The 61,779-nt window shown below is 43.6% G+C and overlaps 1 protein-coding gene across 2 annotated transcripts; it reads left to right on the top strand.

The window, feature by feature from the left end:
- Window positions 1-15,099: 15,099 nt before the first annotated feature.
- On the top strand, window positions 15,100-61,107 carry LOC140191283 (transportin-2). 2 transcript variants are annotated; one of them, XM_072248554.1, is made up of 24 exons: window positions 15,100-15,204; window positions 22,104-22,216; window positions 28,798-28,873; window positions 29,058-29,207; window positions 35,682-35,922; window positions 36,011-36,092; window positions 37,509-37,631; window positions 46,837-46,955; window positions 47,445-47,505; window positions 47,690-47,849; window positions 48,703-48,855; window positions 49,543-49,768; window positions 50,597-50,768; window positions 51,911-51,997; window positions 53,636-53,743; window positions 54,266-54,424; window positions 55,381-55,468; window positions 56,073-56,171; window positions 56,477-56,572; window positions 56,910-56,985; window positions 57,206-57,305; window positions 57,946-58,020; window positions 59,382-59,511; window positions 60,340-61,107. In XM_072248554.1, exons 2-23 carry the CDS (start codon window positions 22,118-22,120, stop codon window positions 59,487-59,489), a joined length of 2,658 nt encoding a protein of 885 aa, XP_072104655.1. In that variant the 5' UTR covers window positions 15,100-15,204; window positions 22,104-22,117; the 3' UTR covers window positions 59,490-59,511; window positions 60,340-61,107. The 2 variants fall into 2 exon arrangements, with proteins under 2 accessions (XP_072104655.1, XP_072104654.1); XM_072248553.1 differs by lacking the exon at window positions 15,100-15,204 and adding an exon at window positions 18,590-19,151.
- Window positions 61,108-61,779: the final 672 nt, after the last annotated feature.

Genomic DNA, 61,779 nt, shown 5'->3' with positions numbered 1-61,779 from the left:
AATCTCCTGTCTTCCTCCCATATCCCTTCATGCTCTAACCAATCAAGAATCTATCAACCTCTGCCTTAAATACTTTATACTTTATTGTCGCCAAACAATTGATACTGGAACGTACAATCATCACAGCGATATTTGATTCTGCGCTTCCCGCTCCAAAATAGACATAAAGATTTAACCTCCACAGCTGCCTGAGTTGCCAACTTTCTCACTCCCAAATAAGGGACAAAAGTAGCAGTCAAATACGGGACACTTGTGTTTACCCTGAGAAAGACTACCATGACCACGAAGCCTTGCGCGGACACCTGTGTGAGCATACGTGCATGCGCATGCATGTACGTGCCGATTTTTTTCTACAAATCGGTTTTGGCTTAATCTTTCCGATTCTGATACACTGTTCATACATTTTTTCTACTTTATATAGGCCGTGTATTTATCATATCATTCCTGCTTTTACTATATGTTGGTGTTATTTTAGGTTTTATGTGTTATTGGTATGACTTGGTAGGTTATTTTTTGGGTCTGGGAATGCTCAAAAATTTTTCCCATATAAATTAATGGTAATTGCTTCTGCACTTTACGCCATTTTGGCTTACAAACGGTTTCATAGGAACGCCCTGCCTTAGCGGGGGAAATACGGGACAAGGGCGGTCTCATATGGGACAAACCAATTTAGCCCAATATATGGGATGTCCCGGCTAATACAGGACAGTTGGCAACACTATGTGGCGACAAGTTCCACAGATCCACTACTCTCTGGCTAAAGAAATTCCTCCTCATCTCTGTTCTAAAAGGACGCCCCTTTATTCTGAGGCTGTGTCCTCTGGTCTTAGACTTTCCCACCATAGGAACGGCCTCTCCATATCCACTCTATCAAGACTTTTTACCATTTGGTAAGTTTCAATTAGGTCACCCCTCATTTTTCTGAATTCCACTGAATACAGGCCCAGAGCCATCAAACGCTCTTCATATGATAAGCTATTCAATCCTGGAATCATTTTCATGAACCTCCTTTGAACCCCCTCTAGTTTCAGCATATCTTTTCTAAGGGGCCCAAAACTGTTCACAATACTCCAAGTGAGGCCTTACCAGTGCCTTATAAAGTCTCAACATTATAACCTTGCTTTTATATTCTAGTCCTCTTCAAATGAATGATAACATTGCATTTGCCTTCCTTACCACAGACTCGACATGCAAGTTAACTTTTAGGGAATCCAGCACAAGGACTTTCAAGTTCCTCTGTTTTTTGTATTTGCTCCCCATCTAGAAAATAGTCTAGCTTTTCATTTCTTCCACCAAAATGCATGACCGAACACTTCCTGACACTGTATTCCAACTGCCATTTTCTCCTAATCTGTCTAAGTCATTCTATTGCCTCTCTGCTTCCTCAAAACTACGCATCCCTCCACCTAAGTTTGTATCGTCTGCAAACTTTGCAAAAAGCCATCAATTCCATCATTCAACAGGAATTCTGCAGATGCTGGAAATTCAAGCAACACACATCAAAGTTGCTGGTGAACGCAGCAGGCCAGGCAGCATCTGTAGGAAGAGGTGCAGTCGACGTTTCAGGCCGAGACCCTTCGTCAGGACTAACTGAAGGAAGAGTGAGTAAGGGACTTGAAAGTTGGAGGGGGAGGGGGAGGGGGAGATCCAAAATGATAGGAGAAGACAGGAGGGGGAGGGATGGAGCCAAGAGCTGGACAGGTGATAGGCAAAAGGGGATACGAGAGGATCATGGGACAGGAGGTCCGGGAAGAAAGACAAAGTGGGGGGGGACCCAGAGGATGGGCAAGAGGTATATTCAGAGGGACAGAAGGGAGAAAAAGGAGAGTAAGAGAAAGAATGTGTGCATAAAAATAAGTAACAGATGGGGTACGAGGGGGAGGTGGGGCCTTAGCGGAACTTAGAGAAGTCGATGTTCATGCCATCAGGTTGGAGGCTACCCAGACAGAATATAAGGTGTTGTTCCTCCAACCTGAGTGTGGCTTCATCTTTACAGTAGAGGAGGCCGTGGATAGACAAAAGGCTGTGCCTTTTATATATTGGCGAGACCCGACGCAGACTGGGAGACCGCTTTGCTGAACATCTACGCTCTGTCCGCCAGAGAAAGCAGTATCTCCCAGTGGCCACACATTTTAATTCCACATCCCATTCCCATTCTGACATGTATATCCATGGGCAATAGAAAAGTCATTGTTGCAAACAGTGCAGCGAGCAACACTATCATTATTTTTGACCCCTATTAGGCAGGGGTACACTTTAGTGTAGTCTGGACTGACGTACGTTTCATATTTTCTTTTTTTGGAACACTCTGCCATGGCGCACGCGCGCGCTCTCTCTCTCTCTCTCTCTCTCTCTCACACACACACACGCGCTCTCGTGGTGTCTCTCGTGCTCGCTCTCTCTCTCGTGGTCGCTCTCGCTCTCGTGGTCTCTCTCACACTCGCTTGCTCTCTCTCTCATGGTCGCGCTCTCTCTCTCTCTCTCTCTCATGGTCGCTCTCACTCTCTCTCTCTCATGGTCGCTCTCGCTCTCTCTCCCGTGCTCTCCCGCCCTCATGGTCTCTCTCACGCTTGCTCTCTCTCATGGTTGCTCTCGCTCTCTCACTCTCTCTCTCACGCTCACTCTCTCAAAAAAATTGACTACCGGGACATTGTATATAATTTGCGGGCATCAGGGAGCCACTATTAATATGCGGGAGACTCCTGGAACTTCCGGGAGGGGTGGGATGTCTGCCCCTGTGGATCACCACCAGTCACCGGCAGCCAATTAGAAAAGGCTCGCTTTATTCCCGCTCTTTGCCTCCTGCCAATCAGCCACAGCTTTATCCATGCTAGAATCTTTCCTGTAATACCATGGGATCATAACTTGTTAAACAGCCTCATATGTGGCACCTTGTCAAAGTACACATCAACCAATTCTCCTTTGTCAATCTTCCTTCTTATTTCTTCAAAGAATTCCAACAGGCAAGATTTTCTCTTGAGGAAACCATGCTGACTACGGCCTATTTTATCATGTGCCTCCAAGTACCCGGAAACCACACCCGAAACAATTGACTCCAATATCTTCCCAACCACTGAAATCAGACTAACTGGCCTATAATTTCCTTTCTTCTGCCTCTCTCCTTTCTTGAAGAGTGGACTGACATTTGCAATTTTCAATCTTCTGGAACCATTCCAGGATCCAGTGATTCTTGGAAGATCATTACTAATGCTTCCACAATCTCTTCAGCTACCTCTCTGAGAACCCAGGGGTGTACACCATCTGGTCTAGGTGACTTATCTACCTTCAAACCTTTCAGTTTGCTAAGAACCTTCTCCCTAGTAACGGCAACTTCACACATTTCTGTCCACCAACACCTTCAAACTCCTGGCATACTGTTAAAGAGTCTTCCACAGTGAAGACTGATGCAAAATATTATACAGTTCATCCGGCATTTCCTTGTCCCCCAGCATCATTCCCTTCCACCAATCACATTCACTTTCTTCAGCATCGTTTTTCAGCAGACATATCCACTCTCATCTCTCTTTTAGACTATGTATCCGAAGAAACTTTTGGTATCCTCTTTAATATTATTGGCTAGCTTACTCTTGTATTCCATCTTTACCTTCTTAATGACTTTTAGTTGCCTTCTGATGGTTTTTAAAAGCTTCCCAATCCTCTAAATTTCCATTAAATTTTGCTCTATTATATGCCCTCACTTTGGCTTTTGTTTTGGTTTTGACTTCTCTTATTCGCCATGGTTGTGTCATCTTTGCTTTAGAATACTTCTTCTTCTTTGGAATGTATATATCCTGTGGCTTCCGAATTGCTGCTCTGCCATCATCCCTGCCCACTTATGATCACTTGCCCCTCAGGTTCTTTTACCTTAAGCTCTCTAATCAATTCTGGTTGAGTGCACAACACCCAATCCAATACAATCCCCTAGTGGGCTCAACCACGAGTTGCTCTAAAAAGCCATCTTCTAGGCATTCTAGAAATTCCTTCTGTTCGGATCCTGCACCAATCTGATTTTCCTAACCTACCTGCATATTGAAATCCCCCACGACTATTGTATTTTCTATCTCTGTTGTAATTTGTAAACCACATCCTTACTACTATTTGGGGGCTAGTATACAACTCCCATTAAGGTCTTTTTACCCTTGCAATTCCTTAGCTGTATCCACAATGATTCAACACTTTCTGACCCTATGTCACCTCTTTCTAATGATTTGATTTCTTTTTTTTAAACCAATAGAGCAATGCCACCTCCTCTGTTTTCCTGCCTATCTTTTTGATACAATGAGTATCCCTGGCCATTAAACTCCCAACTATACAGTAGTTTTCTTTCAGCCATGATTCGGTGATGCCTACATCATAGATGCCAATTTGTAACTACGTTACAAGTTCATCTACCTTATTCCGTGTACTGCAAACGTTCAAATATAACACCTTGAGTCCTGTATTGACCCTTTAAAAAAAATTTGTCTGCCTTTTACATTCCAACTCATCCTGTTAACTGCAATTTTGCCCTGTCATCAGCCTCTCCTCACTACACATTGCCTCTGTTTGTAAACCAACTACTTCACCCTCAGCACTATCATACCAGTTCCCATCCCCCTGCCAAATTAGTTTAAACCATCCCGAACAACTCTAGCTAAAATGCTTGCAAGGATATTGGATCCCCTCAGGGTCAGATGTAACCCCTTCCTTTTATACAGGTCGTACCTTCCCCTAAGACCTTGTATAACTAAGATCCATTTATGAGTTAACCACATACACATACTGTCTATGCAGGGACTCCCAATACACCTATACCCCTTTCAAAAATATACTGCACACATAGTTTCCACACTGCCTGGCCACATACACATAGGTCCCTTTAGCAGTTTTACACACAGACACACCCCATACAAGATGGGGCAGCATGATAGCATAGTGCTTAGTACGCTTCACAGTACTAGCGATCTGTGTTCAATTCCTGCCGCTGTCTGTAAGTAGTTTGTACGTTCCACGTGCTCTGGTTTCCTCCCACAGCCCAAAGACGTACTGGCTGGTAGGTTAATTGGTCATTGTAGATTATCCCATGTTTAGGCTGGGGTTAGGTCAGAGGGTTGCTGGGTAGCACGGCTCTAAGGGCTGGAAGGCCTATTCTGCGTTGTATCGCAATAAATAACAATAAAGATCTGCCTGCATGCTGTGTGGTCTGTGCATAAAATGTCTCTAAGCTTGTAGTCAGTGAGGCTGCCACTATCTATTCCCCATATATCAGCTGTCTCTGCACCCATTGTTCTTACAGGTATTTCTCCCATGTGGACTGTGTAAACATGCACAGTTCATTCAGGGCCTCCTAGCACTTACATAGTACAGGTGGCCCCCATTTTCCAAATGTTCGCTTTACGACACCTCGCTGTTACGAAAGAAGTCAGTGCCTGCCCGAACAGTCAAGCTCTTCCCCCAGAACTGCATTCTAGCTGCCATTGCTTAAACACGTGCTTTATCTCGATTTATTTTGTGCATCCGTTAGCAAGCTGAGTCCTAAGGTATCGGAAAAGCCTAAAAGAGCTCGTAAGGGTGTAATGCTTAGCGTAAAACTAGACATAATTAAGCCTTTCGATCATGGTGAACGAAGTAAGGACATTGTCCGTGCGTTGAACTTGCCTGCGTTCACCATTCGCACTATTTATACGCAGAGAGAATTTTGAAAGCTGCCGATGTTACTGTTGGTTCTGCTCGTAGCAAAGTGGTCTCTCTTAGTCGGCGTCCAATAATGGATAAAATGGAAAATCTATTGCTTGAGTGGATTGATGGGTGTACAAAGCGTGGTGTTCCGTTAAGTTTTCTTCTACTTAAGGAGAAATCAGTCAGTCTTTTTAATAAGCTGAAACAAAAACCACTGGACGATGGTGGTGAAAGTGTTGCGTAAGTGGAATTTAAAGGTAGTCATGGGTGGTTTGATCAGTTTCTGAGGCAAGGGCAGCTTCATAGTTTAACGTTTACTGGAGAGAGCGCTTCAGCTGATACTGAAGCTGCCAAAAAGTTCCTAGCAGAACTGAAGAAAATAATTACAGAAGGTGGTTATTTGTATAAGCAAGTGTTTAACTGTGACAAAACTGCAATTTATTGGAGTCTTCCCGATTCCGGTAAGTGAAACTACACTGTACATACATTAGTTCTACTTTACATAGGCTATGTGTTTTTATGTGTTATTTGGTATGATTTAGCAGCTTCATAACTTAAAGGTTACTGGAGAGAGTGTTTCTGCCAAGAGCACTTGCACTGTGTTTCTGCCAAGAGCGCTAGACAGTGCTGCAGAAAAGTACTTCTACTTTATATAGGCTGTGTATTTATCATATCATTCCTGCTTTTACTATATGTTACTGCTATTTTAGATTTTATGTGTTATTTGGCATGATTCTGTAGGTTATTGGGTCTGGGAACGCTCAAAAATTTTTCCCATATAAATAACTGGTAATTGCTTATTCACTTTACGACATTCTGGCTTACGAACCGTTTCATAGGAACGCTCTACCTTCGGATTGTGGGGGAAACCTGTACACTTAAGTTACACTGTCAATAATTAGGCAGCTTGTGAGTAAACATGCTGCATGTAATTAACACTATCTTTAGTGCTGCCACATAGGATACCTACTCCTTGTACAAATACTTGTCACCTAATGCATTTCCTACATACACAGAATTACTTTGGCTCAGTTGGCAGCACTCATTTCCGTGTTAATTGTCTATTGTTACGTACTTTCAGGAAACTTGGTATTCCACACTTAAGCACATAATTTAATTAGTCCAAAGAGAAGGACTGCACTACCAAATAGATATGTCACATGGCAAAATTAGAGGTGGAACTTTGGCCACAGTTAATTCTCCATCCAACAAAACTAAAAATGGGCCACTCTCTTCATCTCATTGAAGTCGATGTGTCCAAATAACTGTATTCACTTTTAACTGTACTTGTTACTATTGTAAGTGGGCACATGGCCAAATGGTTAAGGCACTGGACTAGCTACTTGAAGGTTGTGAGTTCGAGCCCCTGCCGAGGGAACGTGTTGTGTCCTTGAGCAAGGCACTTAATCACACATTGCTCTGTGACGACACTAGTGCCAAGCTGTACGGGTCCTAATGCCCTTCCCTTGGACAACATTGGTGTCGTGGAGAGGGAAGACTTGCAGCATGGCAACTGCTGGTCTTCCATACAACCTTGCCCAGGCCTGTGCCCTGGAGAGTGAAGACCTTCCAGGCGCAGATCCATGGTCTCGCAAGACTAACGGATGCCTTTATTACTTACTGTTGTAAACACAATGAATTACGTTTTTCACGTCAGAGGACACAATGAGGTGCAAACACACCACCACACACAATAACTATTCTCCACAAACAGCTCTACTTCTATTGGATCTCAGATCCAAGTTGAAAGTCCTACATGCAAATCATGGACTTTGACAGGAGAACTGCAAAAGAAGTTCCAGGCAGTAGAAATGAGATGTTTCAGAACGCCCCTCGGCATCTCCTATACTGACCATGTCTCAAACAATGAAGTGTGAAGAACCATCACCCAGCATATGAGACACTACAAAGACCCACTGTCCACAGTAAAGAAGAGGACACTGAGATGGTATGGCCGCATAGCAAGATCAAGTGGACTCTCAAAGACTGCTCTTGAGGGAAAGGTGCAGGGGAAAAGGAAAAGGGGCAGACAAAGGAAGAAATGGGCAGTCAACATTACAGAGTGGACCAGACAGAGCTTTGCCGCAACCCAGGCACTCACCCACAACTGAGAGAGATGGAGGCAACTGGTGCAGCACTGATCTATACAGCACCCCTATGACCCAGGCAGGTTGTGGAATCCATAACCGTAACTTATACCATTGATTGATGTCACCTTCTCCGAGCAATGGTATTGACTTATGCCTTTTCTGATGAATCATTGTCATAGAGAAGTACAGCACAGCAACAAGCCCTTTGGACCATCCAGTCCATGCCAAAATCCATTTAAACTGCCTACTCCATAGTCCTCCATATCCCTACATCCATGTACCTATTTAAACTTCTCTTAAACGTTAAAATCAAGCTCGCATGCACCACTTGTGCTGGCAGCTCATTCCACACTCTCACGACCCCCTGAGTAAAGAAGTTTCCCCTCATGTTCCCGTTAAACTTCTCACCTTTCATACGTAACTCATGACGCTTGGTTGTATTCCCGCCTAACCTCAGTGGGAAAAAGCCTGCTTGCATTTTCCCTATCGGTACTCCACATAATTTTGTATATCTCATTCAAATCTCCTCTCAGTCTTCTACATTCTAAAGAATACAGTCCTAACCTATTCAATCTTTCCTTGTAATCCAGATCCTCCAGACCCAGCAACAATCATTGTAAATTTTCTCTGCACTCTTTCAACCTTGTTTACATTTTCCTGTAGGTAGGTAACCAAACCTGCACACAATACTCCAAATTAGGCCTCGCCAGAGTCTTATGCAACTCCAACTTCCACCCCATCTTCTGTACTCAATACATTGATTTTTGAAGGCAAATGTGCAAAAAGCTTTCTCTACAACCCTATCTACCTGTGATGTCACTTTCAAAGAATTATGTACCTGTATTCCCAGATCACTTTACTCTACCACACTCCTCAGTGCCCTAACATTCACTGTGTAAGGCCTACCCTGGTTGATCCTTCCGAAGTGCAAAACCTCACATTTGTCTGCATTAAATTCCATCTGTCATTTTTCAGCCCATTTTCCCAGCTGATGCAGATCCCTCTGCAAGCCATGACAGCTTTCCTCACTGTCCACTACACCCTCAACCTTGGTGTCATCTGCAAATCTGCTGATCCAGTTAACCACATTATGATCCAGATGACAAAACAAGGGCCCAGCACCGATCCCTGTGGCACACCACTAGTCACAGGCCTCCAGTCAGAGAGGCAACCCTTTACGACCGCTCTCTGGCTTCTTCCACAAAGCCAATGTCTAATCCAATTTACTACTTCAGCTTGAATGCCAAACGACTTGTCCTTCTTGAGCAGCATCCCACACAGGATCTTGTCAAATGCCTTACTAAAGTCCATGCAGACAACATCCACTGCCCTGCCTTCATCCACTTTCCTGGTAACTTCCTCAAAAAACTCTGTAAGACTGGTTAGACATGACCTACCACGCACAAAGCCATGTTGACTGTCCCTAATCAGTCTATCCAAATAATTGGCCCCTTATCTGGCCCCTTAGGATACCTTCCAAGAACTTTCACACAACTGATGTCAGACTCACTGGCCTATAATTTCCAGGTGTCTGTTTAGAGCCTTCAGAAGGATAACATTGGCTATTCTTCAGTCCTCTGGTACCCCTCCCGTCACAAAGGACATCTGAAATATCTTTGCTTGGGCCCCATAATTTCTGCACTTGCCTCCCGTTGGGTCTGAGGGAGCACCTTGTCAGGCCCTGGGGATGTATCCACTCTGATTTGCCTCAAGCAAGCTAACATCTCCTCTGTAATCTGTACAGGATCCATCAAGTTCATGCCATTTTGCCTCACTTCTATAGACTCTGCATCCACCTCCTGAGGAAATAAGGATGCAAATAATGCATTTAAGATCTCCTCCAACTGTTTTGGTTCTCACGTAGATTACCATGTTGGTTATCCAGAGGACCAATTTTGTCCCTAACAGTCCTTTTGCTTTTACCATACCTGTAGAATCCCTTATGATTCTCCTTCACCTTGTATGCTAGAGCAACTTCATGCCTTCTTTTAACCTTCCTGATTTGTTTCTTAAGTGTTGTCTTGCATTTCTTGTACTCCATAAGCACAATATTTATTCCTACTTGCGTATACCTGTTAGGCACCTCCTTTTTACTCTTAACCAGGGCCTCAATATCTCTTGAAAATCAAGGTTCCCTACACTTGTTATTCTTACCTCTTATTCTGACGGGCACATACAAGATTTGTACTCTCAAATTTTCATTTTTGAAGGCCTCCCACTTTCCAGGACAACAGCATGTCCCAATCCCTACTTGCCAGATCATTTCTGATACTATCAAAATTGGCCTTTCTCCAATTTAGAATCTCAACCCGCAGACCAGACCTATCTCTTTGCATAATTACTTTGAAACTAATGGCACTGTGGTTACTGGATGCAAAGCGTTCCCCTGCACAAACTTCTGTCACCTGCCCTGTCTCATTCCCTAATGGCAGATCCAATATCACATGCCCTTTCATTGGGACTTCTATGTACTGATGAAAGAAACTTTCCTGAGCACATTTGACAAACTCTATCCCATCTAGTCCTTTTACAGTATGAGATTCCCAGTCAATATGTGGGAAGTTAAAAGCAACTACTGTAACAACCTTATTTTTCCTGCAACAGTCTGCGATCACTTTACAAATCTGTTCCTCCCAATCCCTAGGACTTTTGGGTGGTCTGTAATATAGCAACTTTAACATGGTCAAAACTTTCTTATTTCTCAGTTCCACCCGCGCTTATGGAGTTCTCCCATCTATCCTGACAGAGCACTGTCATGATATTTTCCCTGACACCACCCCTCCTCCTTTAATCCCTCCTGCTCTGTCATGTCTAAAACAATGGAACCCCAGCATACTGAGCTGCCAGTTCTGTCCCTCCTGCAACCAAGTCTCACTAATGGCTACAAAGTCATAATTCCAGGTGCTGATCCACACCCTGAGCTCATCCACCTTTCTTACGATACTTGCATTGAAATACACGCAGCTCAGGGCACCAGTCGCACCGAACTCAACCTTTTGATTTCTAACTTTGTCAGAGGTCTTACCAACATCTGCGTCCACAACCTCACCACTAACTGTTCTGGCACTCTCACTCCCATCTCCCTGGAGCTCTCATTTAAACTCCAACTTGCAGCATTAACCAACCTTCTCACTGGGATATTAAGTCCCCCTCCAGTTCAGGTGCAAACCATCCCTTTTGTACAGGCCCCAACTTCCATGGAAGAGAGCACAATGATCCAAAAATCTTATGCCTCCCTCCTACACCAACTCCTTAAGTCACATATTAAATTGTATAATCTTCCTAGTTCTGGCCTCACTAGCACACGGCACGAGTAGCAATCCTGAGAGGTCTTGCCCTTGAATTTAGCACCTAACTCCCAGAACTCCCTATGCAGAAACTCGTCACTCATCCTACCCACATCATTCGTACCTACCTGGACAATGACCTCCAGCTGCTTCCTTTCCCACTTAAGAATGCGGAGGACTCAATCTAGTGATGTCCCAGGCCCTGGCACCCAGGAGGCAATATAACATCCGGGAATCTCACTCTCACCCACAGAACCTCCTGTCCATTCCCCTAACTAATGAGTCACCTATTGCCACAGCGTGCCTCTTCTTCCCCCTTCCCTTCTGAGTCACAGAACCAGACTAAGTGCAAGAGAGCCAACCAGTGTGATTTTCCTCTGTAAGATCAACGTCCCCAACAGTATCCAAAGTCACATACCTGTTGTTGAGGGAAAAAGCCACATGGGTACTCTGCACTGGCCCCTCAACCCCTTTCCCCTTCCTGACTCTCACTCATTTTCCTGTGTCCTACACCATGGACGTAACTACCTCTCTATATGTCCTATCCATTACCCCTTCAGTCTCCCGAATGATCCGGAATTCATCCAGCTCCAGCTCCTGAATGTGGATTGTTAGAAGCTGCAGCTGAACGCACTTCTCGCAGTTATAGTCGTCAGGGACATTGGAGGTTTCCCTATCTTCCCACATCCTGCAAGAGCAGCATTCCACTATCCTGCCTGGCATGTCTAGTCATCCTAACTGAGCAGATATGAAGGAGGGAAGGAAAAGAAACATAACCTACAGCTTTTCTTTGTTTTTGCTTTCTCTGACTAAAGCCTCAAAGAGTAAAGTCTCAAGATCACCCCTCTGACTCTGTCCCCCCAGATGATGGCCGCTGCGCTTGCCCGTCTTTCTTTAGTTTGCTTTTGCTAATCAATCTCAAACGCGGATTGGTCGCTGTTCAAAGCTCTACTACGCTGCTGCAACCAGCTGCTCCCTTTTCTACTCTGGCAGTGAAATCCCCTCCTGTCAAACTTACCATGTCAGGATTTGCTGCTGGGCAAAGTTTTAATATGCTGTTGCAACCCACTGCTCCCTTTTCTACTCAGCCAGTGGATGCGAATGAAATCCCCTCCTCGCCAACATCTGATGTCCAGTTTGGTTGCTGGTCAAAGCTCTATTACCATTTTCATGAAGGGGGATTCCATCGGTCAGAGTTGACCATGGATAATGCATCCTATCTGTCTCAATACTCAAGCCTGGTCAGTACAATATGGAGAGCAAGCTGTTGCCCATGTAGCAAGCTCCCCCTGTCCACACATCTGATGAACCCAAAGGAATGGCAGAGACCGATACAGTTTGCTACCAGCAGCATCACAAGAGTTGCCAGTTGACATTGAACTCAGGAGTTGAACTTTGTTGTCAGAGGCTATTTGAGGCATACACCATTGGGAGCACTTAATAGGCAGAGAGAGCTTGTCCCCATTTTCACCCCCGGCTATAACAACCTTAAGGAACCATTACCATTTTGATAATGATAATTGATAATTGTTTGGACCCAAGTTATTGCTTATTTTCTTATTGCTGTATTGCCAAGTGGAAGATATCCACAGCACCTCTAAGTGTGTGAGAGAGAGGTGTGGCTCTGTTCTGATTCATAAAACTACTGTGCCCATATAATTTACAGCTAAATGAACAAGTCCAACTATGAGCCCAATTTTCCAGCCACAACTGATCCTTAACTTTGGCAGCTGTGTCAAGCAGTAAGGAACAGCTGCACAAAGCTCAAAGTAAATTTTATTATCAAAGTACGTAATTGTCACCAAATCCAACCCTGAGATTCCTTTCCACGTGGGCACACTCAGCAAATGTATAGAATGGTAACTACAGCAGGATCAACGGAAGATCAGCCAGAGTGCAGAAGACAACAAACTGAGTAAATGCAAATATAAATAAATAGCAATAAATAATGAGAACGTGAAATAATCAGATAAAGAGTCCTTAAAGTGAGACCATTAATTGTGGGAACATTTCTCTGATGGGATAAGTGAGTGTAGTTATCTCCTTTTATTCAAGAGCCTGATGGTTGAGGGGTGGTAGTGCGAGTCCTGATGGATGCTGCTTTCCTACAACAACATTTCATGTAGATGTGCTCAATGGCTGGGAGGGCTTTAACTGTGATGTACTGGGCCAAATTCACTTATCTTTTGTAGGATTTTCTGTTCAAAGGCATTGGTGTTTGTCCATACCAGGCCGTGATGCAGCCAGTCAATATACTCTCCACCACACACCAATAGAAGTTTGTCAAAGTTTTAGATATCATCTGCAGACTCTTAAGGAAGTAAAGGTGCTGCCATACTTTCTTTGCAATTGCACTTACGTGCTATGTCCAGGACAGGTCCCCTAAAATCAAAGTTGCTAATCCTTTCCACCCCTGCTCCTCCGATGATGACTGGTTCATGGACCTCCAGTTTCCCTCTCCTGAAGTCTCTAATCAATTCCTTGGTCTTGCTGACATTGAGTGAGAGGTTGTGGTTATGACATTGTTCAGGGAAATTTTCATTCTCCCTTTTGTATACTGACTCATCACCACCTTTGATTCAGCCCACAACAGCAAACTTGAAAATGGCATTGGAGCTGTGCTTAGTCACACAGCAGAGCAGGTGACTAAGCACGCAGCCTTCTGGTGCACCTGTGCAGATGGAGATCATGGAGGAGATGTTTTCGCCAATCTGAACCGACTAGGGCCTGCAAGTAAAGAAATCCAGGATGCAATTGCATAAGGAGGTATTGAAGCCAAGATCTTGGAGTTTATTGATTAGTTTTGAGGGGATGATGATATTGAATGCTGAGCTGTAGTCATCAAAGGGCAACCTGCTGTATGCATCTTTGCTGTCCAGATGTCCCAGGATTGAGAGAAGAGCCAATGAGATGCCATCTGCTGTGGGCCCGTTGCTCCGTTAGGCAAGTTGGAGTGGATGCAAGTTGCCTCTCAGGCGGGAGCTGCTATATTTCAACACCAACCTGTCAAAACTCTTCATCACTGTGGATCTAAGTGCAACTAGATGATAACTATTGAGGCAGGTCACCACACTGTTCTTGGGCACCAGTACACGCCACAAAGGGAGTGATAATTTCCTGTTTTCTTCAACAAACAATTTTGTAAGATAATTATGCAGGATGTTGAATTTGCTAAGTTTTCACAATTTCAATGATTTCTATTCCGTTCCTCACGATCAAGGGTGACTTACTTCCACTCCAATTTAATAGGTTTTGAGGTTTACTGTGGAACCCACACATTCCATGCCAGGAAGCACAGGGATTACTTTTGGGTTGTTTGTGTGTAGTGTGCTTCTTCTGATGCTGGTCCTAGGTTTCTATGTCTTCTTGATAAAATGACAATAGGTTCACTCTCAATGACCCAAGAGAACACCTAGTTCATGACCGCTCACGAGGGATCATCATCTGTGCTTTTGCTGAGAAATTGTGTTTATGCATCAGGCTCTAACAATAGTGAAGGACAAACTACGGAAGGAATGTGTCACCATCCAAGCTGCCCATTCACCCAACTACCCAGCTGCGCACATCCCACTCCAGCCAACGGGTGCCATGCCGACTGCAACCTCAGAACAACTGAATTTGATATCTATTTGCTCCAGCCCACTCACGTTAATACTCTCTATTCTTTAGAATCACCTAATTCTTGTTCTGACCCTCGCTCGTACTTAGCAGCTCACCTACCTACCTCGTTCGTTGCCTCGATATCCTTTGCAGCCTCATGCCGGCCAAAGCGGGCACCTCCCCACAATCCCTGCTTCAGTCTGGAACAATTGCATAAATACAAGTTATGCTCTCTCTCTCTCTAGAATTAGTTAATGCCGTTGAATTAATAAAAATGGATAGCTACAATCTCTAAAAACATAATTAGCCGTTTGCAGCTACTGTGGGCTTCAAGCTGAAGCCGGGGATCCAAGCACGTATCCTAGCAACACGGCATGGGGGGGAGGGGTAGTGGAGGTAAGCCGCCCTCATCCAACAGCGCATGCTCGGAGCGCAGCGCCTTCTGGGTAGAATAGGCTCACGGTCACGTGTAGAGAAGCTGCGGCTAGGATTGGCGGAAGAGAATTTAAACCGGGTCCAGGGCAGCGGCGCGAGCAACCCGGAGAGAGCGAGAGAAAAGGGAAAAGGAGGTGAGTGAAAAGGGGAAGGGAGGGAGGCAGGACCGGGTGAGGGTAAGGATCTGCTGGAGGAGCGGAAGGTCGGGGTGGGTGGCGTGCTGGAGTCTCACGATGTGAAGGGTGAGGGGAGGAGAGAGAAGTTCGGATCAAATAGGCCCGAAGGGAGGAGGAGGAGAAGGAGAGCGGCGAGGGCGGGCTCCTCGCCCTCCAGAGGGGGGGATTGCTGGCCAGATTTGTAATGATGAGATGCTTTGGAGGCAGACCAAAGAAAGAGAACCGCGGGTTCCATGAGGAGGAAGTGGTGGGAGTGGACGGAATATATGGTACCCAGGAAGCAGGATGAGTTGGAGGGTCCGAGTGTGGGGCCCAGGATGAGGAAATGTAGGGGCCATGGGTGGAGGATGAGAGGTGTGGGGCGGCCGTGGGTGGAGGATGAGAGGTGTGGGGTGGCCGCGGGTGGAGGATGAGAGGTGTGGGGTGGCCGCGGGTGGAGGATGAGAGGTGTGGGGTGGCCGTGGGTAAAGGATGAGAGGTGTGGGGTGGCCGTGGGTGGAGGATGAGAGGTGTGGGGTGGCCGCGGGTGGAGGATGAGAGGTGTGGGGTGGCCGCGGGTGGAGGATGAGAGGTGTGGGGTGGCCGTGGGTAAAGGATGAGAGGTGTGGGGTGGCCGTGGGTAAAGGATGAGAGGTGTGGGGTGGCCGTGGGTAAAGGATGAGAGGTGTGGGGTGGCCGTGGGTGGAGGATGAGAAGAGGTGTTGGGGGGGGCTTTAAGAGAGGTGTGGGGGAGCAAGTGAGGGGGATGGCAAGGAGAGGCTTGGGGGGCAAGTGAGGGGGAGGACGAGGAGAGGCTTGGGCAATGGGGGTGTTTGGGGTAACGGAGGTGGAGGACGAGGAGGGGTTGTTGGGGGTAAGGGAAGTGGACGACCAGGGGTGTTGGGGGGTAAGGGAGGTGAAGGATGAGGTGTATTGAGGGGTAAGGGAGGTTGTGGATGAAGGGTGTTGGGGTAAGGGAGGTTGTGGACGAGGGGTATTGAGGGGTAAGGGAGGTTATGGACGAGGGATATTGAGGGTAAGGGAGGTTGTGGACGAGAGGTATTGAGGGGTAAGGGAGGTTGTGGACGAAGGGTGTTGGGGTAAGGGAGGTGGAGGATGAGGGATATTGAGGGTAAGGGAGGTTGTGGATGAGGGGTAAGGGAAGTTGTGGATGAGGGGTAAGGGAGGTTGTGGGCGAAGGGTGTTGGGGTAAAGGAGGTGAAGGACGAGGAGGGATATTGGGGTAAGGGAGGTGGAGGACGAGGGGTGTTGGGGGGTAAAGGAGGTGGAGGACAAGGAGGGGTATTGGGTAAGGGAGGGGAAGAACGAGGAGGGGTATTGGGTAAAGGAGGTGGAGGACGAGGAGTGTTGGGGGGTAAGGGAGGTGGAGGACGAGGGGTGTTGGGGGGTAAGGGAGGTGGAGGACGAGGGGTGTTGGGGGGTAAGGGAGGTGGAGGACGAGGGGTGTTGGGGGGTAAGGGAGGTGGAGGACGAGGAGGGGTATTGGGGGGTCAGGGAGGTGACGAGGGGTATTGGGGGGTCAGGGAGGTGGAGGACGAGGGGTGTTGGGGATAAGGGAGGTGGAGGACGAGGGGTATTGGGGGTTATGGAGGTGGAGGATGAGGGGTATTGGGTAAGGGAGGTGGAGGATGAGGGGTATTGGGTAAGGGAGGTGGAGGACGAGGGGTGTTGGGTAAGGGAGGTGGAGGATGAGGGGTGTTGTGGGGTAAGGGAGGTGGAGGACGAGGGGTGTTGGGGGTAAGGGAGGTGGAGGACGAGAGGTGTTGGGTAAGGGAGGTGGAGGACGAGGGGTGTTGGGTAAGGGAGGTGGAGGACGAGGGGTGTTGTGGGGTAAGGGAGGTGGAGGACGAGGGGTGTTGGGGGTAAGGGAGGGAGGACGAGGGGTGTTGGGGGGTAAGGGAGGTGGAGGACGAGGGGTGTTGGGGGGTAAAGGAGGTGAAGGACAAGGAGGGGTGTTGGGGGGTAAGGGAGGTGGAGGACAAGGAGGGGTGTTGGGGGGTAAGGGAGGTGGAGGACGAGGGGTGTTGGGGGTAAGGGAGGTGGAGCACGAGGGGTGTTGGGGGGTAAGGGAGGTGGAGGACGAGGGGTGTTGTGGGGTAAGGGAGGTGGAGCACGAGGGGTGTTGGGTAAGGGAGGTGGAGCACGAGGGGTGTTGGGGGGTAAGGGAGGTGGAGGACGAGGGGTGTTGGGGGGTAAGGGAGGTGAAGGACGAGGGGTGTTGTGGGGTAAGGGAGGTGGAGCACGAGGGGTGTTGGGGGGTAAGGGAGGTGGAGGACGGGGGTGTTGGGGGGTAAGGGAGGTGGAGGACGAGAGGTGTTGGGGGTAAGGGAGGTGGAGGACGAGGAGGAGTATTGGGGGGTCAGGGAGGTGGAGGACGAGGGGTATTGGGGGGTCGGAGGTGGAGGACGAGGGGTGTTGGGGGTAAGGGAGGTGGAGGATGAGGGGTATTGGGGGTTAGGGAGGTGGAGGATGAGGGGTATTGGGGGTATGGGAGGTGGAGGATGAGGGGTATTGGGGGTTAGGGAGGTGGAGGATGAGGGGTATTGGGGGTAAGGGAGGTGGAGGACGAGAGGTGTTGGGTAAGGGAGGTGGAGGACGAGGGGTGTTGGGGGGTAAGGGAGGTGGAGGACGAGGTGTGTTGGGGGGTAAGGGAGGTGAAGGACGAGGAGGAGTAAGGGAGGTGGAGCACGAGGGGTGTTGGGGGTAAGGGAGGTGGAGCACGAGGGGTGTTGGGGGGTAAGGGAGGTGGAGGACGAGGGGTGTTGGGGGGTAAGGGAGGTGAAGGACGAGGAGGAGTAAGGGAGGTGGAGGACGAGGGGTGTTGGGGGGTAAGGGAGGTGAAGGACGAGGAGGAGTAAGGGAGGTGGAGCACGAGGGGTGTTGGGTAAGGGAGGTGGAGGACGAGGGGTGTTGGGGGGTAAGGGAGGTGGAGGACGAGGTGTGTTGGGGGGTAAGGGAGGTGAAGGACGAGGAGGAGTAAGGGAGGTGGAGGATGAGGGGTGTTGGAGGGTAAGGGAGGTGAAGGACGAGGAGGAGTAAGGGAGGTGGAGGACGAGGGGTGTTGGAGGGTAAGGGAGGTGGAGGATGTGTAGAAGCGGTGTGGGTGTATTCCACGGTGTGGGGGTGGGGTGCTGATATTGGTCGCCGGATGAGGAGCAAGTGGAGGGGAGTAATTTTGACTAGGTCGTAGAATGAGACGGCGGAGGCCTGAACAGAACCCCAGGAGTTGAGGCCTGTGATTGTCTGCGTGGGGTTGGAGGGCGGCATAGCTAAAGGCAGGGCATGTAGCACAAAGCTCCGGAATGGAGGGGAGAGGATGGAGGTTTAGGCCTTGGGGCGGAGAGGTCGTGTGGGCCTTGGGGGGAGGTAGTGGGGATTGAGTGAATGGGCTGGGTCTGCGAGCAGATGAGCTGATGCCGAAGGCAGTGGGTGATGATGTCCGTTCGGGCAGCGGGCGAAGTGGTTCCGTAGCTCTGGCGGTGGGGGAAGCCGAGGCGGGAGTTCAGCGGTGGACTGGGAGGATGGGTACACTGGGACAAGGCGCCGGATCCAGTGAGTCAATCGCCGTGGCGGTCGGGGACTGAGAGGAAGGTCCGCTGCTTGGGACCGGGATGTGTGCAAGCCGCTGCTTAGGGCTCTCCTTTCGTCTCGGTCGCGGCCGGCTCCGAGCAACTGCAGGCTTTAGGCCTCGCTCGCTTCAACCCGCTTCCCGCCCATAGGCGGAGCCACACGCCCCCGTGTTGGCGGCTGCATATATCGAGGCCTGGACACCCGGCCGGCGGTCCTGGGTGAAGTTAGTCTGAATTGGTAGTGGTGTGCTTTTAGGCGACAGGCCATTGCACCATGTCCGATTACTTCATGCTCAAGCCTCCAAATGATTACTGGGAGGAATGGTGAGAACAAAGGTATTGATTTCTGCACAGACTTTGGGCCTTGGTGAACTAAGTATTCTTTCTGTGGGGTGATCTACAAGGTTGCTATCCGAACACTGGGAGAATTGTATGATGAGCAGGGTCAGGATTTAAATTTAATGCCCGCGTTTTTACAACACAGCTCAATAAATTTTAATGTAGTAGTTATTTGTCCCTTTCTACTTGTACTATTCCACTCGGTTAAGAGCATTTTTTTTTCTGCCATTGTGTCCCATAATGTGCAAGTTGACGAAAATAGTCGGGTAAAGCAGGGATTCTGATTTGTACTTGCTGTCATAATCACTACAGTAGATTCTGAGATCGCTCCTGAGTTCAGTGTGACCCTGAGCAACAGTGGATTCATTGTAATTAATTAAAATGAACGATGGACTGTATATTAAAGCAGTGTGAAAGATGCACAGACAATTGAATAAGATGGTGTCTGTGTGGGACATCTTGTTAAAACTGCTGAAATATTGCACATGTTTTGTCAGACAATTGAAGGCATTCAGGAACCAAAGCAAATGATTTTACAAAGCTGTTTTTATTAAGTTGACAAGACACCATAGATAACACTGTCACCTGAGTTCTTTTCTGAATTCTTTGTTAAAAAATGTAAAAACCTGTTTGTAAAAATGCTATTCCCTTCTGTTTCTTTGCCTGTTCTCAGGACATGGTTTTTAAAGAACAGGGTTTCCCTTCCTCCACTGTTGATGCTGCTCTCACCCGTGTCTCTTCCATTTCCCATGTATTCACGCTCACCCCATCCTCCCACTGCCCTAACGGTGGCAGAGTTCTTCTTGTCCTACCACCCCATTAGTCTCCGCATCCAACACATCTTCCATCTACAAAGGGATCCTGCCATTAAACATTTCTTTACTTCTCCCCCGCCCCCACCGCACTTTCTGAGAATCACTTCCTCCACAGTTTCCTTGTCCATTTGTACCTACTCGCTAATCATCCCCTCGGCACTTAACTCTGCAAGCGGCCAAAGTGCTACCCCTGCCCATACACCACCTCCATTCATTCAGCGCCCCAAACAGTCCTTCCAAGCGAGGCAACACTCCACCTGCAGATCTGGGGTTGTCGATTGTGCCAGTGCTCTCGATGCAGCCTCCTCTGCATTGCTGAGACCATTTGTAAATTGGACAGTTTCATCGAGCACCTCTGCACCATCTGCCACAAGTAAGACTTCCCAGCAGCTAAACATTTATCAGAGTCCCATTCCTGCTCTGACGTGCCGGTCCATGGCCGCCTCCTGTGCCAAGATGAAGCCACCCTCGGTGGGGGAGCAACACTTTGTATTCTGTCTAGGGACCCTCCAGCCTGATGGCTTCCAGTAAATCCCCCGTCCCCTCTATTCTCCAATCTGTTCTTTTACCTCTTCTCACTTACCCGTCACTTTTCTTTTTCACTCTCCTCTCGGACGATCAACAGGGGTGATGCCAACAGGCTCAATAAACTGATTAGAAAGGCAGACTCTGTTATAGGAGTCAAACTGGACACATTGGAGGCTGTGGTAGAACAAAGGACCCTATGGAAAATCCTGGCAATTCTGGTCAAGGTTTCTCACCTTGACTGAACAGAGGAGTACTTTTAGTAATAGATTAAGATAACTGCACTTCTCCAAATGAGGTCATTCTTGTCCTCTGCCATTCGGCTTTATAATGAGTCAACCTATAGCCGGGGAACTGATGACCCCCGCCTGTTTCTGTTTATTCTTTCTACTTCTCTTCAAATATTTATATCTGTGCCCTTGTAATGCTACTGTGACACTAATTTCTTTCTTCTCCAGCCCTTGACCTTTCCCACCTGACTTCACCCAGCACCTTCCAGCTAGCCTCCTTCCCCTTCTCTTCTCCCCCCCCACCTCTTTATTATGGCATCTTCTCCATTCATTCTCAATCCTGAAGAACGATCTCAGCCCAAAACATCAACTGCTTATTCATTTCCAGGGATTCTGAGTCCTGCTAGCATGTTCTGTGTATTTTGTAAAGTACTGTGTTTTTACTTTGAGCCTACGGATTAAACAAGCGACAGCTAAAATCTGCCTATAACTGTTGTACTCTGGCTTTACAGACTTTCTTTCAATGTCAAAAATTGTCCTTTCCATCAGCATTACGGATTCTTCCAATATCCAGTTTTATATGATTTGGTATTAAATTCAGCCTCTGATCCTTCAGCTTATCTGCTAGCCGTATGTTAACTTTTGGTTAAACTAGATGCTGAGCAAATTCTTCTGCAGCAAATGTATCAATGCTGATATTATCCCAATTGAACACTTCGGAGCCTTATTGGTGGTATTTAATGTTTTCAGGAAATTTCACCTAGGCTGGGGACAGTTTCAAAGTGTTTCTCAGACTTGATTAGTGGTACGAGCTGAAGTGGAGGATGTGTTTTGTTAATTGTATGGCCTGTTTATTGAAAGAGGTTTGTTTTGGGCCTATAAAACAAAGTGCCATTTAAGCTTGTTTAGAAATGGATATTGACAATCCACAAGTTCCAGAGAGGCTTGGGTATTACTCGTGATAGTAATATTCATCACTTGTTCTTCAGGCTTTCTCATCAATGATTCATGTATGATCTCTAGGTATTGCTTATGTTGAGTGAAAGTTTATATTATGCTCAGCTGCATGCATTTGTTAGGTTGTACAGGGTATCATGGAAGAGGACAGTGTCTAGAAACTATAATGTGTCTGTTACATTTTATATTAACCAGGCTCAGAGTGACTGGTTTGCTTGTTTAATTTGAGGTGACCCCACTTACTAGTTTTGTACATTTGGACTCGCCCAGCAGTCAGATGCGACCTTGGTTGTGCTTTTAGTTCTGCTTGCTTATCTTTTCTGCTATCTGATTTAATTTCTCCTGCAAGTTATGCAGTTATAAACTGGTGCTGGTGTCCTGATTTAACCAGATGTTTCATGGATTTTCTCCCTTCGTTGCAGGTTTGTTGTTTACGATGGAGTGGCAACCTGATGAACAGGGTCTTCAGCAAGTGCTCCAGCTGCTCAAAGACTCTCAATCGCCAGACACAGCAACACAACGGGCAGTTCAACAAGTATCCTATCACTGTTCACCATATACTGTCTATATTGCAAAGTAAATCTGCTCGGTCATATCCCAGCCAGGCAGCCAGTCTCTCTGATTTAGGAACTTGGACTGCCAACTTATCAAATTCTTTAGATAGTGAACCAGTTGTCAGTATACTCAATTGTGCCTGATGTGCCGGCCAGTTCCCTGAAACAGTCAGCATTGCTGCTGGTACTTCCAAATGAAGTGATCTCGTATCTCCTGACATGGAATTTGCACATTCTCTCTACCGTTGCATGGGGTTCCTGGCTGCTATAAACTGCTTCCAAATGCGTGGATGAGTTGTAGGATCTGTAGTGTTGTTTGGAATGTGGGCGGAATAAAATGGGATAAATATAGGGTTAATGTAATTTGTGCTTGATGGCAAAGTGGTGGGTAGCAAGTGTGTGCTACGTGACTATATCACCTATTGATGAGCTTAATTCTGGGTGGATATGCATTCCACCAGTTGGGGCCTGATGTTGCTGAGGGTGGGTGTTCCCATTTCTTCCTTCATTGTAACTCTGCATGGGCAATGACTTCCTGAGCAGTAAAATTGCATTTGCTTTGGGTAGTGCTGCATCAGGTAGTTAATAGCTTTTACCTCAGTCATTGAAGTCAGTGCCTCCAACCTTTAGGTCCACTGAGTGCTCTGTTTTTCTCCATTGCTGCCTTCTAAGATTTGGTCAATGGAGAGCTGGGAGAGGAAAATTCAGTGAGGGTGGCTGTTCTCTGGCATCTGGAATCAAAAGCTTGTGCATTGGATGTTATGTTTGTGGTGCTGCAAAACCAGATGGCCGCAAATAACACACGAAAGATTTGGGGGGGCGGGGGGGGTGATGAAACAAAATGTACGCAGTTTATTATACTTGTAAGTCTACCCAGAATGCCCCCTCTCATTACATCATCACGTTTAGTACGTAACGAGTGGGGAAGCTTGATCGCAACCTGTAAGGTCAAAATTTACGTGAATACATAACATATCCTTCCTCCCTTATTTTAAAGGTTTCTCCCCCTTCCCATATATAGACTAGCTGCTGAACTCTTCACATACAATGGAGTGATCATCAAATTCAACCAACAACGAAACTTTTTTTTTCTAAACTCGGGAAAGCGGATACACTGCCTTTATTCCCAGATGTAACCCTGGGGGTTATTCTGCTCTGTGTTAAGGGTTAGTCACTAAATGTGATTCAATTGGGTGGGGGTCTGCCTGTTCCTGTGAGTGTATGGACGACCTAGGGATGATAAAGTTATTTCATCTCTTGGTGGTGTATGTATAGATCTTGGCTTGGTTACTGCATTTTCAGTACGTGTGCGCTTCCGGGCTTACCCTGCAGCTAACAGCAAAGGGAAGTCTGGGTGGTCCATCAGCATTTAAATGGTGCTTGGATCTCTTGTACTTTACATCATGCTGATGTGCAGATAGTAACAGAGCCCAATGTTCCACTTGACTAACAACCGGGGAAGGAATGCCTCCCTGGGGACCAAAAATTGGTGTCATGGCGACCTGTCAGTAATGTAAATTGTTAGCTAAAGATTTGATGGATTTAACTCCAAAGACAATTGCATGTGCTTCCTGCCCAATATGGGCATAGTAGCTTTCTGGCTTGCTTGATGTCCTTGAAGTAAAATCGATTGGGGACTTCACCCGATGCAGTGATGTGTGAGATAACTGCCCCCACGCTATAGGGTGATGGGTTGCAGGTCAACTGTATGGGCAGTGACAGGTGGAAGTGTATGAGTGCTTCAGATTGTGACAAAACTGCTTTGGGTTTTTAAAAGCCTCTTCACAGTGATCTGTCAACTGCCAGTGTGTGTTGATTTGTTTTAAAATCTGAAGTTTTTAGCTTTCTAGCTGGGTTAGGAACAAACTTTGTAGTATGTTAGTAGTCCTAAGAAAGATCTTAATTGACTCATAGTTGCAAGAAAGTTTGTGAACCCTTTGCAATTACCTGATTTTCTGCATTAATTACTCGGAAAATGGGGTCTAATCTTCATCTAAGTCACAACAATAGACAAACACAATCTGCCTAAACTAATTGTACAAACAATTGTACTTGTATTTATTGAACACATTGTCTTATCATTCACAGTCCAGGCTTAAAAAAAAAAGTATGTGTACCCTCGTATTTAATAACTGGTAAAACCTCCTTTAGCAGCAATAACCTCCAAATGTTTCCTGTAGCTGTTGATCAGATTTGCACAATGGCAAAGAGGAATTTTGGGCTATTCCTTCATACAAAACTGTTTCAGTTCATCAATATTTATGGAATACCTTCCACGAAGAGCCCTCTTCAGGTCATGACACAGCATCTCAGTTGGGTTAAGATCTGGACTCTGACTTGGCCATTCCAGAACACAGATTTTCTTTTTAAGCCATTCTGTTTATTTTCTCATGTTTTGGATCATTATCTTGTTGCATCATCCAACGTCTCTTAAGCTTCTGGTGACAGACTGCTACCCTGAGCTTCTGTAAAATGCCTTGATACAATTTTGGATTAATTGTCCCCACAACAGTTGCAACCTGTTCAGTCCCTGGGGCGGCAAAGCAGAACCAAACCATGATGCTCCTTCCACCATGCTTCACAGTTGGGATGAGGTTTTGGTGTTTTATAAAGTTGCAACATAGCCTGACTTTTGACTTTCACTAATAAGAGCAAGCATTCCATAAGCTGCCTCAACCACCTTATCATGGAGCTATGGACTTGGATCTCAAGATATCTCTGCTCAGGAATACCGTTGATCTTGTCTTTAACTGTGTACTGTCTCCTTGCATTCGCCCTGCTGAGGGGCAACACCTCACATTTATCTGGGTTAAACTCATCTCCATTTCTTGGCCCGTATGTGCAACTGATCTATATTTTGTATTCTTTGTCTCTCTCCACTAATCATGGTATCAACTGCAGATTTACTAACCACCCATCTATATTTTCATCCAAGTCATTTATATACATTACAAACAGCAAAGGTCCCAGCAGAACACCACTAGTATCGACCTCCAGCGTGAATGTCCCTTCTACTACCCTCTGTCTTCTATCCGCAAACTAGCTCTGAATCCAAACAGCTAATTCGCTGTGGATCCCATGCATTTTAATCTTCTGGATTAGCCTCCCATGAGGGACTTTGTCAAACACCTTACTAAAATCCACATAGATGACATCCACTGCCCTACCCTCATGAATCTCTCTATAGTCCCCATGTCAAAAAAGCTTTCCACTTCAACCTTTGCTTTTGGTTTGAGAGTATATAGAGCACGACTTGTGTTCATGAATTTAGGTTTGGTGTCAGGCCTAACTGTCAGTTCAACAGTGATTCTTTTCATACTGCCCAATTCTCCATTGAATACTTCTGTGTGTTTCTTAAAAGCCTGTTGTAGATTAGTGCTCCCACTGATCAAGTGCACTTCATGCCAGTTGAGTTTGAGCTGCTTCAATCACGAGCAGCCCAGAAGCACTGGATAGCCACCTCTAACTATGTATGGTGGAAGTTTCTTTGTTAATCTCCACCGTACATGTACCACTCCCCTCACTAGAACAACTTCACTCAAGTCTCGCATGTGATTACATTCAGTACATAACACACAGAAGCTTGAAGGCAAACCGTAAAGGTCAAAATGTACATGAGTGCATAACACTGGAGTGACTTTCTCAAGAGTAAGACATTGATGCTTGTGGATGCAAATTTTAAAGGCTGTCATATTGATCCAGAGGTCCTCCCATTTGGTCCTGATGGCATCTCATCATGGCAGACAGAGCATGATCTGTGGTTTGGTAGGTAGCACGTAGGATACTAAGCTTTTTAGCAGAAGATTATGCTTATCATTATCAAGCCACGTTGAGCACAGTTGTCAAAAATGGGATGCTGTTAATATTGGCGTTCCCTTGCAATTCTTGTGATAATTCCATTCTAGTTCCCTGCTGTAGAGACAAGGACATTATTGCAAACTGAGTAAAATCTTATCCTGTCCTCCATTGTGGAACAGGGAAATGTGTGCTTCAATGATTGATAATCGTGATGTGTTGGTTTTTAAGGTGTAGACAAAGGGTGATTTGACACCCAAGGCAATTTCAGGGAATGTGCCAGCAGCACTATTCCTGACAGCAAACCTAAGCCTCTGCAGTGGGGTCACTGCTTGATTTTTACCCTCCCCCCCCCCCCCCACCACCCTTGGGAAGATGTATTCCCCATTAATCTTGCCTTTGCTTTGTTTCCCTTCCCAGTGGTGTTGGTTTCACTGCAGCAGTTATCTTAGCATTGGTCCTCCATGCCAGCTTCTGGGCTACATTGGTATTTCTTATTCGAAATATTCATTCCTTCGTTTATCTGAGTATTCTCTCATACCAGGTTCAGAAGGTTAGCTCTTTTCTATTCATATCACATTGTTGGAGATCCCACTAGGTGTGGTCTTCAGAAAGAAGCATGGGGCAGCATATGTTTGAGACATCTTTTCTAACCTCTCAGTTAAGGTTAACAAAAGACATAATGAAGATGCATTTGCTGTAGGACGCTCGGGGAAGTGGAGTCCTGTGGCTATTGCTAATCCTCCAGTACTTTAGGTGTGACCTAGTCTTCTTGCTGTATATTACAATTTAAAAAAAAAAAAATAGTCCAGTGACCAATTTTTGGTATTACTGATGGTTTAGTATCTAGCTCATTAGTTGTGTGTGTGAGAGCCAGGGGTCCAGAATGCATTCAGTGTGCAACAGCAGTCAGGGTCAGACTTAAGAATATGAGTAAGTTTGCAGCTATAGCCAGTGTACAGTGTATTTGCACATACTGAAGCAACTAAGCTGAAACCTGCAGCTTTCTATTTAACATTCCCTTTAAATTGACAGGGTTCACTGAAAATTTCATTATACAATGTTTTTTTCTTTAAAGCATGAAAGTATTGAATATTAAAGGAATAACGTCTGACAGCCCAGAAATTTTCAGATCAGCACCACCAAATTGATGGATATCAGAGTTCACTATATTTAGTTTCCAACTGTCCATCTTGATAAAATCTGTGATTTGAGGGTTCCTTTGTCTATGGGGATTTGTCTTTCTCTTTTAAAAAATGTACGTAGACTTTTTGCTATGTGTATTAAATTCAATAGAGATGCAGCAGAGGCCCAGCAAGCTCATGTCACTCAATTACACCCAAGTGGCCAATTAACCTATTCACCCATACATCTTTGGAATGTGGGAGGAAAGTGGAGCCTTTGAAAGAAACCCATATGGTCACGGGGCAAATGTAGACTTATTTGGAACTCCCTAACAGGGTTTGTAGATGATTTCATGACAGTTGCTAATGTGTATGAAGATGTTAATGGGGGGGGGGGGGGGAACTGGCAAGTGGTTTATAAATATCCACTTTGGACCAATAATTTGAAATTTAAATTATCACCAGGAGTTATTGGAAACAGAAATTTGAGTAGTTGGGTGCAAATGAAAGAGGTGGAAAGCAAATAAAAGGTTATGCAGTTGCAATTCTTAAAGGAGAATTTGGAGTGCAGAATCTTCTTTGACTAACATAAGATGCTCATTTGTTGTGATGTAGGTAATCATGGTCTTTCCATAACCATGCTTGTTCCTGATAATTGTTTTTTCTACAGAAGTGGTTTGCCATTGCAACCTTCTGGGCAGTGTTTTTGCAAGATGAGTATTCTCTCCTCCCTCCCCGCCACCCCAGTCGTCATCAAGACTCAGACTCTTCAGAGATTGCCTGGTGTCAGTGATTGCATAACCAGGACTTGTGATGTGCACCAGCTGCTCATCTGGCCATCCACCACCCACTCCTATGGCTTCATGTGACCCTGATCCGGGGAGGGGGCTAAGCAGGTGCTACACCTTGCCTGAGGGTGAGCAACAGGCTAGCAGAGGCAAGGAGCACCTTACACCTTTGGCAGACGTATCTCTACCCTGTCACCCTTGTGTGCTTAAGACATATGACAGTAGTGTTAAACACATTTTCTCAGTTTGAGGGAATGATGTACTATAATGGAATATTTATTTATTAAGATAGTGTGGAATAGACTCTTTGAGCCGTGCCACCCAACAATCCCCTGATTTAACCCTGGTCTAATCATGGGACAATTTGCTATGACTAATTAACCTTTAGACTGGGAGGAAACCAGAGCACCTGGAGGAAATCCATGTCGTCACGGGGAGAATGTACAAACTCCTCACAGGCAGAGGCCTGTAAAAATCTCCAATTTTTGACAGTGACTTGTGAATTAGGTAAGGGCAGATTTCTTTCACCTAAATTGCTGAAACACTACATTATAATTTGAAAACGGAGTTGACAAGGATTGTTTTTCTGACTACTTTCTTAAAGGTATGGGTATGCAGAATTAAGGGGATTTTAATTAGCTATAAGAAAGTAGTTGTAGGGAATGTAATGAGGGATAATTTTAAAAAAAAATCAGGAGTGAAATTGGGAGTGGTCCTTAATCCTCGGATTCTTTCTCTGAGATTAGGGATTTTCAGACTTCTGGTGTTCTGGGGTATTTTCTTTGTGGCATCTATCTGATATTTGTTGAGGATGTCTGTATTTTTTGTCTTACTTTCCTGAGCCATTTTTCCCAGAAATTGGAGCAGCTGAACCAGTATCCAGACTTCAACAACTACCTGATTTTTGTCCTAACCAGACTGAAATCTGAAGGTGCTGTTTAATAAATTATCTGTAGGGGGAAAAAAAATAATTTTCACTTTGTCAGTGGGAGAGTGCATAGCTGAATCTTGAAGATGTGACAGTACCTAAGTGATGTTTTTAGATCAGAGATGCTGTATTATGATCCTGTAATCTGGGGCAATTCTAGCAAATAACATTGTTTCTTTCCTTTCAGATGAACCAACACGGTCCCTCAGTGGCCTCATTCTCAAGAACAATGTGAAAGCTCATTACCAGAGTTTTCCCCAGGGGGTTGCCGAATTCATCAAACAGGAGTGTTTAAATAACATTGGCGATGCCTCCCCACTCATCAGAGCAACCATAGGTAACTACTAACCAGACCAGTGTGGACACTCGGTAGGAGAACTTGATATATTCACCAGTCAGTCTCCTCCCAATAACTATTAGTGTATTGCAATGTGAGGGACTTGGATTCAATAAACTAACATTTGCCTTTGAAAGTAGGTTCCAATGAATGTGCCTGTCTGTCATTTTCAGGAAGAAATGAGTTTTGGATCTGCTTGTTTAGTTTTGTTCTTGATGTTCATTTGAAGTATGGTGGTTTGCAGCTTTGGACAGACTTGCCACATTTATCAGTCAGGAGGTGGATGGGGGTAGTTGTTTCCATCTTAAACTGTTTGGTTTTTGCCTCTACGCAACTTCCTTAACTTGAAATTCGGTTTTGAAATTTCATTTTGGCATATTATCTAATTTTTCTATAGCAAGCATATTAGACATGAAACAGTTCAGCATGGGAACAGGCACTTTGGCCCACAATGTTGAGCTGAGCCAGATAAAAAGTAAATTAAACCCTCCCAAGAACTAATCCCTCCTACCTACACAATGTCCATATTCCTCCAGCTTCCTTACATCCATGTGCATCTCTTAAAAGCCTCTTATGTATTTACCTCTACCACCATACCAGACAGTGCATTCCAGGTATCCACCACTCTATATATTTTAAAAAAAAAACACTTGCCCCTCACATCCCCTTTAAACCTACCCCTCTCACCTTCAATGCATGCCCTCTGTTATTAGACATTTCTGCCCAGGGAGAGAGCTGCATAACTGATAAAAGAATTACCTCCAGCCTGGACCACATTAACCTCACTTGCCAGGCTATAAAATTGAAGCGGTCTTCCAAATCTCACTTTAAACTTTTAAGTCTTCTGACAACCCAATGTGCTGTAACCAGTACCTTTTAAATTTGAGTTAATTGTCCTTTGAATTAAAATCAAAGGACAATTAATATCAGTTTTAAATTGTTTATTGCATTCAGATTTCCATGTGATCAGTGGCTGAGTTTGAGTTTAAATGGCTGTAACTTCTACACAGAAAATGTAATTTAAACCTTGAATGTTGTTTCTATAATATAGTTTGGTGGCTTTTGAGTAAAGGTAGAGCCCTGGAGACTTGGCAACATCTTTTATTTTAAACCCCTTCGAAACTAAAGGACATCTGAAGTTTTGAGTTAATTTCTTTCATAGCTCATAGTCGTCATTTTGAAAGTTAGAATTTTAAAAGCAATCTCTTAATATACTTTCAATTCATTATTTAGATTTTTTGACAAGTAGGTGTTCAATTATCAATCATTAGGAAATTCAGTGAAATGTAACAGTTAATTGTTCTCGACACTTTCTTCAGACACGGGATAACCTCTACAGCATTTGTAGCTATACAGAGTTGATAACTTTGGCAAATGAGGGGAAATGCTGAAATTATACCAGATAGCTGAGTAAGCAGAATTGATCTGTTCAGAACCACCCTTCTGCAAAAGAGATTAGCACAGTTCCTTTTATTCCTATCATCTTAACATTCACTTTTTTTCAGTGGTTAATTTTTGATTAATCACATGAATCTGTTGACTAATAATTAGTTCCCCAACTAGCCAGTGTCATAAGGGCCAGTTTGAATTCAGTAGCTGTTGAGAAATCAGGCTACCTTTGGTCAAGCTGGTCCTGTGCAACATTATGCAAGGCGACTTACTGAAACCTCAAATGTGCAATTTCTGAACCATGGGTTCAGATTATTTGCATGTGTGCTTGACACTTTCATTCTTGTGAGTCTTTTAAATGTTTTTGATTTGGTTGCATATACCTTGAATGGGTTGTTGCAAGGAACTTCCCACGATTAAAAGTCCCCAGGTGTGTTTAATCCGGTGATCCTGATTGCTCCAAGTGAACCAACACACACATTGCTGGAGGAAGAAGTCAGTGTCTGTGGGGGGGAGGGGGGGAATTACAGTCGATGGTTTGGGCTGAGACCCCTTGACTGTCCTGCTGAGTGATTTCAGCCCAAAACATCGACTGTTCCTTTTTCCATAGATACTGCCTGGCCTGCTGAGTTCCTCCATCTCAGATTTTCAGCATCTACAGATTTTCTCTTGTTTGTGGTTCACTTGGAAATAGATTTTAGTGTATTAAATCCACACGTCCTCATGGGTGTAAGTATTTTGGGGGAGCTAGGTCGTGGCCTGAACCCACTGCAGTTTGCCTGTCACCGCAATATGTCTACAGTGGACGCAATTTCATTTGTTCCTTGTGCGGCCTTGGATAACCTGGACAGTAATACTTGCACCAGGCTTTTGTTCAGCTTAGCGTTTAACGTAATTATTCCGATAATTCTGATTTTAAAAAGCTCCAAAACCTGAGCCTCCTGTCTCCCTGTGCAACTGGATCCTCAGCTTCCACACCAGAAGACCACAGTCTGTGCGGGTCAGAAATAACATCTCCACTTCACTGACGATCAACAGTGGTGCACCTCAAGCATGTCTGCTGAGCCCACCACTCTAGTCTGTCTACACCCATGACTGTGTGGCTTTCTTTTCCAATATTTTTTAGTTATTTCTATATAGAAGAATAGAGTCCAAGAGAATACATATTATAAAGCAAAATAAAAAATATAATGAAACCAGATACAGTATATTGAATCACATTAACAAACTCCTTACTCTATATTCGTGTAGATTAGATTAATTTGTATATTCGAACAGGGGTCCCCAACCTTTTTTGTAACGTGGACCGGTTTATTATTGACAATATTCTTGCGTACTGGCTGACCCGGGTGGGGGGGAGGGGGGGTGCGGGATAGGGTTGCCAACAGACAAGAATAGCAGTCAAATACGTTGTTTCCCGGAGAAAGACTGCAATGACCATGAAACCTTGCATGGGCACCAGTGCGCATGCGTGTACGTGCTGATTTTTTTTATCTACAAATCGTTTTTGGTGATTCTGTTCGGGGGGGGCGGGCAGGATGTTAATCACAACCGGAATATAGGTGATAAGTGGCTAATACAATCAATTTCATGTCTAAAAGGGTTTATCTAACGAATTTAATATCAAACACACAGCGCATATTTTCCTCACATGAGTATAGTGATAAGTCAATTATCAGGGGAGGACAGAGGAGCTTGAAGTAAGTGTTGAACGAACTTCCAGTAGAAGTGGTAGAGGCAGGTTCGATATTATCATTTAATGAAAAATTGGATAGGGATATGGACAGGAAAGGAATGGAGGGTTATGGGCTGAGTGCAGGTCGGTGGGACGAGGTGACAGTAAAAATTCGGCACGGACTAGAAGGGCCGAGATGGCCTGTTTCTGTGCTGTAATTGTTATATGGTTATATAAGTCACTTATGTCAATAGCATCATAACATTTTAAGTAAAGTTTAGATATTAAACACACAGCGCATATTTTAACCGTATGAACATATAAAATCATTGCAACACACCAATATTGCTGAATCAGTGGGAGCCCTGGGCTTGTTTCCCTGCAACAAGACGGTCCTATCGAGGGGTGATGGGAGACAGCGATACTCGAAGAGGGTTCCTTATGTCCAGTCTATTCCGCAATTTAGTTTTCGTTGCATTCATTGCAGAGATATGTTGGAAATGGAAGCAACGTTTTCAGTGCTTTCGTGGCTACCTCAGGATATTTAGCCTTGACTTTGATCAGGAATGCCAGCAGAGATGTTATGTCAAACATACTTTTCAGCCCACTGTCATTTGCAAGTTTGAGGAGTTGATCTCCTTCCCGCACTGACATGGATGACACGTGTGTAATGACCTCACGTGTGTTCAAGCTCAACAGTAGGCGTGACGGAATGAGGAAAGGTGCAGCTGACTCATATCGCCAAATCATATCGTTTCCTCACGGCCTGGTAGCACATGCTTTGTGGCCTGGTGGTTGGGGACCGCTGTATTAGAATATAAACAAATTTATTTTAAAAATAGAGATCCACACCCACTACCAAAGTCGAAGCTGTTTGGGGAATAAAAGAAAAAAAACTTTATCAGATAATAAAATATGCTATTAACCAACTTCTGTACTTTAACAAGAAGTCAAAGATTATGAAAATTAAAAATGGTCCCCACAGAGTTTGAAAATCTTAAGAAATTGAACAACGTATCTTTTCTAAATTTAGGCATGCCATAACATCCCGTAACCACCGAACATGGTTAGGCAGAACAGCATCCTTCCATTTAAACAAAAGCACCCTCCTAGCCATAAGAGGGATAAAAGCCAGAATGTGCAAATCAGATGTCTTCGAAATGATCTCTTTCCTTCCAGCAATACCAAATAGGGCAGTCAAAGGATTAGGCTTAAAATTTACTTTAAAGAGTACAAAAGATGTTTGGCATACTTCCTTCCAATATTTTCTAAGACTTGGGCACGTCTAAAACATATGAATAATTGAAGCTTCTCCATTGTTACACCTATCACAGTATGGAGATATATCCATATAAAAATGACATAACTTATCCTTGGTCATATAAGCCCTATGAACCACTAAGTTGTAAGAGGGAATGATGAGCACATAACGATGAAGTATTAACCAATTTAAAAATTTCATTCCAAGTTTCTTCAGAAATTGAGGTCTGTAAATCTTCCCAAAGATTTTTGATTTTGTGTAAAGAATCATTTCTTATTCCCAACAAATCATAAATATTGGATATTGAACTATTATAAAATGATTTCATGAAGAGTTTCATCTAATACGTTCTTATCAGGACTATTAAGAAATGTATATAATTAAGATCACAGAAAATCTCTTAATTTCTAAGTACCGAAAAAAAATGGGTTTTTGGTAAACTATATTTAGTTGACAATTGTTCAAACGAAGAAAGACTTCCTCCACAACAGATCCCGGAAACATGTAATGCCCAATTTTTCCCATTGTTTAAAAACTACATCAGTCATAGAAGGCTTAAAAAAAAATCATTTAAAGAAATGGGCTAGAAAGGGAGAATCTCAATAAACCGAAGTATTTTCTGAATTGTATCCAAATCCTCAAAGTATGTTTGACTACCACATTTTCAGTTATCTTACTTAAAGGATAAAGGAAGTGAAGATCCCAAAAGAGAGATAATAGAAAAATTATTAACCGATTTAGCTTCTAAAGAAACCCACCCGGGGCAGTCCTCATGATTAATATAGTATAACCAAAATGTGAGATTCCGTATATTAGCTGCCCAGTAATAAAACCTAAAATTTGGTGAAGCTGAACCTCCATTCTTTTTAACTTTCTGGAGATGGACTTTATTCAATCGAGGATGTTTATTTTTCCATATGTAGGAGGATTGAAATGGAGTCCAGAGAGTCAAAAAAGGATTTAGGAATAAAAACGGGTAAAGCCTGGACTGTGTGGCTACGAATTTGCTGATGACATAACTTTGGCAGAATTTCAGATGATGACAAGAAGGTGTACAGGAGCGAGATGTACCAGCTAGTTGAGTGTGTCGCAGCAATGACCTTGCACTCAATGTCAGTAAGACCAAAGAATTGATTGTGGACTTCAGGAAGGGTAAGATGAGGGAGTACACATCGGTCCTCAGATCAGAAGTGGAGAGAGTGAGCAATTTTAACTTCCCGGGTGTCAATATCTCTGAGGATCTATCCTGGGTTGAACGTATCTTTGAAGTTGTAAAGAAGGCAAAGTGGCTATATTTCATTAGGATTTTGAGGAGATTTGTTACGTCACCAAGACACTTGCAAATTTCTACATGTACCAAGGAGAGCATTCTAACTGGCTGATCACTGTCTCGTATGGGGAGGAGGTGTGACCACTGCACAGGATTGAAATAAGCTGCAGAGAATTGTAAATGTAGTCAGCTTCATCATAGGTACTGGCCTCCCTAATGCCCAGGATATCTTCAATGAGCAATGACTCAAAAAGGTGGCATCCATTATTCAGGACCCCTATCACCCAGGACATAGCCTCTTATTGCTACCAAAAGGGAGGCAGTACAGGAGCCCGAAGGCGAACACTCAGTGATTCAGGAACACATTCTTCTCCTCTGCTGTTAGATTTCTGATTAGACATTGAACCCATGCACATTACCTCATACTTCTTTTGTACTAATTTAATTTAACCATGTGTGTGTAAAAAAAAAAAAAAAAATCATATTTCAATTCAGTTTTTATTATTTTGTATTACAATGTACTGCTGCCGCACAACAAACTTCTCGACATATACCAGTGACATTACACACGATTTTGATTGAGAGTCTCTAGTAGTATTTATTTGCACTTTTATACCTCGAAGTTCAGCTCCGGTGTGCGTGATTCATCGGATCTGAACCTCTGGCTAACTTCTCACTCAAGCTCTTCCATCTAATTTTACTGATCTTCTCATGCCGTGAAAGGTTATTGTAGCTAGATGGGAATATGGTGTTGAGGTTCTGTTCAGGTCAGCTGTGATCTTGAATGGTGGAATATACTTTAGGGGCAGAGTGGTATAACTCTGCTACTTATTGATCCATTGAATTGCAAGTTTTTCTTGACCCTATAATCTTTTTCAGGTATTTTGATCACTACTATTGCTTCGAAGGGAGAGCTGCAAGCTTGGCCAGAGCTGCTTCCTCAACTCTGTAACCTGCTCAACTCTGAAGACTACAATACATGTGAGGGTTCTTTTGGAGCCTTACAAAAAATTTGTGAGGATTCTTCTGAAATGCTGGACAGTGATGCTTTGAATAGACCTCTCAACATCATGATTCCCAAATTCTTGCAGTTTTTCAAACATTGTAGTCCCAAGATCAGGTAAGAAATTATTTAATCCTAGTGAGCTATGCAAGAGATAGAGGCCCTGGGTTCTTTATTGAAATGCATGTGTGTCTTTGTTTCACAGATCCCACGCAATTGCTTGTGTGAATCAGTTCATCATCGGCAGGGCCCAGGCACTCATGGACAATGTCGATACTTTCATTGAGGTATCGTGTTTAAGTGCTTGGGTAGTTGGGTTGAAGGCTGTGATCCCATCTGTTCAAGAATCCCTAAGCTGTTGGGGAGTGGGGATTCCTGAATTAGAGAATTCATCCAGGAATCCTGCTCCGGAGCATGTTAAGAATCCTATTGTAAGCTGTTTAAATACAGAGGCTGCCCATCATATTTGCTAGCTCTAGTGTGGAGAATTGGGTGTTAAGGAAGTATTTTAGCTGCTTGGAGAAGGGGAGGGTGGAGAGTGTGCAGTGGCAGCCTTAAAAACAGTATTAGCGTTTTATTTCTTTGCCTATATGCATCTGAAGTTCATTATTGAAGGTACAGGAAATGAGCAGCCTTTGGACACTGTATTATACCTTCACTGAATGTACTTCTTGATTGCTCCTGTGTACTTCTCCAAAGTGGTCAGACCAAAATGAAGTAAGCTCTTGGTGAGGGTTGGGAGGATTGCACAATGATCTGAATGAAGTAAGAATTGGCTGACTTGACAATAAATCAAAGGGTATTTTACTAAATTTTGTATTTCCTTTATTTTGCCTTTTAGAGGTATGTCATGGACTCTTTGAAAATGTTTGGCCCTCGGTGAAAGAGTTTTAGTTTGAATTATGCAAGTCTAAACCAGCAATTTCATCAGTCTCATTCCAACTCTTTTATTGAAGGTTGTTATCAATTAGTCTTCTGTAATTTGTATGCACACCCTGATTCCTCTGTTCCTACATTCCCATTAAAATTGTGCTGTTTGGTTTGTCCTCTTTTCTGTGTAAGTATATCACTTCATACACCAGTAATATAATTTCAGTTGTCTTTCCTTACTGCCTTGCAGTCTATTACAATCTTTCTGTTTATCAAACTTCTAAACTTTGTCATCTGCAAATTTGGAAATTTTGCCTCATACATCCATCTTTCAATAAATCATTGTTATAAAAAGAATGATTCCCAACATTAGTTTCTGGATTCACAATCTACTGTCCTTCATTCCTGACAAATGATCATTTACTGCTGCCTGCTGTTTAGTTTTGTATGCAGGCTGCTGCTACTCCTTCAATTCCATTTGTCTACAATTTTTTTAAAAAGGCTCCTTTTCCTTACATTTTACTGATTCTATTTGACTTTAAGGTTTAATTTTATCTCCTAGACTGTGCCTGACTGTAAATAGTCACCTTGCTTGCCTTTGGCTGGAAAGCAGTCTGATTTGTGTATCAAGTTCAGTTTATGCATTCAATGCCGACCTTTTAGCGTGGGCGAGTTCATGGGATAAATGTAAAAAGCAGTGTTAAAACACTTGGCTGGCTCATGGCTTAATTGGTAGTAAGTGATATACTTGCCATATTAACGTCATTATATAAATGTAAACATTATTCAGTGTGAGTTCTGATCGGGTGATAGTGTTAGCTTGCTTCCTGCAGCACCTATTTGCGTTGGCAACAGATGAGGATTCAGAAGTGAGGAAGAATGTATGCCGGGCACTGGTGATGCTGCTGGAAGTTCGGATAGACCGCCTAATCCCACATATGCACAGTATAATTCAGGTAAGATATCTACTGTCTGTGTATTGTTTCCTGCCGCTGTCTGTAAGGAGTTTGTTCTTCCTGTGACCATGTGGCTTTCTGGGTGCTATAGTTTTGTAGGTTAATTGGTTACCGTACATTCTCCCAAGATCAGGCTAGGGTTAAATCAGGTTGCTGGATGGCACAGCTCAAAGGGCCGGAAGAGTCTATTCCATACTATATCTCAATTTTTTTTTAAAAAAAAGTGCACAAAGCTTCATGGCTAGGTGTGCACAAACTTTTGAGTTATATGGCACAGAAATGGGACCTTCAGCCCAATTTGTCCATGTCATTCAAGGTGCCTGACTGACCTAATCTTACTTGACAGAATTTAGCCCATATCTCTGAACCAGGGGTTCCCAGCCCCTTGGGTTAGGCTTATTCACATGAAAAAGGTTGGAAATCCCTGCTCTAAATCTTCATGTTCATGTACCAGTCCAAATATGTTAAATAACCGTACCTTCTATTGCCTTTGACGACTTGTTCCATAAACCTACTGCCCTTTATGGAGTAGGGGGTGGGGGGCGCTTGCTCCTTGGACCTCCTTTAAATCTTGCCTTCTCATCTTAAACTTTTGCCTCCAATTTTTGGACTTGTACTCGAGGGAAAAGATTGACCACGTACCCTAGCAATGCCCCTCATAATTTTACAAAGCACCATATGGTCATTTTTTTATTTTATTGAAATGCAGCATAGAGTAGGCCCTTCTGGACCTCCGAGCCACGAGGCACAGCAGTCCCCTAATTTAATGCTACACTAATCGGACAATTTACAATGACCAATTAACCTACCACCTGGTATGTCTTTGGGCTGTGGGAGGAAACCCACACAGTTATGGGGAGAAAACCCACACAGTTATGGGGAGAACGTGCAAACTACTTACAGGCAGTAGCAGGAATTGAATCTGGATTGGCTGTGCTACAAACCATTGTACTAACCACCACATTCCCATGCCGTCCCTCGTCTCCTTCACTCCAGGGAAAGTAAATGTGAGTAGCATCAGTTATTGTACTTGGTGTAGAAGGAAGTACTCAAATCTTCATTGTTTGTAGCCAGTAAATTAGTATCCTTATGTAAGGCTGTTTGCATCAATGTGACTGACATCTAAGTTTTTGCCTTTTGCGAGGAGCAATTTTGGTTAGTATCCTTGAGGGTTAGTTTGAACAAGTGGAGCTTTCAAGCATGGCCTTGATATAGGATCTTGCCAAAAGTACAGCACATCACTAATGTGTTAACTGCTCTGCACATAACTGCGAGAAGCTGCAGAGAGCTCATCTCATCACAGAAACTAGCCTATGTGAACTCTACTCACTACTCCAGTAAAGCAGTTGGCATAATTTAATACACTTCCCCGACTGCCCCCCCCCCCCTGAATTTCTGTAAAATGAAAAGGTCTGCAGATGCTGGAAATTCAAGCAAAGAAACAAAATGATGGAAGAACACAGCAGGTCAGGCAGCACCTCTGGGAAAGAGTAAACAGTTGACATTTTGGGCCGAAACCCATCATCAGGGCTGGACTTTCTTTCCTCTTCCAGTGGAAGGAGATATAAAACCTGAACGCACATACTACCAGGCTTAACAACTTCTAGCTTGAAGCTATAGTTTCTCATTATGATAAGATGGGACTCTTGACCTTGTATTCTGCCTTGCTATGGTCTTGGAGCTCACTGTTTTCGTGTACTTTCTCTGTAGCTGTTGGTCTATTCTGCATTGTTATTGTTTTACTTGTTCTGCCTCAGTGCACTATGTAATGATTGCATCTGTGTGAACAGATTTTATCTGCGTGACAAGTTTATCACCATCGCAGTACATGTGCCAATAATAAAGCAATTCCATTTCCACCTTCCTCTAGATAAATCCTTCGGCCACTCAACTCCAGGCCAGAAGTCCCTGTGTCTAATATGTTTTAATTGTGTTAGAACCAAACTTCAAATGAGGATCAGAAGACTTGAGATTATTTTTTGTGGTATCAAAATACATAGTTACTATAAATTACAAAATAGTGCAATATAACAGAATAATGTAGTGGTGTTCATCAACTGTTTAGTAATCTGAAGGCAGAGGTGAAGAATCAGGGTGTGGACCTTCAGGCTGCTGTACCACCTCCCTGATGGTAGAAATAAGAGCATGTCTCAGGTGGCAAGGGTGTTTAATGCCACTGCCTTGATGCATTGTTTCTTGAAGATGACCCTTCCTTCCAGAGGAGGTGGATCTTGCCATTTCTACAAGTGCATGTGTAGCCACATGTGATCCTGTGCATTGGAGCCTCCATACCAGGATGCAAAATACTCTCCACTCTACATCTGTAGAAATTTGCAAGTTAGAAAATTGACCCCTGTGAGCAGTCCACTGTTCAGTTTATCTAATGAGGAATTCTTATGAAATGTGTAGGATTTGATTATTTTATCTATTTTATGTAAAATATCATGGACTCTGTTAATTGGGACTAGTACATTTTGGCCCAATTAAGCAGCTGGCCCATTACCTAAAGTTTCATGGAAATGGTTAAAAGGTATTTAAAACAAAAACTAACTGCCATTTATCTGAGTAACAAATTGTGTATTTAAATGAAAGGCAGAATAAATTGGAACACTACCAGTTCCTCTACAGTACTACAAAACTGTATTAGTTCCTAACACAGGTTGACCACCTATTTTTCTGGCTCCCTCTATTCCTGAGCCTTTGATGAATTAACATTTTTGCCTGATTAAGAGGTCATGCAATAATAATGGGAAAAATGGGCTGCAGAAGCTTGTAAAGGATTAACAATTAAAAATTAAAAGTAAATTAATTACTGTACCTACAAATGTTGCTTAGTTATCTTTTAAAACATTTCATCCAGGCGAAGTTGTTTCATGTTTTTTTGATCACTTCCCGTGTAACTTTCTTGCATCATATAAAAACTCATTCACTTTTGTTCCGTAAGGAAGGTACGTTTCTATAATTTGATTAAGTTACTGAACAGCTCCATTAACTTGTCAATAGTAAATTGTTCAGTTTTGTCTGTTCCATCATCATTGCCATCTTGATCACTTGCAGTGTTTTTATCAGCATTCAGAGCACTGTATAATTTCTGAATCTATAAGGTCAGCCGTCCCCAACCACCGGGCCGCAAAGCATGTGCTACCGGGCCACGAGGAAACGATATGAGTCAGCTGCACCTTTCCTCATTCCCTGTCACGCACTGTTGAACTTGAACATAGGGTTGCCAACGGTTCCATATTTGCGGGGACATCCATATATTGGGCTAAATTGGTTTGTCCCATACGGGACCGCCCTTGTCCTGTACTTCCCCCACTAAGGTAGAGCGTTCCTATGAAACCTTTTGTGCCGAAATGGCGTAAGGCGAAGAAGCAATTACCATTAATTTATATGGGAAAAATTTTTGAGCTTTCCCAGACCCAAAAAATAACCTACCAAATAACACACAAAACCTAAAATAACTCTAACATATAGTAAAAGCATTAATGATATGATGAATACACAGCCTATATAAAGTAGAAATAATGTATGTACAGTGTAGTCAGGAAGATTAAGCCAAAACCGATTTGTGGGGAAAAATCGGCACTTGCGCGTATCCGTACGTCACGCACGCGCACACAGGTGCCCGCGCAAGGCTTCGTGGTCACGGTAGTCTTTCTCGGGGTAAACACAAGTGTCCCGTCAACACACACACTTATGCTGGTGAACGCAGTAGGCCAGGCAGCATCTATAGGAAGAGGTACAGTCGACGTTTCGGGCAGGGGCCCTTCGTCAGGATTTGACTGCTACTTTTGTCCCTTATTTGGGAGTGAGAAAATTGGCAACCCTAACTGTAAAAGACACGTTGAGGTGAGTTTAACCCTACTTGAACCCGCCCCCCCCCCCCCCATTAAACCGGTCCGCGGTGCAAAAACGGTTGGGACCCCTGTGTAAGGTGATGCAGAACAGGTGTTTTGTCGTTGACAATCATCCACGCTAGAGATTTTCTTCATTAAGACTACTTGCTATAGCTTTCAAAGCAGGTCCTGTAACACTTGAACACTTGTTTCATATGCAAGCAAACCATGAACAACTTTCTCCTTTGGAACTTGATATCCTGTAAAATCATTGACAAGCTTGCCTTCAGGTGCATTGACAAACATCAAGGCAGGCCACAGCTTATTCCAGCCATTCTTTAGTGTTGAATGTTCTCACTTCTCCCACCCTCAAGCAATGAACCAAAGAGTATCCATGTTAAATTTTTAATAAATATCTGTACAGAATTGCTAGCATTCACGTCATCTAACACGTTTCATGTAAAGTAAGCGATACCTGGCTTTTAGAGAGCGCAGTATTCCTTTTGTCTTGAGGTTGGATAAGTGATGTACAGTTTGGTGAATACACTAAAAAATTATTCTTACACAGGAGTTCAGCTTTGGGGTGAGCTGAACAGTTGTCCAAAATAAGAATTTTGCAACCTTTGGGTAGCCTTGTAGATGTGCAATGTGCTCTGGCTTCTGACACAAAATATTTTTCAAACCACTCTACCATAATATCGGTGGTAATCCAGACATTTTCATTTGCACAATATGTTACTGGGTCAATTTTAACACCTTTCAAGGCCCTAAGGCAGTGGTCTCCAACCTCTGGGCCGCGGACTGATACATTGCCGCGAAGAGTGCAGCGGTAGCTGGAACGCACCCAGCACATCTTTAAGAAAAAAGCCAAAATAAACAAGCTAATTAATTAGGTGCTGCCTGGCACGTAAATGTCGGCCCAGATCAGAGACGATTGCTAATTGCATCTCCTCTGATCTGGGCCAACACTTACGTGCCATGCGACACCTAATTAATTAGCTTGTTTATTTCGGCTTTTTTCTTAAAGATGTGCTGGGTGTGTTCCGGCTACTGCTGCATTCTTTGCGGCAGTGTATCGGTCCGCGGCCCAGAGGTTGGGGACCACTGCCCTAGGGTTTTTACTTACCAGTGGTTTACATCGGGGTCCCCAACCTTTTTTGCACCGCAGACCGGTTTAATATTGACAATATTCTTGCAGACCAGCCGACGGGGGTGGGGAGTGTTAATCACGACTGGAATATAGGTGATAAGTCAACTATAAGTCACTTATCAGTGGCTAATACACTCAATTTCATTCTTAAAAGGGTTTATCTAACAAATTTAATATTAAACACAGTGCATATTTTCCTCACATGAATATAGTGATAAGTCAATTACAAGGGGGTTCCTTATGTTCAGTCTATTCCGCAATTTAGTTTTTGTTGCATTCATTGCAGAAAACTCCGCTTCGCAGAGATATGATGTTGGAAATGGAAGTAGTGTTTTCAGTGCTTTTTGTGACAATTTCACAATATTCAGCCTTGAATTTGATCCAGTATGCTGGCAGAGATGTTATGTCAAACATACTTTTCAGCCCATCGTCATTTGCAAGCTTGAGGAGCTGATCATCTTCTCACACTGACATGGATGATTCACCGGGGACATTCACAAATGGGTCACAGACCCATTCCTTTGCACGTCTTGGGTCATTTGCGGTTGGGAAGTCACGCTCGAATTCTGTCGACAGCGAAGATAGGTGATCGCACACCAGCCGTGAGAAGGATGGTGCAGCCTCAGTCTCTTCCAAAATCCCAGCTAATGTTGGGAACATATCAAATATGCTCCTGTCCACTCTCAGTCCCCACAGTTCCAGTTTGGCTTGAAGACAGTTGTCATTCTCCCCTGAAGTGACAAATTGAGTTCATTGAGCAGGTTGAAGATGTCACACAGATAAGCGAGTTTTGCTATTCACTGAAGTGTGCTGCCAGTGGTGACTTTTTTCTTAAAAGAAAACTCTAGCTGCTCTCTTATCTCATAAACCCTGGCCAGGGCTCTCCCCCTTGATAGCCACCTGACTTCAGTGTGTAAGAGAAGGCATTTGTGCTCTGCAACCATTTCCTCGCAAAGCTGCTCAGACGTGAGTTCAGGGCTTTTGCTTTGATGTGATTGATAACTTCAACGTCACTCAATACGCTGTTAAGATCAGGTGACATTTTTTGGCTAGCCAGCATTTCCCTGTGTGTGACACAGTGTGTAGACTGGCATTCAGGAGCAACCTCTTTGACTTGGGTAGTGAAACCAGACTTGTTAAGCCGTTCCAACAGCTGTGTTTCGATGTCCTCCGCTATGTCACCGATTCCCCTTGAAACTGGTAGCTGAAAGAGAAACCTATGCCATCTTGTTAGCTGCAGCTTCTCCCAGCAGTTCATGGCACATGTCCTTGGCAGAAGGCAGAATCAATTCTTCACCAACAGTGAAAGGCTTCTTAGCCTTAGCAATACGGCTAGCCACCAGTACAATGCTGTCAGAGCAGCAGCATTTGTGAAGATGGTGGCTCTCAGCGATTGCTTCTGTTCCGCTTGTTCACGTTTTTTCCACTCAAGAAACTCAATGGGTTTGTCTTTAAGTGCAGGGTGCTTGGATTCAAGGTGCCAAAGCAGTTTTGAGGGCTTCATTGCCTCATTAGACAGCTTGTCTCCACATATCACACACGGGGCTTGGAGCGTGCGAGTCACCAGTTGCAATAAAGCCTATTTTATGTACGACTTGCCGTATTGTCTGTTGAATGCATGCTTTCTTTTTGCAGTCTCGGCCTCAGCTGTCTCTGCATTATCATCATCGTTAGGCCTTTTATGTCTCCTTCCAAAGAAACTCTCAAGCGACATTTGCTTTTTACTCATCGAATAGTTGCAGGTTAATGACCGACTAATGACCTCACGTGCATTCAAGTTCAACAGTGGGCGTGACAAGGAATGAGGAAAGGTGCAGCTGACTCGTATCGTTTCATATTGCCAAATCATATCGTTTCCTCGCGGCCCGGTAGCACATGCTTTGCGGCCTGGTACCGGTCCACGGCCCGTTGGTTGGGGACCACTGGTTTACATTTTGAGCACCTGCTGCGTTGAAGCACCCCAAAATGGTAACTCTGTCCTTAACTCTGTCCTCTGTTTGAATCCTGTGGGATCTGCTTCTATTGCTAATGTTTTCTAGGTGTACATAGCCAGAATGATGCAGTTTTACCTGCTTGGGACTGGGGTTTTCGTCAGCTGTGAGCTTCACAAATTCATCCACCTTCAAACAAATCCATTCATTGCACCTCATTATGTTCTTTGAGCTGCCTGTGGAGATTATTAGAGTAGAATTTCTCCTACATGGTGCAGCTACTCCAAACCCAACCCTAATAGCGGAGCTTAAATTACCATCACGCCAATGGAATGTTGATGAATCTGGAAGCTCTTCAGCTTTATATTTAAAAAAAAAAATTCAGTGAGGTCCATTATTCAACCAAACTAAATGAACTGTATTTAAGATACACAACTACAATTTAAAGTAGATTCTGGTAATTGGACCATTAGTTTATTGGGGTAATGGCTTATTTGGAAAATATTTAAAGAACAAAAAAACTGAATCAAGAAAATAGCCGGGATTCCCTTTATTTATTTGGGACACTATGCTGCTTAATTGGGACAGAAGACTACTGCTGAACAGTTTCTAACTGGTGTCAAGTGCATGCTCTTGAGCGGCTATTAGATACTACACCTGCTTAAAGTGATCAGTTCTTAAGTAGCATCAGTTGTGCATGTTTGTGTTCAGAAAACAGTGATTTTTGTCATTGATAGTTGGTAAGAAATAAGTAGTAAGACAATTCAGAAGTGTTTTGCTTACTGCTGTTTCAGGCTTGGAAATGGCAAAAAAAGCCGGGAGTAAAAATGAAACAATTTCACTACAAAAAGATAGGAATTATGAAAGTATCAACAATAATCTTGAATGCTACAATAAAAATGAAGATTTGAAGGATGCAGTTGATTCAAGTATTATCTGCACCAGGTGTATGCACTGATTTTGTTCGTTTACAGTTAATCAAAAGAACACAAGTGTTTTCTGGATTAATTCCTCTGTCAATAACTTAAGTCGTCCACCGATTTTCCAGAAACTGGTGGTTCAGCTCCTCTTTTAATTCAGATGAAATTACAAGACATTTACTGGGCTGCCACCAGATGGCACTGTATGTAGTGCACGCAGCGCCATCTGTGGCGAGGCTCATTTTGACAAAAGCACACTATTTTTATTATTTATATTGCACTTGATGGTAGTCCCAATATTTGTGCATATTTTATATAAATTTAACCCTAGCTGTGGCTTCTAAGATGAGTGCAAATACCAGTGGTGGTGTCAAATGTAAACGTCAGTCAATATTGATCTAAGAAGGCGGAAATGTTGAAAAAACTTTACCAAGGTGTTTCTATGCATAAGCTGTGTGACCTGTATGGCATAGGTTCATCAACTGTGTATGATATAAAGCACCAAAGAGAACATTTTACAATTCTATGCAAATAGTGATTCACTAAAACAAATGGAAAGAAAAGGTACATCGCATCCGGAGTTTCTCCAGTTAGCAGACGTAGTGGGGTAGAGTGTACGAGGCAAGTTACAGCAGTGGTTTGCCATTGCCTTCTGCCAAACAAATGAGCATTAGAAAAACTATGAAAGTTGGTAAGAGCACTGAGCATGATTGAGTGTTGATTGAATGGTTTCACCAGCGTTGGAGTGATAGAACTTGTCGGGCAGTATGATAATGAACCAAGCTAAGTTGTTCCATAAAGAACTTAAATTTGAACATGCGTGCGACTCTAGTGAAGGATGGCTTCAAAGGTTTAAGAAGGGCAATGGAATTTCCATGCATAAAGTGTGACCCTTTTGGGTAATGCTTTTTTCTGATCTGAGGAAGTTACCACCAGATTACACACACACAATGTTGGATGAATGCAGCAGGCCAGGCAGCATCTATGAAAATGTAAACAGTCAATGTTTTGGGCCAACGCCTTTCATCAGGACCCATCAAATGTCGGCTATTTACCCTCTTCCATAGATGCGGCCTGGCCTGCTGAGTTCCTTCAGCATTTTGTGTGTGTGCTTGGACTTCCAGCATCTGTAGATTTTCTCTTGTCTTGTTTGCCACCAGACCTTTTAGGTCATTGACTTGACTTGTGTGGGGGTTAGTGTTTTTGAGTAAGTGCTATCTGTACAGAAATTGAGTAAGCTAGAAATCTAGCTAGTGTTACAAACTTATCTCTGCAATTACAGTTCTTGTAGTTCATCTCAGGATCTCTTTCCATTCTTTTGCACCTAATTCTCTTCTCTCCACCGCCCCCCCCCCCCCCCCATCTTAGTACATGTTGCAGAGGACGCAAGATACTGATGAAAATGTAGCATTGGAGGCGTGCGAGTTCTGGCTGACACTGGCTGAACAGCCAATCTGTAAAGAAGCCCTATCAGGACATTTGATCCAGTAAGTAAAGGAGTGGGGTTCATTAGAAATACAGATTGCTGCTTCCCCTTCTGATATCCTGGTAGTCATTTAAAAAAAAAGAGGTAAACTGGCGGTGGAGAGCTTTGGAAAAATGAGCACTTTACAAGTGGTCTGAATTAGAATACGGCTCCAAATGACATCTTTTGTTATTGAAATAACTTGCAGTTTTGGGTCAATCAATAGAATAGCAAAAAAAAACCCGAGTGCTTCTGCCACCTTCTAAGGAACACTGTCTAAAGATTGCTCACCGAATCACTTCATTAGATCAGTTTGAATTACCCCATGTTACCCCATCAGTTTGACTTGACTTGATGTTTAGGCCATGTTCTCCAGTTCTTTTGATGTGGAAGCAGTGAACTGACCTTTGGGTTGTACTAGAGGGGGCTGGCTATTGGATATCTTAGTGCTGTGGTGGATGCAGTTTATTCTGGTTACAAATGAGAGCTGATGTTTTTTTTTGTCTTTAAGGTTGATTCCTATTTTAGTGAATGGAATGAAATACTCGGAGATTGACATAATCCTTTTAAAGGTGAGGGCAGTTAACACTTGTAATGCTTTCTGGGAATTACATTGGAGCTGGGACTTGCATGGTGCACAAGTGGATCTGTTATTCAGTTCATGGGCTGGCTTTTTCTAAACTTTATAGAATTTTAAAAATCGAAATTGTATCTTCTGAATCTGATGTTTCTCACTGTCTTAACATTTGCCCATAGGGTGATGTGGAAGAGGATGATACCGTCCCAGACAGTGAGCAAGATATAAAGCCCCGTTTTCACAAGTCCCGCACGGTTACCCTGCAGCATGAGGAGGATGCCACTGAGGAAGATGAGGACTTTGATGACGATGATGACACGCTTTCAGATTGGAACCTGAGTATGATTATTTTAAGTGACTTTTGCCAGGAAGGGTTATTTACTCAGATACTTGAGGCAGTGTTAAAATCCAAAAGCCATCCAACCCACTGTAGTTACATTGAGAATATAAGCTAGATTAGTTGCTTTGGTTGCAGGGCCCCTAGAGGGTATACTTGGTTTGAGCTTGCTGAATGGGGTGGATAGGGACCACTACTTATTCCTACTGTGCAGGGTGCTCTGTAAATGAGGGCATAGAAACATAGAAAACCTACAGCATAGTACAGGCCCTTTGGCCCACAAAACTGTGCCGATCATTTCCTTACCTCAGAACCGCCTAGGCTTACCCATAGCCTTCTATTTTTCTAAGCTCCATGTACCCATCCAGGAGTCTCTTAAAAGACCCTACTGTTTCTGCCTCCATCACTGCCACCGGCAGCCCAGTCCACGCATTTCCTTAGCTTTTGTATCACCTCTGGATACCCTCAGCTGTCACAGGCTGTTTGTAGTTCTGGAATACATGAAAATCAGTGCCTTTTAGATGCAACACAGATGCATGGGGAGGCGCTTCACAGGAGACATCTCTAGCTTTGTAGTTTCCATTAGTCTTTCTCACCAGGTTGAGAACAGGAAATGAAGGTATTCTTTGAGTGACTTTGCATTTGGTGTTGCCTGTGAGTAACTGGCCTTTGACCATAGTTTATCATCAGCACATTGTTTGACACCCAAGATTTTTCCTATTGGTTATTTACTCTTTGTTGGGTAAATGTATTCTGGCGGGTCTATGCACACTCCAGACCAGCACTTCCATGCTGTCTTAAGTGTGAGTAGTCATGGACATGTGGGTACTGATGGTCATTGTTCTTTCACATTAGGAAAGTGCTCAGCTGCTGCACTGGACGTCTTGGCAAATGTTTTCCGAGATGATCTTCTGCCTCACCTTCTGCCACTGCTGAAAGGATTGTTGTTCCATCCGGACTGGGTTGTTAAGGAATCTGGAATCTTGGTTTTAGGTGCAATTGCTGAAGGTATGTTTTGGAAAAAAAAGAGCTGAAACAGCTCTGGGGGGATATTATTTACTGACAGTACTCCCTTGGAATCATACTGCCTAGCAGTCCCTCAATTTAATCTTAGCCTAATCATGGGACAATTTACAATGACCAATTAATTTTCCAACTGGTACGTCTCTGGACTGTGGCAGGGGGTGGAGCACCTGGACGAAACCCATGTCACCAAGAGAACGTACCAACTCCTCATAGGCAGTAATGGGAATTGAACCCAGGTCACGCTGGTACTGTTAGCATTGTGCTAACCACTATGCTACTGTGCTGCCTCTCCTAAGATGCATGAGAATCAATCCTTAAAGCCTGTGTTTGTTTGCCTGCCTTGCTTTGTAAATTATCTTATAAATGAGACTGCTGCTGCTCTCTGAGCCATGTGCAAAATCCTTTGTAATAGCTGCTTCCAAAATTCTAGAGGTGCAGACTTCAGCCCTGCCTGCCTCACTGTAAGAAACCACTGCTTAGGCACTGTTGAGCTATGATTCTGATCTGCTTCTCATCTGAATGTGTTTAAGCAACGTATGTGCTTGCTGGTTTAATGAATTTTCCACTTTACTCGATCATGCTTCTAAACACTATGGCTAATTGCACCCCCCCCCCCCCCCCCCACCAAACCATCCAACTCATTGCCTAAAGCTTTGTTTCTGCTGTTAGGTTGTATGCAAGGGATGGTTCCCTACCTCCCAGAGTTAATCCCGCACCTCATTCAGTGTCTGCCGGATAAGAAGGCGTTGGTGCGTTCAATTGCCTGCTGGACATTGAGTCGCTATGCACACTGGGTTGTCAGTCAGCCACCGGATCAGTACCTTAAGCCATTGATGACTGAACTTCTGAAACGAATCCTGGATGGAAATAAGAGAGTCCAAGAGGCAGCCTGCAGGTAAGCTGGGTCAGATTGTTCAGCTTCTTCCTTTTGAGGATGTAACGAATTAGTACTGAAAATGTACGATTGATGTATTTATCTAAGTCTTGTGTGTATAAGAGCTGTTCGTCGTGATCCTGAAGGTTGTTTGAGAAGCCTGATGCTGCTGAACCATTTTCAGTAAGTCTTACAAAGTAGATAATTACTTGGCAATATACAAAATGATGGAGGAACTCAGCAGGTCAGCCAACAAGTGTTTCACGCCAAGACTTTTCTAAATGTTGACTGTTTGTTTCCATGGATGCTGCCTGATCTGAGTTCCTCCAGCATTTTGTATGTGTTGCATTGGATTTCCAGCATCTGTAGAATTGCTTGTTTTCATCAGTTTGGATGCAGAGAGCAGCTGGGTACACTGTTGCCGACTGCTGCCTAAATGACTATTATAGGAAAAATACCTGTAACTGATAGACTGCGGGAGGGTTTTCAGTCACACTGAGTTCACTCCGGCAGTAGTGACGCAGATGAGCAGATTGGGTTCTCCCATTCTTGAATTTAGCACGTTGCAGCTGAAGAGATGAGGTTGAGCCATTTCGGCTTCATTTGGAAGGGGGTGGATTTGTCAGTTGCAATCGTTATCTTTCTGAGCACATGAAGTATCGTGGTGTGTGCATTCGTACTCTTGGATCGAGATTCTATAAATGAGACAGTATGATGGATATGAACCAGGTTTTTTTTTCCAGTTGACTGTGGAAGCAATGTAGATCATTTGCCACATGGCAACTTTAAACATTCATCACTCAGAAATTTCTGTCTGTATAATGCTGACTTTGTTTTATTCTCCCCCAGTGCATTTGCTACATTGGAGGAAGAGGCCTGCACTGAGCTTGTGCCATATCTCAGCTATATCCTCGACACACTGGTATTTGCCTTTGGAAAGTATCAGCACAAGAACCTACTGATCTTGTATGATGCTATTGGCACTTTGGCAGACTCTGTTGGACATCATCTCAATCAGCCGGTAGGCAGCAAATGTGACTTGGGAGGATGTGGGTCAGGGGATTTTCACCTACTTCTGAGTCGAGACCAATACATAATTTGAACGATATTGAATTTAGGATAACCCAGAACGGATTTTTTTAAAAAGCCATTCAAAAATGGGCATCCATGAGGTGGGTTGCTGCAATTGGTAACCCTGTGTTATTGCTTCATTCTACCCAGTGCATGTCCATTGCAATAAAGTTGGGACATCAAGCCTGGTTTATTAGGTGTAAGCCTGGAAACACTGCAGCTAAACACAAACAGCATTAGGTAGACAGAAGTAAGCAAGTGTGCAGTCAGTGGGTCCAATCAAAGCTATGGCCATCTTGCCAGGTCTGATCACGCATGGTGATGGGCAGTTAACGAGTGATAGAAGGCGGCTCTGGGAACATTCCATCCTCAGTAGTCATGGGGCCCAGTATCTGAACGGCAGAAGCATTTGTAACTATTCATCCAGGTGTGTAAAATAAATGATCCACTGTCGCTTCTTCCTGAGATCCCCCTATTCATAGCCAGTCACCCAGAGGATCCACTCTTCCACAGCAAATCAATCGTACAGAAGTCAGTTTACTCTGGTTTTTAAGAAATGCCTTGAAAAGAAGCTGTAACTGTAACCAAGCTATTCTAGCATAGTTTAATGCCTGTCTACCCAACAGTGAGGAAACTTAACTAAGTGTGTTCTCTATCCATAAAGTGGGAAATGTATCTGGCTAATTAGTGGATTTTTTTTTTTTATTGAACTAGTCAAGTCTCAATCAGCAAAGTGATGGAGAGTGCTGTTATTGGTAGCACTCGGTCTTTTTCTTGGTGTTTTGTCTTGAGCCTTCGTACTTTTTCTCTCCTACCAAAGTGCACTCAATTACTGTAATATTTACTTACATTGTACCTTAGATGCAGTTTTATTTGTGTGATGTATTGACAAACCATTCTTAGCCTTCAGATTCATCTGCCCTTGTCAGGCTTCCCAAAGAGTAACGTACATAATAGTTTTCATATTAATAGGAAGTATATTGGAAATTATTCGGTAATTTTGTGCGGTTAGTCCCCTGTGTGTGGACAGTTTATGCTCCATAGAGCTTCATTTGTATAAGAGTAGATGTTTATAACAACTTGTGTCCACAGGAATACATCCAGAAGCTAATGCCTCCACTCATTCAGAAATGGAATGAACTCAAGGATGAAGATAAGGATCTCTTCCCTCTGTTGGAGGTGAGTGATCATTGGGTGGTATTTTCCCAGAGATGCCTATGCCTAGAGTCATATCATATAGATATGGGTGTCAATATTCCATACACTATCTCAGTACCCTAAAGTGACAGAATAGAATTGAAAATTTTTTTAGTGAAAGAAATACCTGACTTTCATGCTTCCACTGACTCTCTCAAAGCTTTCCACATATTTCTTTTGTTGATGATCCACAGCACTTAAGATAGTGCTTTGAATGCTTTATTGGTTTCTTGTCAAATATCCTAATCTTGTCCCCAGCTGCCTTTCATCTACATTGAGCTTAAATTGATTACAAATAAAAGAAAATCTGCAGATGCTGGAAATCCAAGCAACACACACAAAATGCTGGAGAAACTCAGTGGGCCAGGCAGCATCTATGGAAACGAGTACAGTCGACATTTCAGTCCGAGGCCCTTCATCGGGACTGGAGGGAAAAAAAGAGGAGTCAGAGTAGGAAAGTGGAGCGGGGGGGGGTGAGGAAGAAACGCGGTGATAGATGAAACCGGGAGGTGGGAGGAGAGGTAGAATGAAGAGCTGGGAAGTTGACAGGTGAAAGATACAGAACTGAAGAAGCGATGGTTTGTGAGAGGACAGAAGAAAGGTGGTGGGGTGGAGCACCAGAGGGAGGTGATGGGCAGGTAAGGGTTGAGGTGAAAGAGGGGAATGGTGAAGGGAGGGGGAGGTGCTGCATTACTGGATGTTCAAGAAATCTATGTTCATGCCTTAGTTTGGAGGCTATCCAGGCGGTATACAAGGTATTGGTCCAACAAACTGAGTGTGACCTTATTAAGACACGACAGTAGAAGTGTCCTCACTCTGGTGCCTGCCTTTCTTCCATGGCCTTCTGTCATCTTCTCGTTTCCGCCTTCAGCCCTGTATCCCTTTCACCTACCAATGTCCCAGCTCTTTACTTCACCCCTCCTGCTTTCACCCATGACCTTGTGTTTCTTCCTCCTCTTCCCCCACTTTGACTCATCTTTTTTTTCTCTCCAGTCCTGACGAAGGGTCTTGGCCCGAAACGTCGACTGTGCTCTTTTCAAATTGATTACCTTCAGCTGCCGCATCACTGAATAGTTTTTACTGTCTCCTCTACTGACGTTACCTTTGACCTCCAGATATTGAAAATATTTTATTGCCTTATGAACCTTAAGCAAATGTATATTTATTATCTTTCTACAAGTATAACAAATGGTGGAAAATTGAGACACTATAGGAGCAGTAGTACAAGGAATGCAAAGCCCTGCGTGGGCTGGTTGGTTGAATGCCTATACTATGCTATCCTATATAGTTTCCATCTTGTCCTTTGCAAAGACATCCAAATGCTTTCTAAATTGTTAGGTGATACTCAGTCACCAAAAATTCTAGGTTCCGCCTCAGGTTTTTGCTGATCTCTGGGCATGGAATTAAGATGTGTCAGAGTTCACTGCCTCGTGGAAGCTTGTGATGGAGTGTCTGCTGTGGGAATTTGGGTTCCATAATAAAATAATTGCGTCATTCAGACTGTTAAATAATCCACAATGATGGTTCCCTCCCTGTTACCTGTGTGGTTGCTCTGACATTTTCCATTGATCCTAATATTCCCATTTTTAGTTATATTCATTGATTCTTTTTCTTCCCCAGTGTCTTTCATCAGTGGCCACAGCTCTACAAAGTGGCTTCCTCCCTTACTGTGAGCCTGTTTATCAACGTTGTGTCACTCTTGTCCAGAAAACACTAGCCCAGGCAATGGTAAGATCCTTTTACTGGTGTTTAAATCCATAAAGAATACTATTGGTGACATTTACCTTTTTTTTGCAGCATGGAATTTGATCTTTTGTCTAAAGCTAGCTAAGCAGATTCATTCACTGCAGAGTATGTATCTATAGAGTAGACCATAGTGTCACACAATGGAATATGCTGTGTATACGCTATGTGGTGTTGGGTGAATGGGTCAAAACATGTTTAAAGTTGCCTTCTCTGTAGGTCGTGATGAAGATGCTGTTTAACCTATGTGAGATGCAAAAGACTAGGTAGGTGAAAGTGATATAGACTTTCAGCTTGGTTATGCTGATTGCAAGTAGTTAAATGTGGGATATGCCTTTGCTGTGATGAATAAAGATGCAGACATTTGAATACTGAAAAAAAAATCTGTTGAATATTTTTATTCTGAGTGCGGCATGTACTATTTTTAATGTTCTCCATGTAAGAATAGGGCAGATTCCTTTCCATGTTGTGGACTAACACTACCCACTGTGCTATTCTTGTCCTCAGATGTACAATACTCAGCCGGATCAGTATGAGGCTCCAGACAAGGATTTCATGATTGTGGCACTGGATCTACTCAGTGGCTTGGCAGAGGGTCTTGGGGGCAATGTAGAGCAGTTGGTTGCTCGGAGTAACATCATGACTCTTCTATTTCAGTGCATGCAGGCAAGTAAAGTTCAGTATGGCACTAATTTTGCTCAACTTTGAGATGGGTTCTATTTTTTTGCCATTGAGTAAAGGAAAAATAGCAGTTTTTCTGAACTAAATGACTTCTTACTTGAAGGTGAACCTGGTTGTTGTCTGCTGATTGATTCATTCTTCTAACCTTTGGTTCTTTTGGACCTCTTTTTTTGTTATGCCACTGGTGTTGAGGGCAGCAATGAAGGTCGTCCAACTGTGGTGGTGTGCATGGCTTCCTTTATTGTGTCAGTAGCTTCCGCTCTGTTTACTGTCATGCAGGTCCTGGGTGGAGACTCAGGAATATGCAGATCTAGAAGAAGTACAGCACACAGATGTACTGTTGCTGTTTCTGTAAGTCTTGTTTTACCAGTCAGGGGTGTTAAACCTGAGCTGAACCTCCAAACCTGGAGGACTGGTGGACCACACTTGGTCTGGCCTCTACCTTTTGATGTGTTTGGCAAAAAAAAACACTAACTTCAACCAACAACAGGAATTCTGCAGATGCTGGAAATTCAAGCAACACACATCAAAGTTGCTGGTGAACGCAGCAGGCCAGGCAGCATCTGTAGGAAGAGGTGCAGTCGACGTTTCAGGCAGAGACCCTTCGTCAGGACTTCAGCCTGCTTAGTTCTGTGGGTCATTGAGGCAGGTACACCTCCAAACTATGACATGGTTGCGGTTCTCTTGAAGGTTTTGGACCCTTGGGTTTACATTACACCCTGGGCAGTTTCTCAGAGAAAGTGCTGCTACTTGATTGCCTTTGTTGGTTTAACACCAAACTAGATAATGCAGGGTTGTTCTTGAATGTAAGAATGAAGTGTCTGTTGGCACCAGCATCAAGTACAGAAAATGAGCAGGATTGAGGAATAAGATCAATTCATGCAGCATTCTGGGCCACGGTTTTGGCAATGTCACTGACTTGTCTAGTCTCTTCCCTACAGGACACCATGCCAGAGGTCCGTCAGAGTTCATTTGCACTTTTAGGAGATCTCACCAAAGCCTGTTTCCAGCATGTTAAACCATGTATAGGTGAGTGTGTGGCTTAAAACCACAAGTCTGTATGTCTAGGTGGCTGTTAGCAGTCTGACTGTTGATGTGGCAAAGGCAGTTGCAATTAAACAATGTTTAAGACACTTGAACAGTTACGTGGATAGGAAAGGTTCAGAGAGATACTGGGCTCATTTCAATTAGCATCTTGGTCAGCATGGATGTGTTGGGCTAAAGATTCCTGTTTCCTTGCTCTGACTCTGCATGAACTCTCAGGCACTAAACTTAAGTGTATTGTTCCACAGGCATTGACCTCACTGGGGTACAGAACTGCGGGCATTACCTATATGACTTTGTAGCTTCTGTGAAAATCCTATGTTCAGCTGTCATTTTCAGGAATGCTCCCAAATATTGCTGAGCTAATCGGTTTGCATAGTCTGACCTGATTCTGCTCTCAAATTATCTTCTTTACCTCACATTCCAGACTCCTTTCCTTCCCTAGATGCTAAGTTGGTAGCTTGTACCGGCTTTGAAGCTAGTTAGAATGGCTACCTTCTGTGTCTTGCATCTCTCCATTTAGTGTGGATGTAGCAGTGCATGAAGCATTTTACTGTTATGATTAATATTTTCCTTTTACTCTCTCCAGCTGAGTTCATGCCTATCTTGGGAACCAATCTGAACCCAGAGTTCATATCCGTGTGCAACAATGCCACCTGGGCAATTGGGGAGATTTGCATGCAGATGGGTAAGTTTGATGATTAACCAAGTATGATGCACCTTGGGTTGTGTTTTTTTTTGTTACTTTGGACCAAAGGGCACCCACAAAGATACCTAAAAGGTACGGTGTGTAAAATGCCTTTGAAATGTTGCTTTATCTTCAAATGAAAAATCAGTTACAAGCTAAATGTTTCAAATTAAAGGAGATTAATTTTCAATTTTTTTGCCTGATTTTCATTTGGGAAAGCTTTTTTTTTACTATTTTATCTGCTGTTGACCATTTTTGAGCAATGTATTCTGTATATGAACCTTGCTTTTTTTTTTTTTGATTAGGTTCAGAGATGCAGCCTTATGTGTCACTAGTCCTGAATAACTTAGTGGAAATCATCAATAGACCAAACACTCCCAAAACTCTGCTTGAAAACACAGGTAAGAAACGGATCTGTATACCAATTATGTACTGACTACTACGGTCTAAAATAGCTATGCTTTCCTAAAGCTGTCAAATTTATCTGCCTTTGTTTTCCTGTACCAATACCAACCTGGTACAGGTGTGTTGAACCTATCCTGGGTGACCATTGTTAGATTCTTAAGCCAGGAGAGAGGGTGGTGGCTGACACCTGTCAACACTGCAGTGATGATTAGAAAATGCAGACATTTGAATCCTGAATTAAATGTTGAATTTTTCAATTCTGAGCATATTTGCTGTGAGAGATTTCAATTGACTGTGTTGATGTTTGTTGACTTTATATTTCTTCCTCCTCAGCCATAACCATTGGTCGCTTGGGTTATGTGTGTCCTCAGGAAGTAGCACCCATGCTGCAGCAATTCATTAGGCCATGGTGAGTGTTCCATTAACAGCTTCTCAATCCACAAACACACCACCATCACTTTCCTCCCCAGCCCTCAAAGCCATCCAGCTGCGATCTCTGGCCCAGGGCTATTACTCCGATTTAAGATGACCTCACTTGGAAGTCATATACCTTGTCAGAGGTTGGGATCTTTATGCCAGAAATTTGTGTAATGCTGCTTTTAAACGTCAGTATGACTTGTCACTCACAGGTGCACGTCTTTGAGAAACATCCGTGACAATGAAGAGAAGGATTCTGCATTCCGAGGGATCTGTATGATGATTGGAGTGAATCCAGGGGGTGTAGTCCAGGTAAATATTCTTTCAGTAGTCTACCCTCTGGCTGAACCACTCTGACCCGAGCTGATGCTGAGGTGACTGATCATCTGTTAGCCCTGTACCCCTAGGTCAGAGGCACGCTGCTTTACCTGCTCCTTGCTGAACTTTTCGTGGGTGAGATACTTGGGGGAAACAAATGATGGCACAGTAGTGTAGCGCTCAGCACAACACTTTACAGTACAGATGACCTGGCTTCCATTCCCACTGCTGCCACGTTCTCCCTGTGGCCGCATGGATTTCGTGCTAGTTCAAAGACTCACCGGTTGGTGGGTTAATCGGTTATTGTAAATTGTCCTGTGATTCGGCTCAAATTAAAAATCAAGGGATTGCTGGATGGTGTTGCTTGATGGACCTATTCAGTGCTGTATCTCAAATAGATGATGCCCATTGTCATTCAGAGGATAACACCATGTGGAGAGGGAGTGTTATGTTGGTTGTATGGGATTTTCCTTGGATATTTTTGGTGAAATGAGAATGTTCACCATTTTCTGTATTCCCTGTTTTGTGCTAATTTTAATCAGTGTTGACATGGGTGAGTCATACACAGTATGTTCGGTGTGTGGAGGAGATGCACTCGACAGCAGATGAAAGCTGAGCAATTTGTTCCTTCTAGGATTTCATCTTTTTTTGTGATGCTGTTGCTTCATGGGTGAACCCAAAAGATGACCTGCGCGAGATGTTTTATAAGGTAAGTGCTTGTACTGTTGATTTTACCTGGAGATCGCTGGCTGTTTGGCCACTGCACTTGCTCCCCTCGTGAGCGATTGGATTCTTCTTTTGCTATCGGCAGTTTGTACAGCAAAATGGAGAGTAGATATTATTTCAAAAGTAGTTACAATTTTCAAAACAAATGAGTAGTGATCACCCTTTGGTTATCTTATTGTGAATAGAGCTAAAAGATCTTCAAAGTCAAAGAAAATTTATTATCAAGGTATATATTTGTCACTAAATATACCTTGAGATTCATTTTCTTGCAGGCATATACAGAGAAAGTACGACAGAATTTATGAAAACTATGAATAAACAAAGACTCCTGAACAACCAATGTGCAAAAGACAAATTGTGCAAGTAATTAAAAAAAAACAAATAATACTGAGAACATAGTCCTTGAAAGTGAGTCTATAGGCTGGAGACACTTGTCTAATCAATTGGAGAGAATTCAACTTCTGTCACATTAACAACTAGATATTGTGGAGGTTCCTGGGCCATCTGGTGTCTCAAATAGTGATTCTTCGTGTGTATGTGTACAAGTTGCTGGTATTTCTCAATGCCACTGTTGTATTGTCAGAATGTTTACCCAGTATTGAATGAACTGTAATGTCCCCTGATGAAATATTGTGAAGTCAGAAGCTATTGAACTGTTTCAGCAACAAATAGCCAATTGATCTGACCATTCATAGCCTATGAGTTGGGGATGCACCTCTAAAGCACAAAATGCTGGAGGAACTCTGTGTCAAGCAGCATCTATGGAGGCAAATGCAGCTGATGTTTTGTACCAAGTCTTTCTTGGCCTGAAACATCAACTGTTTATTTACCTCCATAGATGCTGCCACTGACTTCCTCCAACATATTGTGTGCTTAAGATTTCTAACATCTGCAGAATCTCTTAGGTCTGAGGTGTGCTTACAACTTTTTTTGTCAGCTCTGAGTGTGTAACCATAAATCAGCTTTTTGTTTGTTGAAGCCCTCCTCTCATTGTATCTTGTACTTTTACATTCATGTCTCCTCAAACTTGCCCACTGTTTCTTTTAAATGATTTTAAAGCCCCTTCCTTTCATCAAGTATTTAGTTTGGTGTCCTAACATTTTCACAGATTCTCTGGGGAGTGCACTTGGCTTGTTTTACAATGTTTGCAGAGCTGTGTCCATTCATTGTGGTCAGGTTTAGGAATATGAAGAACAGCATATTGCTGCCCTCTGGGTGTAGTAGATATTCTGGATCTGATCTGGAACTTTGTGGTGTATGTGTGGTCTTAACTGCTGCTAGAAGATAAGACTTGCTTAATGCTAAGTACTTTGGAATGTTATTGTATTTGTCTCTGCCTTGCAGATACTGCATGGGTTCAAGGAGCAGGTTGGTGAGCAGAACTGGCAACAATTTTCTGAACAGTTCCCACCACTTCTGAAGGAGCGGCTGTCTGCATTCTATGGCGTATAGCTGAAGTTAAGGGACATGTCAGGTAAGTGTCCTGTGCCTGAGACTAATGGGGTACAAGGACAGTGTCCAGGAGGCACAAGATCTGGTATTTCTTCAGTTCATATCTCCTTGGCTGCCTAAGTGAGGTTTGGAGTGTTGATAGCTCTCCACCTCTGTTTATTGGCTTTAGAACGGGAAGTCTTCCTCTTAGAAGGAATATCTGAAGTAGCATGACTTGCGGGGCGGCATGGTAGCATAGTGGTTAGCACTATGCGACCCAAGTTCAGTTCCCACTGCTGCCAGTAAGGAGTTTGTACATTCTCCCTGTGACCGGGCGCTCCGGTTTCCTCCCACGGTCTGAAAGGTGTACCAGTTGGTGGGTTAGTTGGTCATTGTAAATTGTCCTGTGATTAGGCTGGGGTGAAATCAGGGTTGCTGCGTGACGTGGCTCAAAGGGCTGGAAAGGCCTATTTCACCTATTATGCTGAAGCTTGGCAGTATCTGTGGGAAGAGAAACAGCTTGCATTTCAGATGTGAAGAGTCTTCAACCTGAAAAGTTGTTTCTGTTACTCAGCAAGTCGAGCCACATCTGAAGTACTTCCAGCATTTTCTATTTTGGCTTCCTGGCATCTGCAGTTATTTTTTGATTTTTTTTTTTCAGTGGTTGGGCTTGACAGCAATCCCAGTATCTGGTGCAAAAACTGTCTGAGTAATTCCTTTAGTAGTCTAGGTTTAAGATGTGTTCTGTAGGTGGAGAGGCAAGGCGGGTGGTTATATGATTTTAATGCAGAGTTTAAACCGGATAAGGATGAATCTTTTATTTCTGTAATGCATTGGATATATACTAAAGTCTTTCTCTTTCTTTTGTCAGGTTTCTGTTGCTGGGAGGGCTACTGGGAAATCATCCACATCTAGGAGTTGCAATGCCCTGTCAACGGGGGGTTAGGGTGGAGCTGGTGGGACTAAAATAAACACCCCCTTTCTCCGGAAATATCGGGGGAAAAGAGCCTCTAAAGCAGAGCAAACAGGATTAATTAGGCTGAAAGATCTTGCACGCCTTCTCTCTAATGAGGCAATTGCCACTACACACGGGATAATCCAAAGATTCCTGAGAGTCAAATCTCTCAGTTGGACAACTCGGGAGGGGGCAAAACGTGTTGGGGAAATTTAGGGGAAAAAATTAAAATCTAGGCAAGCTTAGGGAAGAATTCTAAAAGGTTAATGAAATTGGCTAGGTTTAAACAGCCTTGTCCATCTAAATTTGGGTAACATCAAGTCTGATGCTTGTGCCGTGGTTTAAGAGTAGAAGTTTTTAAAAGTTAGTTTTTTTTTAACACATTAAAGCTAGAAAGCATACCAAGCTTTGTACTGTTGCATAGATCCCCAGCAGTCATCTAAAGAGTCACTGTTTCAAGCTAGACTGCATGGTGGTGAGCTGTAATACTCTAGTGATCTCTGAACAGAATGTAATGAACCATAACACGTGTCTCTATATAGATCAAGGCTTCACTATCATTTCCGATGGTTTGTAATGGATTGGTCCAATACAGTAGCGCTCAGCTTTCTGCTTCCCTCGAGCCCAACAGTGGGCAGAAGAGATCGTCGGTGGGAAGGGGAGGGTTGTGGGTGGGGGGCGGGGGGGAGGGGGGAGATGAGGAGCTGAAGTCTGTACCTTGATCCTGTAATGAAGCATGTCTGTACTGTCGGGCTCTGGCAATGCCCTGTTAAATGATGAACTGTTTGAGTTGTTCCTAATTATCTTTTGTGATAATGTGCTGCTGCGCTCTTTTTAAAAATGTGTAAATTGAAAAGGCAAGTGTTCAAAAAGAGAAACTTTTTTTTAACAAAATACCCTTGGTAGGTCCTGTGATTTATTTAAATTTTCTTTAGTTGATTCTATCTTCCTGAACTGCAGTTTGACATGGGTGTGCTTATGGTAGAGACTGGTGGGGTTTGAACAGATGAGGGACTAACTGATCAAGCTGCTGCATTGAGAGTGGCAAAGGGAAGTACCACGAGTCTCACAAGATGGTGGGAAGGTGGGAATTGGATAAGTTGCATCCTAGATGGTTTCATGGTTACTTTGCCATAATTTGGTCAGTGTTGTGACTGTGATTTTGTGCTTGCAGTGTGGGGTCCTTGAAATTAGAACTCTTTGCCATTAAGGAAATGGGTAATGGTGGCTTCATGCTAGGAGTTCTCAGTTTTGCTTTTAAGGTCAGTGGTTCTAAATTTGATCACTGTGGCAACCTCCTATAGATCCTACACACTTGAAGACCTGACTTGGCATTGTAGGACTGAACCCTGTGAC

The sequence above is a fragment of the Mobula birostris genome, chromosome 32, assembly GCF_030028105.1.
Source record: "Mobula birostris isolate sMobBir1 chromosome 32, sMobBir1.hap1, whole genome shotgun sequence".
Classification (NCBI taxonomy): Eukaryota; Metazoa; Chordata; class Chondrichthyes; order Myliobatiformes; family Myliobatidae; genus Mobula; species Mobula birostris.
This window is presented reverse-complemented; position numbering and strand designations above follow the sequence as displayed.

Bases quoted from the DNA above. Each gene is read 5' to 3' on its own strand.
- LOC140191283 (XM_072248553.1), top strand. From the start codon at position 19,121: ATGATTACTGGGAGGAATGGTGAGAACAAAG. The intron at 48,856-49,542 runs GTATGTTTTGGA...TTCTGCTGTTAG, and splicing joins TTTAGGTGCAATTGCTGAAG to GTTGTATGCAAGGGATGGTT. The intron at 53,744-54,265 runs GTAAGATCCTTT...TCTTGTCCTCAG, and splicing joins AAACACTAGCCCAGGCAATG to ATGTACAATACTCAGCCGGA.